Genomic DNA, 72,089 nt, shown 5'->3' with positions numbered 1-72,089 from the left:
CTAGTGAGATTCTATGTAAAAGCTGATGTCTGTACTGAGGCTATCACCACTAAATGTGATTACACTGTGGGTGTATAGACAGCCCCAGCTTTCCTAATGAACTGCACCCCTGGGCAGACTTTGACTCAGGGCCACTTAATCTGTACATCTCAAATGGCCTGAAATAACATATAGCCAGCCATATACCAAAGTGATTCACAGATGTTTGAGCCTGTTTAAAAGAGGCCTGGACAGAAGATAGAGTGCCTACAATATTTCAGATACCTCACTGAGCTAAATAAGTATCCATCAATTGGTTTTTTGCAAGTGTAAACCAGCCAAGGTTTGTTTTATATTATCTTGTATTTTCCCTTAAGGACTCTATAAAATTAACAAATGAGGGATCAGAACTTTATTTTTATGTAGGTGAGAAATATTATATATACAATGCTGTTGATTAAGAGAAATCACCGTGAAACTGCTCATTTTTACAGACATCAGTAATTGACACAGTCTGGACTACTTCTGACCGCTTTGATCTATGAGTAACTGTATACTGTTCCACTGCCTGTTTTAAATCTAATTTTTTAAAATCTAAGTTTGAGGCATAAAACTGACAGTGGAATAGTACAGTTTATTTCTCTATGTACATTGTTATTTTCCTTCAAAGGGTAATTGTATTCAAGCATTACAATATATTCAAAATCAGAAATGGTACTTGATTCAAGGTTAAAATGAAATATTTATAATTTCTTACTTCACATTTGTTTTTTTTTTTTTTCTGTATTAGGTCTGAGAAGTTGTTGGAAAGTTTCCTGCAGCCTGAAATGACAGAGAGCCTCCAAAAAAGGACACCCCTATTTTACACCCAAGGAATAGTGCTTAATAGGTATTAATCTGAAGAAATATATTTTACTATAAAGTTTTTGACAGACTACCAACCTTCTGAACACTCAGAGAGTATTTAATTTCAGTCTGATCAGAAGCACCTAATGTCACTGCACATGCTGCAATGGAAACTGTAAGACTGCAAAGTTTTGGCATCTGTGTTACCTGTACTTATCCTGTAACATCTGGTGTGGTGTTTGCCACTCTTCTAGTTTCTTGCTGCTCATCTCTGAACATAAGAGCTCGTCCACTTCTTTCTAATTCACCTTTCCTTTCTATCTGGAATGCTCCTACAGAACTTTGTACTGAAAGGACTGGAGTGCAGCTGGACATGAATTTTTTTCCTCTAATTGGAAGCACACTAAAGACATCTGTGGGGCAAAACATCACTCTCTTCTATCCAGACAGGATTGGCTACTATCCTTACAAAAATGAAGTCACAGGAGAGGCATTCAATGGAGGACTCCCTCAACTCTCACTGCTGGAGAATCATTTAAAAAAAGCCAGAGAGGACATCCAGTTCTACATTCCTTCAGATGAACAGCTTGGATTGGCTGTCATTGACTGGGAAAACTGGAGACCTGTGTGGATAAGGAACTGGGGATCAAAAGATATTTATAGACAAGAATCCATTGAGCTAGTTCAGCAGAGAGATCTCAGTATATCCGAAGCTGAATCCAGAACTATAGCTAAAATGGAATTTGAATTTGCAGCAAAATCATTTATGTTGGAAACTTTGAAGCTGGGCATAGAAATGAAACCAAATCGCCTGTGGGGATATTACCTTTATCCAGACTGTTATAACTATGATTACAAACAAAACCCACACAATTATACAGGAGCATGTTTAGATATTGAAATAGAAAGAAATAATGAGCTTAACTGGTTGTGGGAGAAAAGCACAGCACTTTATCCATCTATTTATCTAGAGACAGCCTTAAAATCTTCCAGAAATGCTCAACTCTTTGTTCGCAACAGAGTTCAAGAAGCCATTAGAACTTCCTATGTCTCTAACTCTAGTCATCCCCTTCCAGTTTTTGTATATACACGGCCAGTATTCACAGATGTCTATGAGGAATATCTCTCTGAGGTGAGTGAAACTAGACCTTAAATAATTCAACTTTATATGGCAAGAAATTACCAGGTGACACTTATTTAGTGAATATACTAACTTGCATCAGAAAGAAGTGTGCAATTTTGTCTAAAAAATTAAATTAATCCACCAAAGAAATTTGATCAAATGAAACAATAAGAGGTCAATTTTCAAACCTTTCTCATTATATTTATCAAATAGTGTTTTACTCTCTGAGTTGTTCCCACATGGAACAAAATATCACAACACTAAGAAAACATATTTAACACACTTGGTCAGAAGAAAGAAATACAAGTGAAAGAGGAGAAAGAGATGTAGTTTCAAAGAGAAGTAGTAATACTGGGCTCACATACTACCCAATTTTTAGGTTATAAGAAAAAAAGTATAGTAAAACTGAGTCTTTCTTTCCTTAAAAATTATTTAAAGCTGGCAAAAAAAAAAATCTGCCCTCAGTTGTACTCAAGCACAAAAGTGGTATTTCAGCATGTCATGACTTAATTAAGGTTAGGCTCTGATTAAAATCTAATCATGTTATTGCAGTTCTGGCCATACTTTTCCCTTCACATTTTTATAGACACCCACCCTATCAGAGATATCACCATTCTGAGGAATCTCTTCTTGTTGTTCCAGCCCATGGTGAAGGGGAAGTTAGAGTCCTGGTGATGGCATTCTATCTGGTGTCCTCCCACATTCTGGACAGAGCATAAGCAAGTGTTGTCCTCAGCTCTGTAGATATATTCAGGGAGCAAGGGGTGCTGTCAGGGGCCCTGCTGGGATCTTAATTAATAAATTGTATAATCTTTAAATTAATTCTTGGGGTTTTTTTTTGTGTGTGTGTGTGTGTTGTGCCCTACAGTAACTTACTTTTTAATTGTTTTTTCATTATCATAATCCTCTCCCATCCCAAATAGACCTTAACATTTTGCTAGGACTGGGCTTAGTTGACCCTAAAAGGCAAACTGAACAGAAATAAATTTTCAAAATCAATCTATGTAAAAGACCAGAGACATTCTCTGGAAAAGGGAGATTCCTACTGTTGAAAACTCCTTCTCTTGCTACCTTTCTGTTTTAGCACTTTGTGGTAACAGAAATTAAGTTAAAAAAAAAAAAAAAAAAACAAAAAAAACCCCAAAGCTGTGCTTTCCAGTATCTTTATCCCACGGCATTACTGAAACCAGTTGCTACCAACTCTGAGCAGCCAGGAGGCAATGCAGCAAAATAAGCCATAACATGGCTGGAGGAGTGTATGTGATATGCCTAAGCATTGGCTCAGTTTTACAGCCTTGTTTTTTTAACCAGACGACATATATAAATTGGATATTGTTGGCATCATTTTCTGGTATCACCTGTGCAATCCAATTTTAGGATAAAATTGTGCAACTGAGAGCAAGACATTCGGATTCTGTATCATTGCTTGTCATCTTCAAAGTAATTATTTTGGATATGTCATTTACTATATGCATTTTTTTATTTGCCCTTATGTTATAGGTACTTACATTTGTATGATTCTTTGCATATTTTCCTTCAGGATGACCTGGTAAATACCATTGGAGAATCTGCTGCTCTGGGTGCTTCTGGAATTGTGATCTGGGGTGATATGAATTTAACACAAAATAAGGTATGCTAGATCAATTATCATATGAAACTTTAAAGGAGAAATAAAGTGAAAAGGATTTAAAACATTATGATCACCTACATCTTCTACTTTTGAAATGATGACTCCATATTGCCAGCAGTTTCTTGTTGTCAAATCCCAAGCATATCTGAGGCATATTAAAGTCATCATTGGCTATGCAGAACAAGAGTTCAGTCTTTCAGTGTCTCAGTTCTGTTGACTCTGGGTAACTGGACAACTTACTATGATAACCATAGTCAAGTTAGAACTTGTTTAATTAGTATAAGAAAGAATTCCTATATCTTAATTTTATTTTAGTCTCCTATATCTTCATTTTATTTTAGCTGGGAGGTAAATAAAAAATTATATAGGCTTGCCCAGAACAAGTTTTAGAAAACCCTTCTGCTTTTTGGAGTGGTGAACTTGGCAACAATAGGAGAAGTCAGTCTGTAAAAGTTTATCCCTAGCCTTTTCTGTGTGTTGCAAATACTACTTTGATTAATTTCATTGTATGAAACATCTGAGTCAGAAGAAAAAACTCTAGTTTGTTTTAGGAAGGGAAATACATAGTTTGAGAAACTGTTACAAGGATGTTCTCATTATTCTTTCCAGGTAGTTCTAACTTCCAGGAAAGTTAGATTTAAAAACTATTGTATGGGAAGACTCTTGTGGAGTCTTCTGAGTGCAAAGAACCAAAATCATCCCTGCCAGACCTTCTGTCACAGAAAGCATGGCCAAATACACCTCCACAGCTCTGTAAGGTTGTTTTCCCCCGAAAACATCCGACCTTGACTATTTTTGTATGTGCCTGCTTTTGAGAAAGGATATCAGTAGCACCTGGAAGTTTTCTGTCCATTATGTCAATATCAGAACATAAATGAGCAACAACTTTTGTTGTCTTAATTTTGAGATTTTTGTGAGAAAAAAAAAGTCTCCACAGCTCAGTCAGACTATGTATTTGTATATTAATTGTATCTGATTTTTTACAGCTTTCACAGTCACTAGCATTTCAGCAATTAAATGTTACTGTAAGCCTCACTTTTGCAACAACCAAAATCTCTTGAAAGCATTTTTACATATACCTAAAAGAAAGCCAAAAAAACCCTACATATATCTTAGACTCATCAAAGTGATCTCCATGGGTATAAATGCTGGGAGTATCTACATGTGGCATTGGGCAAATGCCCATAATGTCAGGAACAGAGAGAACTCCCAAACCTTCTGGTTATTAAACTGTGCCAAGAATGCACAGAACATATGCCAGTTGCATGATTAGTTAGATGGTCTTAGCATACCTTCAATTTGACCATCCAACCACAATTCTTTTAATTTAAAAATGCCATGATAGGTCCCTGCCCTGTAGCTAAGCTATTCAGGTCAGGGGAAAGCTGAAAAATCTCAGAGACGACTTGATAGACAAAGTATTTGTTCAGACTGAAGAAGTGAGAGTTTTTTTCCGAGACCCATTCAAACTATTTAAGACTTAAAAAGGAACTTCAAGTCTTCATGAAACATCTTTAAATGCATCTGATTAAAAAAGCTACATGAAATATAGAGATAAAATGAAAACTTAAAGACAATTGCTTTCTGATCTAACTGCTTTCTGTAACAACTCCAGAAACTACACAACATAAATTTGCTAAGATCCTTGAATTTTATAAAAGCTTCTCAGATAAAATTGCTTCAAACAACAACTTATAGCTATTACCAAATCCTCAGGGGAAACATTTATAGACATATGCTGTGGTACTGTTATTAGAATGACAGCATTTTAATGGTTTCCGTACTAAAATGTGGAGATATAATGCTCTTTTCACAGAACACCTGTAGAACTCTGGACAACTACCTTAGGAGGACTTTGACCCCATACCTCATCAACGTCACAATGGCAGCCAGAATATGTAGCCAAGTTTTATGCCAAGACTCTGGTGCTTGTGCACGAAAAAAATGGAATTCCAGTGACTATCTTCACTTGAACCCTGAAAATATTGCAATTCAAATGACAAAGGATGGAAAATACACTTTACAAGGGCAGCCATCATATCAGGATCTGCAAACATTCATAGAAAAATTTGATTGTCATTGTTATGCAGGGCACAGCTGTGAACCTAGAGCTGATATAAATGACATCCATTACCTCCATGCTTGCATTTCAGAAGATATTTGCATTCAGATATCCTCAAATTCACTTTCTAACATAGAAGCCTCTGAAGAAAAGATCCTGTCTAACAGAACAGCATTTTCATTTACCTCTGAGAGTAAGGCGACATTATCTACACATCCTGAAGTAGAAGATTTCCAATCTACCTCTGGAAATAATATACTTAATATAACAACTGCAGAATATAACACTGCTACAGCTGCCAGTAGCTATGATTTAGAAGAAAATGATACTCGTACTTTCAGTAGTTCTTCATCCTATAAGATAAGGATGTTTAATCTGTTTCACTTAATTCTCCTTTTGAGAGCCTTAATACAAATGATCCATGAAAGTGAGAATATCCTTTTTCCTGACTATATTTGAAATTCTAAAGGTTTTGTTTACAAAACAAACAACCAAAATAATTCCAGAAAGGCTTATGATCTTATCTGTATCAGGTAACCTTTTCTAATCCATGGGTGCCACTTCAGCTTGAATGTATTTCTTCAGTTTAGTTCTATAAACTATTATCTGTGCCAAAAATATATTGGTCTGTATATACTGACTATACTATATGAGAGGATAATCCAGAATAAGAAACATTTTTTACAGTTTACATTTTTGACCATTATATTTGGAAAAAAGTAAAAATGGTTGACAATGCTGTTTTGTGTACTTCAAGTTAAGACAGTTAAACATATAATATATAAAATAAGTCATCAGGTTTGATGATCTATGCAAGAATTAATTTCACTCCATATGAATGGAATTATCTTTTAAAGTATTTGCCTTAACTTTAGATCTGTGGAACTTTGCAGCATAAAATTTATCTGATGAATGTAATGTTCCTCCACTTTTCACAGAACCTTTAGGGATGCTATAGCTTTTCTTTTAATTAAATATAGTTGTAATTCTTCAAAAAGTTCTAATTTAAGTGTCAGTGTTGACTTTGAATATTACAGCTTCATTATTTAAAAATTGAGCTGTAGGTTTATCCTTTCTTCTCACAAACCCTCCTCCTTACTTTAAATGTCCCTTTCTCGGTTTCCAGTTTTTTGTCTTGCAAATACTCACAACTCATCTGCTCTGCCTGTGCATTCCCTGCCAGCACAGGTCACCAGTCCTAGTTTCTCCATCCAGTCATCCCTAGGAACTGGATAGGGCTGTATGTGCCATTTGGACAAAAGTCTGTGCATGGGACTGTATGCTTCGTTATTCCTGAGGAGTCTCTTTGGTGAAAACCATTTTGCTCCTTAGGAAAACCCAGCAGTGGAGGCAGAAAGATAAGTGTCACTTGGGACCTTAGGCAATCTCAGGACCACCCTTCCCATTCAGTTTGCTGACAGAACTTAAAATATTTGCTTTATACTATTCCATTGCCAAAAGCAATGTGTGAAAGTAGCAGAGATACCTCAGAAGAAAACTACTCCCGGTATCATATCAGGAGTCTAGTTATGATTAACATATTGTCAGTTTAAGCATTTAGAAGCAATTAGCTGCAGTTTATTTGATAAAATAACCTTTTCAAGTTATTATGTCAGATACTTAATAGACAGTTGGCCTTCTGATGGGTGAAGAGTGGCTGCTGGTATGAATACACTAAAAATCTCCCTAGAGCCAGGCATGATCTGCATAAATAATTCACCACCTCTCACAGATATAGCCTGCCTCACTAATGAAAATAACCAGGACTTCAATATAGTGGCCATTTACTTATAAAAAGTTCATTCCTTAATCTAGCAGAAAACACATATTATTATATCCATTTTCTTTGAATTTGCAGGTTGTTGGTCATAGCAAAGATGCAGAAAAATAGATGAAGCCTTTAAACCTAACATGGAGAAATAATGTTTTCTGGCTTTTGAACAACAAGTTATCAAGAGGAAGTAACAATTTTCTCATCCCAGTTACAGTGATAAGTCCACGAGTCAAAGCTGTTTCTGCCATTAATGTTCCAAGTGGAATCATGAATAAAAATATATATATGCAGAAGATTGTTCAGCAAAAAATAATCTATTTGGTTTTGATCACTCGTGCAAAACATGTTTTTTTTCCACTGCAGCTTTGATTTTGGTTATTTCATCTTGGGCAAAGAAAAGGCATGGTATCAAAACTCCTGTGCCTGAACTCCCTTCACTGCATTTGTGGTAACTATCAAATGGTTTCTAAAAATTGGAAACATCACTGGTAATACCTTAGCAAAACTTGTATTACTTATATGAAATTATATTTTTTTCACAACATTTTGACATGGCTAAACTGAAAGATACTGGATCTTTAGCACTTTGTGGTAAGACAGCTTGCAGGTTCAAAATATCTACAAGTCTTGCTATGAATACTTTTGATTATCAGCCAGGTAATAGCAAGCAGAACATTTCTGATGATTCAAGCAGGAAATCACCAAGAAGGAGGAATGAGAAGACAAAATCACAAAAGAGTTGAAACAGAGCCCCCAGGACCTCCCAATGGATGCAGAGGAAGTGAACTGCAGAAATGAAAGAGTGAAGCAGTAGGGAATGTGGACAGACCAACCTCTTCCCATTCAACATTTTTATCTACCTGTTACTTAATATTGACAACCTTTGCTTAAGGCTCGTTGTAAAGATAAAGGAACACACTAACTGATATATTAGACCTATTCATCCAATCCCATATTATTTTTTTTCTTGAGAACAGCCAGGACCAGAAAAGTACAAGGAAGATGAAAGGAAAGCAGTCTATTGCAATGAACTGTGCCTTCCTAAGCTGCATGTGTAAGTAGCTATCTACCTTGTGCTCTGATACACAATGGTTTGCCTACCACCTTTCAAATATTCATTCAGGATTATTTAAATTACCTACATGTACCTGCAATTCATGCTTTCAATCCTACAGACTTCAGGATTTAGGCCTGCTATGTGTTAAATTACAGTATTTTCCAAATATATTATTTTTCTTTTTTTCTCTTATTATATTTGTCTTACCTGTATTCTATGATAAAGAGTCAACATGGAGTCAATGAGTATCCACAGAGTAAAAGGAAAAAAGAAGGAAAGGGATGCTATGCTTTGCATTGCTGGTGCTGTCATATGTTCAAAGCCAAATTTATTTTCTCTTTTCCAAAGACCCCTTTCTTCTATTCACTGTATTGCCTGTAATCATAAGTTAGCCTTATAGTTTTAATTTCTTGCATTCTTGTAATTTTGAAAACATTAAACACTAGAGGAACAGTTCACTTTGATTGCCATTCATTATTTTGTATTTCTCCTTTCTAGAGAAACCTCAGGCTGGCAATACTTAGGAACAGGGAGATGCAAACTGGGTTTGATGAAAGAGTCTGTTTAAGTGAAAACTGTTAAAATACCCTCTTTCAATGTGTTGACATTATGCTAGAATTTCAATTGAAATTCTGCTTCTCTATCTGAATAACCTGGATCTAGTTTCTCGTGTTGCTTATTCTGGTACATACAAAGATATTCCTACTTCAAAGGGAGATAGCAATTGGCAATTAAAGAATCTGAACAGAATAAAAACATAGTCTAATCATTACCTTACAGGGTTTTTTTTTTTTTTGGTTTTTTTTTGGTAAAAATGACAACAGGGAGAGATGTTTTGAGAGGCCAGTAAGATCACTTTGTAGACAGCCTAGGATGTGACTAGAATCCTGAAGAGTTCAGCAGAATTTGCTTTATTCCCTGCATCACATATCCTGTTGTAAATATATATATATCAGCAAATAATTGTATGGAAGATTTCAGACCTGTGCAATATGTTCTAGACAACTTCCAGACAGATTTCTACATGTACCTATCCATCACTTTTCAGTACAAACAACAAGGCAGCAGAGACAGTTATATAATTTTAAAACACATTCAATTATGGAGCACTGATGACCTTTTTAAGATGACAACTAAATTCCATTCTTTAAGCATACACACAAAAAACTTACTTGAAAGATTTTTTCACACTGTGCTTGTGCCAGCTTTTTTGCACTGGCAGATAGCCAGGAAAATTAGGGCCTGAGACTTCAAGTTGGAGTAATGAAGTTCATTTCAAAAAAATAACATTGATACAAAAAAAAAGTTTATTGTGTGTCTTAAAAAAATACTGCTTTATTTAATTATTTCATCTTTCCTAAAGACTTTTTTTTGTTATTAGTTTTTGTAAATTTTTCTCCTGTGCTACTGAAAGCCATTGTATAGATGGCTGGAAACAGATGCAAAAAGTTTACTAGTCTAACTTCATCCCTTTCCAGTTCTAAATTATTCCCAAAGTCCAGCTATTCCAGACCTCCCTGTTCTTCTGAAAGTACTTCATTGAAAATTAATCCTGCTTCACATTATTCTTCATGATGATGATGATGACGTAAACATGCTGCACTCAAGATAAATTCTAAGCTTTTGTGTATACCAGTCAAGGATCAGGGTCTTTACATAATAGTTCTTTCATGTAGCTGTTTCAATGCTCTTGCAGCTACTCCTGTCTTCCCTGACACTCAGGACTACAAAAGCTTCCTACATTTGTTGTCCCCTTGTTATATATAAGAAAGTAAAGGGCAATAAGGTAAGGGACACCTATCAGTATTAATATCCTTAAGGGAATAACTTTGGATTTAATTATGTTCACTAATGTGTTACCACCACCATGGTATATTGATTACAGTTCTCCTTGGTCAGTAGTAATTAGATGATATTTTTCAGTGTATACTTGTATAAGCCTTAGTTTATAACTGATAAGATATTTTACTGAGTAGTAATCAGACACAGACAGCATGAAAATTAATGTGAATCATTAGTTTATATATTCAACTGACATCTTGGCTCTGCACACAATTCCAGAGGGTGGTGTTAAGCACCATATATATATGTGGACTCTAGACAATATGCAATCACCAGTCTCTGCTTTTGTTTTCATATCAGGAAATATATTTATTCAACAGAAGTCTTCAGGATCTTTGCAGAAGAAATATACCATATGTTAGCAGTCTCATGGACCACACTGTTCCCTCAGGCTACCAGCAGGTTGAGACAAGAGACAGCTTGCCTGTGTCAAGTGATGATTTCCTGAGGCAGGGACAAAACAACCACCCATTTAAAGGGAGGCTAAGGGCACCCTGAAGTCCCCCAGTAATAATATGTTAACGTCACAACAGAGTAGAAAGTACCTTGTAGCTGGGACAGCCAGTAATTAAGGGCATTGGACTAATAACAGACTTAGGCTGCCTCTAAATCCTATGTACTATTTCAGCAAGAACTGCATATACCAAGTTTAAGTATCCAAATCACAGCATTTTTGAGTTAACAACCTTAATCTGCCACTTCAACAGTCCTTACAGAAATCCTTCTTCACCTTTTTCCTCACCAGAGCATGACAAGAATTTAGGGCACATACTAGAGCTTCTGGGGCTGTAGCCAGCAGAGGGCACAAATGACACATGCAGACGCTGGTGGGTATCTCACTAAAAAGTTCAACACAGTTTTCTGTTCCCTTCAGCAAGAGCTGCTTGACTCTGGCCTACAAACAGAAAAGATGTCTAGTCATTCCCTAATGTAGAGCCTCTCTAGCAGAAATGACTGATTCTAAATGTTTTTTCACCAAACATCTGGTATATCAGGACAAACCTGAATATGCCAGTGAGATACTACCTTTTGTCCTGCTCTCTTCTCCGAAGATTTCATTCAGCTGAAAGCTTCCTCTCCTTAACATTTGCCCAGGGAGGTGGCTAAATCACCATCCCTGGAAGCATTCAAGAAACAACTGAAAGTGCCACTTAGTGCTATGGTCTAGTTTACAAGGTGGTGATCATTCAAAGGTTGGACTCAATCTTGGATCTTGGATGTCTTTTCCAATCATAATAATTCTGTGATCTTCAGCTGTCACTAAAATGTGTTCTTAAAATACAGATAATGGTAGTGTTCTGAACTACAAATCTGAGTCTCAAATACCTTCTCCCCAAATGTGAAAGATCTGGATATGCAGTGCTGGTTGAAGTCATTTTGCTGACCATGTGCTTATTGCATCCCCAGCATTGTTACCTGAAACATAAGATAATTTTTAGAAATTTTTATAGCACAAATAAGTCTCTGCAAAGGAGTAAGCTTCTTTGCTATCCCTTCAGAGCTTGGAAGACTCAACAAGCTGGCACTGCATGGTCCCATAACTCTGCTAAACTGGTCCTGCAGTGTGCAAAACACAGTAGAAAAGACAGAAAAGTAAAATACTTTATTAGTGGTTAAATGTTTCCTAGAAAGTTTAAGTGGCTTGTCTGTCTGCAGCCACACAGGATAACAGGATAGCTTTTAGCTACGAAAACAAATGTCCTTTGAGCTGTTAATATGTTCACATACAATATTCTATTACCAAACAGTATGTAAAATGAAGAATGCCTTTTATAATCATACAGTTTTGCAAAGATAGAACAGATTTTAGAACAATATAACAGAACTTTAAACTTGGCAAAACCCCTGAGACACTATAAAAGACTTCAGTCTACAACTGAATTAATGCTTTAGAATTTATCTGTGCATCTTCTGCTAGATTGTTTTGAGGATATGCCTGAAATGTATTTTTTCAGTTTTACTATACCTACAATGTATTGTTAAGTAAATGTTAGTGTTCCAGCACTATGAGACTCAAGCACTACTTAAAATTTAGTATTTCTTGCAAAAAGAGAGAGACTGCTCAATTTTATGTGTTGTCCCCATGCCATAATCAGAACCACTTCATTTCCAGAAATCACTCTCACTAATGGACTGTCTTTATTTTACATGTCACCAGATGAGGGGAGATGGGGGAAATTCTTATAATCAGTTTTAGGGCAGCCAAAAACCTTTCACCTATTCACCCAAAATTCAGTAACTGCTTTAGCCAAAACAAGTTTTTAAAAATTGCAAGATACATAGCAGAAAAATAAAAGTTTAGTGATTTGCCTGTGAATTATTTCCCAGTTCCTTTACATATCCAACCAGAATAAATCACTTCATCAACTTTTCCAGCCATTCCCCCAGTGATTTCCCCATTTAGTTGTAGTGTAAACGGTGAACTGGCTGAAACATTTGTGACTGCTGGTGAGGATGCACCTAGGTATGGAGCAGCCATCTGCCTGCTACTCAGAGACAAGTAAACCAGCATTGGTCTGCTATGCTCTCCCTCCGTGCAGGATCTGACCTGGTTCCTTTTACTCTGCCACCAATTTTCAAGCAACTTCAAGAGCTGTATCATGATTTGAAACTGATGAAGACACTATCACTGTCAGAGTTTTAAGAGTGGCATTCAAAATTCTGACTCCACCCAAAATACCAATGCTAGGGAACAGCATTAGGAGAAATGGGCTACCTTTAACCAAGACAAAACATGATTAAAAAAAAAAAGAAAAAAAAAGGAAGCGCCCTCTTGTTTGTTTGAGAGTTGCCGCTGAATATAAAATCTGGACTAAAGCAATCAGATTTAAGAGAAGAAATGAAAAATTATTTCCCAACATTACCATTGGGTGTCAGGACCAGCTCCAGTACCCAATGTCATTTTGGAAATGTGCAATTAATTTTACAAGAGTAATAACTCAGTACTTTAAGAATTACACTAAAAGTCCTGTTGACAGTAACCAAAACCTGGGCATGAAAAAGTTTTTCACCTCTACAGCTAGCCCACAACAAACTGCTCTTGGGAGCTTCATGATTTTGTGGTCCAACTGACATAACCAGTAAAGTTTTGTCACAAACTGCATCCTCTAGATTGCTGAATTATGTCTCTAGAAAACCCAAGAAAGCCGAATTTTCAAAATGCTTTGATGATTGTGTCATGTTTAATAGAAAAGGTATCCACAGTAAATATGTATGTGCCTTTATACCTGTATGAATGTCGTTCATCAAGCAATACCACCAGCACTTTCCAGAGCATCACATTTCAGTTGCAAGCTCTGAGACTGGCAGATGGATCCAGAAAGGTTAGCCCCGTGTGTACGGGTAAAACAAGCCTCTCCTTAATGCTCTATGGCAAGACTATGTGGCAAGTCGCTTATTCAGTGCAGGCAGAAGACCTTGGTGAAATGGCATCTCTCATCATTAATCACAACGCAAAAGCACCATCACAAGCATCTCTTGAGGCAAGGAGTCATTTTACGGGTGATTTTCCAAAAACCATCATGGGAGAAACAAAATAAAACCATGGTAGGTCCTGGATCTGGAAGCCTGTCACTACACAATAAAGAATTCAAGCAGAGTTTCCTGGGAACAGTGGAAGCCCTAGCCTAGGGGTGTGAGAACTGCCACCAGTAGATGTGATGAACCTACAAAATCGATGTCAAGCAGCCCTAGCCCACCAACTCTCGTAAGGCAGCGCTGCCAGGGCGGCCTCGGCCCCCTTCTCGGGTGTGGGATGCTGTAACGCCGCCCATGACAGCAGGATTGTGCCGGGCCGTCCCATGCCTCCACACCGCAGGGACCAGCTGTTCCCGCACAGCATCCCCGCGGTGGCCGGAGCCGCCCTGCGCTGCTGCCCCGCGGCCGCATGCCCTCGCTGGAGCTCAGGGCCAGCACCGGCCCCGGGCAGGGCGCCGAGCCCGGCCCCGCCCCGGTCTGCAGCGGCGGGAGGCGGAGAAGGGCGCGGCGCCGTCACGTCAGGCGCTGCCTGGCGCTCGGTCCCCGCGCAGCCCCGCCGCCGCCAGCCCGGCCCGAGCCCCGCCGCCGCCTCGCCTCGCCTGGCCTCGGCTCCTCCGGCGCCTCCATGCCCAGCAGCGAAGCGGTGCCGCTGGGGCTGGGCGCCTGCCGCAGGTCGGGGGCGCTGGGAGGGATGCTGTCGCTGGTGGCGCGGCTGCTGGAGTGGCTGCGCTCGCTGTTCTGGAAGGAGGAGATGGAGCTCACGCTGGTGGGGCTGCAGTACTCGGGCAAGACCACGCTGCTCACCGTGCTGGCGGTACGCGGCCCCGGCCCGGGGCGGGGCGGAGCGGAGCCCGCCGGCGGGCAGGGCCGCGGGGTGCGGCCGGCGGGGCTGCGGGGCTGCGGGGCCCCCGCCCGCCCGGGGCCGCCGCCCCGCGGCCTTTCCCCGGCAACAAGTGCGGGCCGCGCCGCGGCGGGGATGCCGCGCTGCCGGGAGGCCCCGCGGCGATGCGGTGGGATGCGGAGGGAGGGAGGGAGGGAGGGGGGCCAGGCGGGAGAGAGCATGAGGCAGCGTTTGCATCGTTTGCAACCTCGAGAATTTCACAGCAGGAGGCTAATGTGTGTAAGGTGTTTGCAGATGGAGGAGGAAGATGTCCTCTGGGTCTGGCTGCAAAGTGTGCCATTTTGGAGCAGATTCGTGGGCATGGGCTCTTGCCGTGGTTCAGATTGGCTTTCCATGGTCAGTGTATCCCAGAATAATACACTGTGCATCCCTCAAGGCCGTGAATTGTGTGTTACTGAATTCTCTCCTCCCAGCAGTTGCAACAATGCTAATGCCTCCCACAAATCCTCCATAGCTCTTCCCCAGCATCCAAGTCTGATTCCAGCATTCAGTTCCTGCTCTGGTGATGGCCTTGCAGCCTCTCTAATGTGGACACCTACCATGACATTTTCTTTCGTCACCATGCTGAAATACATTTCTCGTCTTTCTTTGTTGCACCCTCCAAACTGCATTTGGGTCCGTCCCAAAGATTTGCTTTCCATCAGAGGATGGAAATAAACATGAGTATATGTTATATTTACTTACTGCTAATCATGAAGCTTAGTGAAGCTTTTCTGCAAGGTGGCATCTCTTGTGAGCTGTATTGCAGCTTCAGCTGCTAGAAGAAAAAGATTTCTAGATGTTCTGCAGTCCTTAACGTGAAAAGCTAAAAACCATACTGGGAGGTGTATGGGTTAAAGTCAGAGGGATTGAGTATATGATATTTGTTACTTGCTTTTGTATAAGATTATGGATTAAGGGAAAAATAAGACATTATGCATTAGTGTGAATGAAGAAGTGGAGAGAGAGCAGGAGAAAAAGGTGCCCAAAAAGTGTGTTTTGGGTGACATTAGCAATCAATGGAATATACCTGTAGCTGGTATTTTAGTTGGTTTGTCAGGCTCTCGGGTAATCTTGCTGAGATAGGCCTCAGTGCTTCTTAACGCCCACTGAAAGTGTTCATTTCCCAAGGGAGGGCCATGCCGTGGAACAGGGAAAAGGCATGACAAATTTCCTTGCTTCCTGGATTGTTTTCATGAACAGAGTGAAGAAGAACACAGTGGCTCAGAGACCTCAGTAGTGTGTGGTGTCAGACTTTGTGTGTCTAACTCTTTGTTCACTCCCTTGTACTACCAATGAAATGGTGTTGTAGGTGTTTGTCTCTGGGATGTTATCTTCAACACCAGAGCACTCCTGTTACTGCAGGTCTGATTTTCCCTGTAAATGTTATTTCTTAAGAGTATTCTACAAGGCATTCATGTTTTGTAACTTAGGGAGGGTCACACATTGCAGGTTTTGTAGATTTTGGATCTTCCAGTCTGGAGATGACATGCCATGGTAAGTGGTTGGAGAATTTTGAAAAAAAAAATAGGATAAGGCTAACTAATATTGTACATAATAAGTATATATTTAATAACTATAAACCAGTATTTTTATTAGAATATTAATAATAGTTTTCTCTTGAATACTGTTGATGTGTAAGGGCAAACAGATTGGGAACTCTGTTATGTTTGTGAATATGTGGCTAGAGTGTGACAATGAAAATAGCTGTTGCAAAATAGTGGCTACTTAAAATGTAAGCTGCAGTGAAAAAGCATTGGAAATTACAATTTTTTTCACTTTGCAAGAGCACTCAGAGATCCTATTGTGCTAATATACACCCTGAATATCATGAATATACACCCTTTGAGACAGTCTCTGCTCTTCAGAGTTTGAGGCATATTTGTTATCCGGTGGAAACGTTGGATAAAGTCACTGCCTTGTACTGTGGATTTGCATTGATAATAGAGTAGAATCTGGTCCATGGTTGTTGATATGGTACAGGGTAATGAGTGTTCATTATCAGTTCAGTAGTCTGAAACTTTTAGAGGGCATTATAAACTTCTTAGCACCAGTTATTTTTCATATGTGTTGGGAGTAATCTGTTTTTTATTGACCTATGACAATAAAATTCTTTGCACTTCTTAAATCTTCACAAGAATAGGCAATTTGTAATGTAAGCCTTCCTTCCCAAGCACAGTAGTACAGACTTTTTACTTTATGGTGATCAGGTCATTACAACACAGTAAACAGCTCTTGGACCAATATGAGCAAACGATTGAACCTATTCCATTCTTTTCTGCACTGTGTGGGAAAATAAACTGTAGACATAATACTTTATTTGTATTATGATTACATTCAACCAGAATGAGGAATTTTTAGAGAAAAAGACGGAAGACCAATGAAGAAGATGCTAATTCTTTACATTCTATCCCCAATACTAGAGGGCTTAGGGTGGTTTGGTTTTTTTATTTATTTTTGTCTTCCAGTTTAGCATATTACAGGTGGTGTATAATTTGCTGACAGAAGTAGAATTCCGACTTTCTACAGCCTCCTGAGTCAACTGTCTGCTTTTCCCAGCATTCTTGTCCTTGAGAAATGATGCTACATTTTCAGTGTTATACGTGTTCATATGTGTTTATACATCAGTCCTTCACAAATATAGGTACTACATATTTTTAAAAATTCATATAATTATAGAATCATTAAGATTGGAAAAGAGCCCAGACATCATTAAGGCCAACATTTGACTGTACACCATCCTGTCAACTAACCTATAGCACAAAGTGCCACATCCAGTCCATTCTTGAACACCTCCAGGGGTGGTGACTCCACCCTTTTCCTGGGCAGATCAGTACCCAATACACAAGAGGATTTACTGGTTGGCTTTGTCTTACTACGGTTAAAAACTTCTGTGAGTGCTGGATATGTGTGTCTGTATAAAACTGCAGGGACATTTTTTTTCACTTTGTTTTTCGTTCTGCTGTTGATAAGTTACTGAAGCAGGGAAGAAAAGGAAAAAAAAAGACAAAGGATGGTGAAGATATATAGTACAGAATTTAGCAAGAAGATTCACATAAGTAAGGTTGAAAAAAGAACTGATGGAAATTGTTTCTTTCCTGAAGGATCTAATTCCAAGTCCTTGTGGGACAGTCATGTAGCTGTCAAAAGTTATGCAGCTTTTAATGCCCCAGATTAAGAATTGTTAACCTTTAATTGTAAATGCAAACTGGAGACAGAGTGTATTCTCACTCTACCACAAACAGAAAAAAGTTTCAGAAATTGTACAGAGCCCAGGAGTAGCCCTGGAGGGGTAGACTAAGATACATTGCTGTTGCAGTGCACCCCCAAGCTCTGATCCTCCATTTCTCAGATGAGAGGGAACTTATGGAACATGACTGCATCCATCCTGCCTTGTCCATATGTACCCATATTTTCTTCCAAAAAAAAAAAAAAAAGAAAAAATCAACAAGCCAGGGCACAAGGGGTGATAGGTAAATATGGGCAGATAGATGCAGAAGGGTGGTGGCAGACCCAGAAGGTGCTGCTTTCCTTGCTGGATGATTGGAACATGAGAATTGCTGTGTCTGTTGCAGAGAGCACCTGGGCCCTCTGTGTGAACATAAGTAATGAATGCCTATCTTGTTGTATTGTGTCCAGGAGACATAACAGCTTGTTAATGGTGCATTTTCAAAAGGAAGAATGAGTGATGAGTTACCTACTCAGATCTGAGTTCTGTCTTTATCCTCAAAAGGAGTCTTCTGTAGTGTGTAGAAGTCTGTAAGATTCCCATTGGTTTGATGAGAAGTCTCTGTTGTGAAAATATTTTCTGAACTGGGGGAGGAGGCAGCATTTTTGTGCTGGGGGTTTATGGTACACTGAGTTAGTACCTTGTACTTTTCTGCCTTAATGGCATTCTCGTAGCTCTGAAGCAGGATTCCTGTGCTGTCACCTGTGCAGAAGGAGCAAGTCTGCATGCAGTATTGTCTGCATGTGTAGTCTTTCACTGTTTTTATATTTGGAGTTAAACTACTGGTAACAGTGAGAAACTACAGGAAAAATCATAGTGTAGCCAGTTTTATAATGTTTTTATCATACTGGGGGTAGGACTAGGTCACCTTTGAAGGTTTCTTTCAACTCAAATCATCCTACAGTTTTATATTTTGGCTGTGCTGCCAAAGGATCAGATAAAGAATTATCTGAAGTCTTGTGGTTTCTGGGGTGGTCTTTGTTGCTGAAGAGAATAAAAGGTCATTTAAAGGGACTGAAATGAACAGTCTTCCTGGATGTGACAATGCAGTAATTGAACTGCTGGCCAGTGCTCTTGCTGAAAATTAATGTGATATTTTACAGTATTGTAAAATAACGTTTTTTAGATTACAAATGAAAACCTTTCTTGTATGTATCAGCTGTTTTCTAATCAATATAATTTTGGTTTTATATTCTAGTCGGGGCAGTTCACAGAAGATATGATTCCTACAGTAGGCTTCAATATGAGAAAAATAACAAAAGGAAATGTCACCATAAAGGTAGGTTTGAATTAATATAAAGTGAATTAATAATAGAGTGATTTCACTTGGAAATATGGAAGACAGGAAATTTATTTTAAGCTTATAGGGTTCCTTACCTGTTTTTCTAGCTCCAGACTAAATTCTTTTAAAGGATTAGTAATATATTTCTCTGTTACATTAATCTGTTTGATTGCATTGTATTTCATGCCAGGCACAAGCTTTTTTGCACTTTTTTGATTTAGGAAGGTCATAAAATGTGGTGATACTGAGGTAGCTGGATTGACTCCTGAGGGTGTATCTGTCTTCTCTCTTCTTGTTCCCCTCTCCTCCCAACTGTAAGTGAAATCTAGAGCAACTTGACTCCTGACTTTGGTATCTCGATGGAGAGTGTGGTTTAGTTCACACATTAGCTATGCTGAAATAAAACATCTAGCTTAAATCAGTTATCAGAGAACCATCTCTGGTTCTGGTAGCATTAGGGCACTGTCTGTTGTTTGATTATGAAGGGAGCGTGTTTGATTAGTCTCGATGAAATTCACAACTTCTAGATAAAATTAGATCAAGAGAATCTAGATTTTTGTCTTTACTTTGACTTTTCCCTCCTTTTCCAAAATATGTGAGTTCTTTTCTCCCTCAGTTCTATAGTTACTCTTCCGCTGGTTTGGTATGACTCCTAAACCACTGATCAAATTCCCGAGGTGCCACAGTCAATAAAAAAGTTACTGCATTCAACCATAGCTGATAAATAATCCACAGGAATAGGAATTTTCGTTGTTTTTTGTATTCTGCACAGGAGCAATGAGGCCATGATTGTTAGAGAGAAAACGTCGGCATAGTTGGAGGGGTGCACCAGTGCTGCTGCAGAATTGTCAGATGTAGAAGAAAACAGAAAAGTTGTTGATGGTTCATTAAGCTAGACATAAACCTTTTACTAGTAAGCAGTAGTCAAGATAAAGTATTTTTTGAGCCAGGATAGTTTAAGAAGGAACTGAGTAATAGTTTATACCAGGGATGTCTGAGCAAATGATGTTGCAAGGTTAAGTTGTGCAGAGTGGGTGTAGGTAAGTTTCTGTGGAACTGTGCCTTGTTTTACTCTTTGATCTCGAAAGTATTTTATGTATAGTTACCATAATAGAATTTTTAAGAATAAGGAGATAATGCTAACATAATTCATATGTTATTAGTTTCAAAAACCATACTTAATTTGGAAGCCAGTCTGCATAGGAAGAAATCTTGACTCATTCTGACAGTCCCTCTGCTACAACAGCATTCAGTGCAAGGAAGGGGTGTTGGGGAATATGACTCTTAGGCATAGATGCTTATTTCCTTAAGAGCATGTCAGGGTAAACTACTTGTATGTCACTATTCCTGTATCTAGGTTAAAATCTTACAGGTTATTGCTAGATAAGGTTTCCAAAATTTTTTTACTTTGAGGAAAATGACAATCTTTTGATAAATTGATGACTCAAGAATGATGAGGTGCCTCTTGCTAGAATCCTTTTATAAACTATTTGCAGCACAGTAACAAGAACACACAGTAAAATTTTCTTTGGCTTTTTTATCCCAACAAAACAGGTAACCATTATCATAGAAATATTATTATATTCAATTGTCAGCTATTAAAATTAATAGATAAAGTGGTATTGTACTAAATCCATTAAGTTTGTAAAACATGACAGGAATGATGTTTATGCTAAGCAAAGACCTGACATTATGTCTGACCTTTTTCAGAGATTTCAGGGGACACTACAAAACAGAATAAATTAAACTTACTATAAAGTTGAGGCTGAGAAATCATCTGGGTCAAAAAGTCATCAAGTGAAAAATTTGCATTCTAGAAGTAATAAGATTGATCACTTTTGGAAAAGTAAGTTGAAAACCCAGCAATTAGGTGATACTAATCCTTTGCCCTATTTTGGGGTAGGCCACTGAGTAGAAAGTACTATGCTAGGGCAGTGTCAATGCCTGTATTCTTCAGTTCCATCTGCAGATTCCATACAGTTCCAGAAGGCAGAAAGAGCTGAAACCCATGGTATTCTTTCCTTTCTTCTGATTTTGGCAGTCATTTCCAAAGGCTGATAGATTTATTCTCATTTTTAGTCTCTGATCTTAATGTGTAAATGTATGGTCATTGGCATGTGTGTGTGTATGTGAATTTATCTGAACCACACTAAAAGAAAAACACTGATTATTTATTCAAGCCAAAACATTTTGTAGGAAGATGCCAGTTTCAGATGTTCTTGAATTGAAGCTAAACCTGTTTAGAAAGGTAAGGCTGTCAGCTTTAACTATGAATTGTCAATTTTTGACTTACCAATATGTTTAATAACCTGTCATCTGTTATTTCCAAGAAGAGATGGCAATAAAGGAAAGATTTTACCACATGGTGTTTGAAATCTAAGCAGGGAGCTGTATATTTTGAGGTTGTGGTTGAGGTATTAAAGTGCAGGATGATTTCCAGCATCAAAGTATTTTATGTACTACAATGTAGGGATCTGCTAGAACCATTCTGTTGAAGTTCATTACAAAACTGATCTTTTTTTTTTCCCCTGACAAAAATATCTGACTGAATTGCTTTGAGATTTTAATTCTAAACAAGCTTTGCTGTTTGGTGAGTGATTTGATTTTGACAGTTTTTCCATTTTTTGGATCTGCTTAGTATTAGCTGTCCTTTTGCTTAGGTCAGATTTACTGTTCAACAAGCTAGACCGCAGTTAATAAAATTTACTTTAAGAAGCCAAGTTTCAAGAACCTCAGAAGATTTGAATCATGAACTGCTATTTGAAGTGATTTGGAACCTCCAGCTAAGCAACCTTTGATTTATGCAGAGATGGTCTTAGGAGTGGAGAGCAGGTGCTCGCGGGACTGGAGCTGGCGGAGTGGCCTGTGGTCACCCCAGCTGTCACCACTAGATGCCGGTGTCCCTCCACCACACCCTGCACAGCCTGGCTGCAGGAGAGCAAAGCTGAGCTTCTGGCTGCTTGCACTTTGCTCTGATGTGGCAGAGAGGCAGGAGAAGGATGCCAGCTCTGTGCATTCCTCTGCCAGCTTCCTTTGTTGCAGCACTCCTGCTGTGGACAGTAGTGTTTTCAGATCTCTACACATCCTCATAGAATCAGAATCCTCCTGCTTTGTAATGTTTCCTCCTACTATTCAGGTTATATTACCTGTCATATTGTAATTTCAAATGTCACGCAGTATTACAAGCCTATGGGTGTTCTCTGAGTGTAGCTCCAGCAGTGTTTCAGCACATGCTAGCTATTCTGTATGACTTGGATCACTCTGAAGAAGCTGTGCTGTGTCTGGCCTGATTTCAAGTCAAAGTGGTTATTTCTGTAAAAAAAGAATTTTTGCTGGATGTCCCAGTGCTAATGATAGTTATAGGTAAGGAAGAGCTGTACTGGTGGTTCAAAAGGGCTGTGATCCACAGCAGGAAGCCCAGTTACTAGTCCTAAATCCCAGGGATTAGTGTGTTTAGTGTGTTCATTAGTGACCTGGGTGGTGGGGCAGGGTGTACCTTCAACAAATTTGCTGGTAGTACAAAACTGGGAAGAGTGGCTGGTGCAGCAGAGGGTTCTGCTGCCATTCAGAAGGATCTTGACAAGCTAGAGAAATGGATTGGTAGGACCCTTAGGATGTTAAGGAAGTATAAAGACTTTGGCTTTGTGTCCTGTTCAAAATCCACCCGTTGATCCTTCTAGCATTGTATTTTGTGTCTCCAATAAAATAGCAAGTAGCCCCTGGTCACTTAGAAATACTCCTTCCCTTTGAAATGCCTCTGTGCTTGTTTTCAAGAGTTGAAGATACTTTGTGAACAATTTCTGTTGCAATTCTATTTCCAGTTCTTCAGTGAAAGTATTATGATTAAATTGTGAACATTGGAATGCACATAAAGCTTTTTTCTTTTATCTGATGTGATTAAAATGCCTAAATGCCATGTTTAAAAGTTGGACTTTATCACCAGTGAGGAGGGAGAGCAGAGTTCTTTAAAGGGCCAAGGCTGATTTCAAAGAACATACTGTTCTCAGAAATACTGCCTGCAGAAAATAATGTGTCACCACATTGCACACTTTTTTGACTCTTAAGAGCAACTATGAAGGCCAATATCCAATATATAGGATAATAAGTAGTAAGTATTCTAAAGTAGTAAGATATTCTAACTTCCATATTAAGTTACATGGCTGGTAGGTACTACAGGTTAGGCTGTGTAGATTTGGATATACAGTGCAATTTATTAAAAAGTTTAAGGTTATTAGGTTTTTTATTCTTCTGTTTATTAGGTAAAAAAGGTGGTTATTTTTGGTTGGAGATGTCAGTCTAGAATAAGTGATTGTTTAGGATTTGTGCCTCATGAGCTCAGCCAGCTGGTGAGTAACCCAGCCTGAGCCAGTTGTCTGAACTTGCTGGGGAGCAGTGGGTGCTTTGCAAGAATGCTTCCCCAGGTATGCAAGGTGGTTGAAACAAACAGAACAATTTATTGCTGTTGGTACCCTCTGAGCACTTCAGTAGGCAAAGAGAAATTTTGGTCATCTGGATTAAATTAATAAATGTTAGATATTTGAAGTTGTCCCATGCCTTCCAGTTGCTCCCTATTACACACCGAGTTGGCTATGAGTGCAATTACTGCTGTGTATGTGCAAACTCATTGGTCACATCTTGGGCTTCTCTGTGTACACTGTGGTAGTAGATGTTACTGGTGCTGCCTTATTCTCTCCAAATACTCCTCTTTGCTTAACAAATTCCTCAACTGTTTGTTGAGTTCAAATATTTGTAGTGTTGGATTCATCTTGCAGGTTAAGATATCTGCATGTAAACAGCTATGTCTGCAGTGAGGCTTCAGCTCTTGTAATAATAGTCAGAGGAGCTGTAGTCAGTACTGTCAAGCCCAGAGCATAATTCTGTCATCCTAAATAAGATGTTATATGTGATCAGCTGAAAGGCTGTCTAGACTTTGCTTACTATTGTCAGATTGTAGGTACTGAGCCCACACACTGACATCAAGATAGAAATTTGTCATTGTAATCTCTGTCCACAAGAAGTCTCCTCCCAGCATGTCTGAGAAAAAGCCATGTAACGTGATATGTAGAAAACACTTTCTGCAAGTTTCTCATGAACCATCAAGCCTTCCTACAATATTAACTAATTTGAAGAAACACAGCTAGACTGTTAATGAACCTTCTTGTAATTGAAAACTTTAAAAAATCTTTGAATCTATTAATGTGCATTTTTGCTCAACTCTCATGATAGAGCTCTGTGCAAAATAAAAGGATCTGCTCCTTAAACACAGATGGTCTTAAGATGGAGCCTTAGGTCTTCCTAGAAAATTGGAAAAAAATAAATCCAAAGTTTCCACTTTTAGAAGAATTTGATATATCGCATGTAAGTACATGGTTAACAGTGGTGATCTAGTTTACAGATTAACACATTGCACTGATTAATGACAGCGTAGACCTGCAAGCACAATAAAAATTACTACACTATAGAAGTAGATAGGAATGAATAAAACAGATTAAAATGCAGTACCAACAAGATGTGTGTCTTTGAGATTGAGCATGAACATAAAACCCTTGAGATTTTAATCTCCTGTGAGGCAGTGGTACTGGGTATCAAAGAAACTTTCTCAGTCTGGTCATTCTGTAATCTTTTCCTAATTCTTAAAATCACAATTTTATCAATTAGGATAAAATTACCTTTTAAATATTATGAAACTTTTATTCCTGAAGGGCCAGTAAAAGCCATGGGAGAAATTTGAATACCAGCCTCTTTTTAAAAACAACCAGACAAAGTAAACTTTTTTTAGCTAGCTGTATGTTCAGCTGTTAAGGTTTAGTCTCCTGCCTGTCTCCATTCATACCCAGAACATGCTTGTGTATTAAATACTGGGATGCAAAAATAGTTGATGCACAAAACATGCAAGGCTCATGCAAGAAAACTTCTTTAACACTAAGATCTCTTGCCTTTCCTTCATGGGTACCTCTTGTATTCTCACAGTTCTGTCTGTTCAGTTGTGTTCTGTGAAAATGGTTTGTTGCAGCAATTTGTGTTTTGAATTAAGTAGTTAACTCATTCATTGGCTATTCACTATAATAAAGAGTATTAGAAAGTTACTATTAAAACCATTTTGATTTCAGAGGGAAAGAGGTGAGTATTTCTTTTGCATTTAATGCATTTATTTGTTTTCATATTTCAGATAATTATTACTGTATTGATATAAACTAGGTTCTAAAGCACTGTTAAAAACACCTAGTCTATATTGTGTCCTTCATGTTGTACTTTAATGAATAGCTGTAAGCCTGATTAGGGAAACTGACTGGAAATGACTTATCTTTCCATTGTTTCAAGGTGACTTTTTCTCCTAATGAGAGTAATCTTGTTCTGCAGTGCAATTTAATACCGCAAGATACAGTATATCATCGAGCAAGGACAAACTCAGTATTTTTTATCTTGTATTGTTTATTTTGTGATTAGTCCAGGCTACATCATCTTTTAGATTTTCATGGCTATCAACATTCCAAAAATCTAATCTGACTACTAGCCTGCCCTATCATCTTTCCCTTTTTTTTCTTCTGGTCTACCAAGACAATAATTTAGTTTCTTTTTCAAGACACGCAGATGTGCACCAGATGGCTTTGGATAGTTTCAAGGTCTTGATGAGTTATTGGAGTAATTATTATTGGTGTAAGTTTTGTCACAGAACGATAATGCTGAATACTCCTTAAGTTCAAGCTTTTAAAGTATAAAGATTTATTTTACCAAGACCTTTGACACAGTGCTTCAAATGTCAGTACAGATATTAACTGATACCCACTTCATGGTGAGAAGCTCTTTCATGTGTAAAATTTTTGATCTTATTCAGGGCATCAAAAGGTACTCTACATTTAGGTGATAGAATAGTTTTATGTCGGAAGGAGTGTTAAGATAACAATCAGGGAATGATTTTAATGGTGAATTAGGAAATACTTATTTCTAAAATATGAATATAAGATATTAAAAATTATATAAAAATTGATACATAAAAATGATTTACAGGCTGTGAAATGTAAAAAAAAGTGGATATTAATTGAAAAAGGCCTTATTCCATGGGTAGCTGAAGTCTTGCTCTTTTGTGCAAAGCTTTGTTGCCATAGAAGGCTTAATTTGGATTTATAGTGTAAATGTGAAGACAAGACTTAAAAAATTTTATTTCTGTATATATTACTTCCAAATTTAGTTTCTTCTGTTATACATATGCCTCCTAGATCTGGTATACAGTATATATTGTTTTGATAGCTAAATCTTCTTAAAATAAGAAATAATTACTTCTCTTTGTCCTTGGCAGAGGACAATTCCATTACTTTTATTTTTCAGTATTCATCACTGTGTTACACTGTCACATGTAACAAAGCTGTCTTTGGATGTAGCTGTAAAAGATACATTATCATGCAGCCCTGACCTGCATGATGTATATATGTTACCTGGTACTTAGATCTGAGAAACAGTTTGGAAACAAAGATACTGTCATCCACCAAAAATGCCAGTTTTTTTGGAAGTAAAGCAGACTACATAACTCTACCAAAAAATAATGTGTTGATGTTTTAACACATTCAGGAATTCCATGGGATTGCTGGGCACTAATCATATGTCTAAGTATTTATAGGATTTGAACTTTTGTAACATGATAAGCAGAATTTGAGCTTTCTTTCTTCAAGAAACATTGCTTAATCACTTCAGGCCTACCTATACTAGTGTTTCCTTTCTGATTAATTTATCCATGTGTCTTTTAAAGCACATTTGTTGAACCAGTGGGAGAACTGTGGAGGTACTGAAGCTCCTTGGAGTGGGGAGTATCATCCCTTATGTGGATTCAGTGTGCTCTCTGACCAACTCTGTCTATTTATTATCTGTCTTTATCTGATTGAAAATCTGATACCTTTTTAACTTAGGTGTCCCTAGCCACTTTAAATATTAACCTGCATAACTGTTTCATACAATGATTCTACTATTTTTTGTTTTGAGACTGTGCACTTGCAATAATTCACTTCAGTATCTGAGTAAGACTTTTCTTTCAGTGAGTGGGAAAGAGTAGCATTCTCCAAAAGAACATTTGGAGCTTTTAGTGTCACAGGCCTGACATACTCTGTGAATGTACATGTCCCTGTCCATTAGGTAGAAGGGGCCAAGAAGACCTTTTAATAAAATTTTGGAATTGGCAATACCACCTCCATGCTGCATGTAAGAATAAATTTATTCTGTTGAGTTAGGGCTATGCAGTTAAAAACTATTTTAACATTAAGAGATTGTAGTGTTCTTACCTTTTCAGGTGTGGGATATTGGAGGACAGCCAAGGTTTCGAAGCATGTGGGAGCGTTATTGCAGAGGAGTCAATGCAGTTGTGTAAGTTTTCTTATGTATGTCCATAGAAAATGTACTTTGTAATATATATTACTATAAAATTAGGTGTTACATTATATTATACACAAAGAAAATCGATTTTTGTCTTCTGTCCACCTTCATCACATAAGAAGACCCAGTACAATTAAAGTAGTGTTTTGCACATGCAGCAACCCAGGCATCTAAGTAATTGCATATTCCAGGCCATTTTTTCCCTACAGGCTATATTTAATAGCCCAAATCTGTTATCTTCCTATATCAATAAATGCAGGGCTTATACAATTTTGGATTTTTCTAATGCTCTTGTCAATATCAACACGTTTGTCACATTTCGGATGTTTTAATGCAAATTTCTGCAGCTAATGGTCAATACCATAAATTACTCTTCTTTGTTGCAGTTACATGGTGGATGCAGCAGACTTAGAAAAAGTAGAAGCTTCAAAGAATGAGCTTCACAGTTTGATAGATAAGCCACAACTGCATGGAATTCCAGTAAGTACTTTCATTATTATTCTTACCTCAATGTTGACAGTGTGGTCTAAATCCTCCTGAGTTGGTTTCTCTGGGCTCTTAAAAATGCTAGGTTATATATATGATGCAGCCTTGATACATTGAGCACTCTTAGAAAAATTACTGTGATTTTTTTTTCATAGTAGTCAGCAACTCAGGAGCACTGCTTTGTGTTTGTACATTTTCTTGTCTGAAAGTCAGACTAGATTTCGAAAAATTGTGTTTTCACATGTGGCATTATCAGACAGTAACTGCTTTCAGTCACTCCCTTGTTGGCTGGGTTTCAGCCAGTGACCCAGGTATGTTTCTGGCAGTTATCTTATGGCATGTGAGGTCAGTATTTCTGCAAATTGGCAGAGTGTAACATCAAGTAGTGTCCTCTGCCTCCACAGATTGTGTAGAAGCTTTTTTTATTTGTCCTGACTTTTTCTTGACTTAGTATTTCAAACTAAATTGTGTGGAAAAAATGCAAATATGCATCTGTTCTCCAGTTGGAAGTGTCAAAGAATAGTGTATTCAGTTGAAATTATAATGAGGAATATGAAGGTGAAGACTAATGTTGTTTATTTAAATGTAATCTGCCAATTTAGGAATCAGGTTGTCTTTGGTCTTTCTGTTGACACCACCAAACAAGAGTTCATATCTTGATTATAAGAAAGAAAACAGTCTTAAATACAAATGCGGAAGAAGTTACTCAACTTGATGGCTCTTCCTTGTCCCCTTTTTTGTAAGCAGTAATTTGGACACTTGGCCTCTACAAGTGAGTAGTTACCTGAGGGTGAGTGGACAGTGTAAGGACTTAAAGAACACAACTGAAGTGTGTCAAAACACTGTCAAAGCCACAGAAGGAACTTTCATAAGATAAGCCACCACATCAGGAACTTGAGACATTGCCACAGTAGGCAGGAGATCATTCCAGGCCTAATGGAGCTGAAGGTTTAGTTAGCATCTGGACATGCTAGCCATCCAGACATTGCCACTATGGCAGACTGCGGGAAAGGAATTGTTTGTACACATGCCATGAGTTATGGGAGTGGCATCTACACCCCATGGATACCTGGGACTTGGTCTCTATAAAAATGGTACCTCCAGTATGCAGTCATCTTCCTCTTTCTCTCCCTCCTTTCCTCCCACTATTCTCAAAGGAGAGTTTTTCAAGTGATTCACCATCTTTTTTATAAGGTTTGCTATTTTTGTGGTGATTTTGTATGTTAATTATCTATTGAATAAATCCTACAGAAGTCGACAGTTTTGCTGTTCATTGGGAGTGACATTGCCTGTCCTTTGCACTCTCTTTGCATGCTTTTTTGCTTCTCACTGTTACTGAAATGCTTGGTTACTCATATCTTCAGTAGTATTTAATTAAGTTCCTTGCCTCTTATATGTTATAATATCAGATTCCAAATGCCCAGGCAGACCCACACAGTAATTTCCAAGGTGCAGTGATGTATTTTTTACTTACTTTTATTTCATATGTAATAATTAGTATTGAACTTCCTTCAATTTATTGTGCTCAGGATTTGGCACTATAGATTTTAGAGCAACTTTATTAATCTGGACTCTAAATTACTGCAAGTAATGAGTTTAACATGTTCCAGATTCATGGGATATAAAGTCTTGACTTAGAATTGTAGCACATCTGGAAAACAATAATGCAGTCATAACTGGAAAAACCTTACACTGCTTACTTTATCTTAGAATGTGCTCAACCCATTTATCTGACCATCATTTATACTTGAAGCCTTAAAAAAGAAGTCTGAAGATCCAGAATCTATTCAGTAGATTTTCTGCGTTTCTTGGACTTAATTCCTAATGGCTGCCTTTCAGATTTCTACCATGGATGCTCAAATTGGAGAGAGAGGTGGCTGGTGCTTAGGTGATACTTGTTTCAGAGGCTGAGCTGATCAGTGCATCGGTGTTAAGAAGCAAGGGAGCAAAAAAATGTAGAGAAAATTTTGTCTGGGTCTTTAGGACCAGCCTCTGCTGCTGGGGTCCTACTTTTGATTAACATCAGTGGTCCTCTGAATTGAATATCCTTTGGTGGTTTGAGTGCACCTGATGCGTGCTCTCTTCCACATTTCTTTGAATTTAATCTGGCACCATCCTGTAATGCCACCCAGAATGGAGACATTCACTTCCAGAGGAGACTTCTAATACTAGCATACCCAGAAATAAATTGATCCAGTTTTCAGAGGGTATTCATCCAGCATCTGGTCCTGACTAAGAGCAGGATTTCCATGATGTTCCCAAAGTCATTGGTAATTTTGAATGTGTCATCTGTTACATTCTAAATAGCTGCAAGATCCAGAATAATGCCAACAAAAAGTTACAGACAAAAATAAACTTTTGTTGCTCCTAGATTTAATAAGCATATGAATTGTTTCTTTCAGGTGTTAGTTCTTGGAAATAAACGAGACCTCCCAGGTGCACTGGATGAGAAGCAGTTAATTGAGAAATTGTAAGTAGCTGGGTTTTGTAAAAAGCTAAGAGACACTGTGAAGTTCAATATATAAGTCAAAATTATTGGTGTTCTATGGCAGTAACTGGCTATAAAAGATGCTATTTTGCATTCTCAGATATTCCACTTTGAGCTCTCCTGGCGCCTGACGTCGTAATCTAGGCTGATAACTGACTGCAGTAGATTTTAATTTCTCTTAATTGTTGCTTGGCCGTGTGAAGTTATTTCAGATAATCCTGTTTTCCCATCACTGAGGCTAGAACTGCTGTGGATAGTGAAAGGGTCATTTTGACTTCTTGCAGTACAATGCATTGTCAGTTTAATGCTTGAATGGCATTAGAACAGAGCCATATCGATCTAGTGCTGGTAAATTTAAGCAAGTAATTTAAGTTATTTTTGGCATATATCCAAAGCACAATTTAGGGATTACTGAAACTAACAAATTGATGCACAGTAAATGTAATTGTAAAGAAAATACACAATTTTGTAAAAATGACCAGTATAGCACTAATTTTGTGAATAGGACTCATTCACAAGTCACATAATTTCAATTAGTAGAAAGTGAAGTGAGATTTTGCTCTAGTAAGGGTGGTCCAAAGACTGGGTTACTAAAGTGGGGCTCACAGAATGGATGAGGTTGGAAGGAACCTTGAGGTCATCTACCTGCTCAAGCAGTGACTTTTGCCCCTTGGAGCTGATTGCTCTGGACCATGTCCAGACAGCTTTTGAACATCTCCAAGGAGAGAGACTTTGCAGCCTCTCTGGGCAGCCTTTGCTAGTGCTTGGTCACTCTCAGAGGTGAAAAGTGTTTCTGTGTGTTCAGAGAGAGCTTCCTGTGTTTCAATTCATGGCCATTGCCTCTTGTTCCATCACTGGGCTCCATCTTCTTTACAGGCTCCCTTCAGATTTTTGTACACATTAATAAGAAGTTCCCTAAGCCTTTTCTTCTCTAGGTTAAACAGTCCCAGCTCTTCAGCCTTTCTTAGTATGTGAGTTGCTCATTATTTTAGTTGTCCTTTATTGGGCCCTATTCCATAAATTCTTATCCCTCTTGTACTAATGGTCCACAGCTGATCAGGTACAGCCTTACTGGTACTGAGTAAAAGGGAAAGATCACCTCCTTCAGCCTTCTGGCAGCACTCCTAGTGCACCCCAGAATACTATTAGCATTTTTACCACACTGCTTGGTCATGTTCAACCTGGTGACCTGCCAAGACTCCCAGATCCTTTCCTGCAAAGCTACTTTTCCAGACAGTTGGCATCTGACATATCCTGGTGCCTGGGGCTGTTTCTCACCAGCTGCAGGACTTTGCACTTTCCTTTGTTGAACTGCATGAGGTTCCCTGCCAGCTCTTTTCTCCAGCTTGTGGTGGTCCCTCTGGGTGGCAGCACGACCCTCTGGTGTATCAACCACTCCTCCCAGTTTTCTGTCATCAGCAAACTTGTGTTTTGCCCCATCATTTGCAACAAATAAAGATGTAGAACAGGATTGCACCAGTATTGGTTCTGGTGTACACTGGTGGTCACTGCTTCAGCTTGTCTTTGTGCCACTGGTCACGCAGTGTTCAGCCAGTTTTCAGTCCACCTTGCCATCTCTGCATCCAACCCATACTCCCTCAGCTTGTCTGAGGAGATATTATGGAAGGCACTGTCAATGCCTTAATCAAGTCAAGGTGCACAATATCTGTTGTTCTCCCGTCATCTACCAAACTGTAGATCTCATTGTAGAAGGTTATTGAGTTAATCAAACATTTCCCTTGTATGAATCCATGCTGACTATTCCTGGTCACCTTCTTGTCAGTCATATGCCTGACATGGATTAGTTGCTGATAGGATTAGTTGCATTGTCACGTTCCCAGGAATCAAGGTGAGGCTGACTGTCATGTACTTCCCAGGGTCATCCTTTTTCTGAAGAATGACTTTTGCCTTCCTCTGCTCTTCCTCTTCAACTACTCCCAGCTGACATGGTTGCTCAAAGTGGCCTCACAATGACACCAGCTAGTTCCTTTATCACTTGTAGGTGCATCCCACCAGGGCTGATGGATTTCACCATGTGAAGTTTGCTTATTTATTCCCTGATCAGATCTTCTTCCATCAAGGGTACAACTTCTTTGCTTTTACTCGTCATCTCTGAGGCCTGGTGTTTCTGAAGGCTAGTCTTGCTAGCAAAGGCAGCATTTTCATGTCCTGTGTAACCAGGTCCCCTGTCTCATTGAGCAATGGGTGCACATATTCTGTTGTCTTCCATTTGTCACTTTCTAGTTTTCTTTGACATCCCTCATGAGATCCAATTTCACCTGGGCTTTGGCTGACCTTCCGGTGTCTCTGCATTCTTGGACAATGCTTCTTTATTCCTCCCAGGTTACCTGTCTCTGCTTCGACCTTCTGTATGCTTCCTTTTAATTACTGGGTTTTGCCAAGAGCTTATTGTTCATCCACTTAATGTCTTTCAGCTTTTTTTCAGGCTAGTTAGGATAGATTATTCTTAAATTTGGAGATTAACTTTGAATATTAACTGGCTTTCTTTAGCCCTTCTTTGATACAGGGCCTAACTACATGGGACTTTCCCAAGCAGATCCCTGAAGAGGCCAGGTCTGCTCTCCTGAAGTCGAGGAAGGTCCATATTCAGTTCTCTTTACTACTCTTGTGCAGTCTTCAGACTTCTCAGTGCCTTCACTTCCCATCTGCTTCAGGAAAAAATTTGTGCATGTCAGTGTCACTTGTATGAGGATAAATAAATGAAAAAATAACAAAGTGTTCAGAAGCTCTGAAGGGGGTTGGAGAATTCCCTGAAAGAAGTTGATTAAGAATCAGTTTCGTCCTAAATGTAGAGGCATCCTTTCAGTAGGAGTCAGATGTGATATATAAAGTATGATATAGTAAACACCCTGAAGATAAATGGTGTGATCATTTGAGCACTGATATTTTATTATGATTTACTGGAGAAAAAAACTAAGAATTCTAAGTGAAAAGAGTAGAAGGTGAATGATAAGACATGGGTAATACTTGGTTGTGACCACAAAACATTATTTTTAGCTTATGGACTTATGTGATTATATTTTTCACTATTACACTGGCCTAATGAAAAATTCAAATTTTTGTGAAATGACTTTATAACTTTTTAATCCTTAAAAGTTTAAGAAATGTGTGATTTTCTGTGTGCAGTAGCATATTTTAAGAAATTAACATCTGAGAACAGAATTGAACCCACTGAGTTAAAAGCAGAAAACATATAATTTAATGGAAATTTCTGTTCTCAGTGTTTATGGGGTTATAACAGTACTTATTCTTTTTGTTTCTGTAGAAACCTTTCAGCTATTCAAGACAGAGAAATCTGTTGCTATTCTATTTCCTGTAAAGAGAAGGATAACATAGGTAAGCTTCTTTTAGTGTCATCAGTATGTGGTTTGTACTTTGGATTACATCAGGTCTGAACATCTACCTCCACTGTATTATTGAAGATCTCAATAGATCTCAAGTTGCATTGAAAGATGCTTTGCAAATATTGTATGCCACTGTATTTGTTTCAACACAGAGCTTTGTGTAATTAAAAAATAAATTTGTAGAAGCATTTAGTTCCATGAGAAGTTAAATTGACAGGGACCATGGAAAAGTGTATATAAAGCCTGGAGTAATTGAATCCTTTACAAGAAACCTGTGTTACTTTTGAAAAAAACAATAGCTGCATATGAAGGCCTTTCAGTTATTAAGTGATCCCAAAAAAATGTTAGTGTTTTACTCCATACATGGTTTTATTCAGTAAGGAAGTTTTATGAGCATGTAGCAGTTCCTCAAACTGAGGGATGGGTGCTTTTTCCAAGTGGAAATGCAATGAGTGTATCCTGTAGTCAGTGAAGATATATCCCCACCAACTTGTCTTCCATCTGCCTTTGCTTTTTGCCTTTTCCTCTCTCTCCTGTCTTCCACTTTCCTGTCTTCCACTTTCCTGTCCCTTTCCTCTGTCATTTTCTCCCATTCCCTTCCCTCCTCAGGGCAGGAGGAAGGGATGAAGCTAGCAGCAGCTGCAGTTGTCTGGGGCCATGCTACCTCTGTACCACCCTCCTCTGCATGCTGCTGAAACAAGTGGTGCTGGATGGGATGGGATGGGATCTAGCCTGGCTAGATATTTATAGCTGCTACGTGAGGAAGCCAGATAGAAGAGTTGGGCAGCTCTGTAAGGTTTAGCTGAGTGAGAAACTGTGAGAGTGGGAATGGGAAGAAAGGCACTTTCAGCAGCAGGGGAAATTTCCATCCTACACAGAGAGAACCAGGTAGTGGAGATGGTGAGGAGACTGTACCGTGACACCTGGACTTCAGTGAGCTGGGGGATAGTTCAGCTGTGTGCAGAGATATGTTAGGCAGTAAGGGCTTCTCCTGGAAGTGGTGTACATGACTCGGGTGTGTTAGTTTGGAGGAGACCAGACCCATGTTTGCTGCAGCTTAGAGTGCAGCTATTACCTGAGTGAGGGAGATGCACAGAAGGTGCTGCTACACTGGGGAAGATTAGACTTCAGGAGATAAGGGCCATAGAAGACAACACAGGATAATCTCAGTAGTTGAAGGGCAGTGAATATGATTGAAGTTTTTGAAATGCTGTGCTTGATCCTCATCGAATTGGTAAAGCTGCCAATTAGAAGTGGCATTGTGACTGGAAACTAGTAAAAACAGTTTAATTTCTGTAAGAATCATGGAGAAAATAGATTTTGATCCCAGTCCATTTATCTGGATGCCCTGGAGGAGAAAAATATGCAACAAAAGGCATGCTAAAATTTGAATGAAACAATGATCATTCATGTAGAACAGTATAGATTACTTACTTGTGGAAGTTCTGGGAGTAGTGATAAAAAAGATTTAAATCCTAGCTGAGACTTGGTCAGGTATCTTCCAGTGTAATATTGTACCTAGAAAGACTAGCCAGGTTCTTGAATGTTTGCCAAAAACAAAATAAAAAATGGGAGCACACTCTGTATAGCATTTTGGACTGTAGGCATTGTTGGAGCACCATGTGCCATATTTTGAAGAAGACCTTGAGAGAAGAGGTTGGGTGAGAAGCTAGGGAGACTAAAGGGGTGGCAAGTACCATTTATAAAGACTGTTATACTAGCTTATTAAAGAGATTAATCTACTAATCTGTTAAAGACAAGATTGGCAGCTGTCGTCTTCCTCTGTGCTTTTGACTGATGTCAGTGCAGTTGAATGAGATGATACTGGTTTTTGAGTGTGATCTGCAGCCTAGCTAACTGGTCTTATCAGGAGCTATATGTGTAAGGCTGCCAGTTACTGTGTCCTGAGAGACTGTGGAAGATAATTATAAAGTTAATAGCTTTGATATAAGTGCAGTGGGTTGCTGTTTTCTGCAGTCTCAAAACCTAAGCTGGTCTGTAAGGATATTCATGGAGTGCTGTCTTGAACTTAAGACAAATATGGCAACAAATTTCAATTTGAGGGCTAGAGCTGCTGCTGCCCCCTGACATCCTTCCTGCCCTCCTGACAGATGTTACTGCCTTGAGGCAAAAAAATCTAATCTGCTCATGAATCAGTTTGTGAACTGCTGCAGTTTTCAGCTCAATTCATTGGATTGCATCAGGAGGGGTGCCAATTCCAGCTATCAAATTTTAGTCCAATGTTGCATGTCTTTCAGAGACCTTGGACTCCTACAACCTACCTAAATAGCTTCTTAATGTGTTGACAGATTTTTGCCCTTCTCATTCCTTCTGTTTGTGTATTTGCCTTTGTTCTCACTCAGCATTTCATTCTAGTCTGGATTTTACAGTTTGTTTTATGGTCATCTTAAATCTTTGCTTCTTCAACAGTTCCCTATCTATGGCTTAGAGAACTTGATGTCAGTCATTATACTTCAAAAATACAAAATGCACATGATTTATAAACATACAAACATAGCTAGGAAAGTGCCACCTGGAGGTTGACCTGAATGAACTTTAATTATGTGCGAATGAGAACCTGTGGTTTCTGGGTTTTGTTTGGTTGGGGTTTTTGTATTTGTATTAACTTGCTGGTGTTCTGTTGTGCTTCTACAGTCTGCAAACAGCTGTTGAGTTTTTCATTTTGTTTTATCTATCCTGGCAGACATAACATTACAATGGCTCATTCAGCACTCCAAATCAAGAAACTGTTGAAGAAACTTTTGCTGAAGATAACTCTTCCCCAATCACTTTGACTCCTATCAGCTATACACACTGAAAAGATAAGGAATGCAACTGTCTACTACCAGGACTCACTGTGGTCATATTTGTTAACAGAAGTAAATCTGACTTGTAACTTGTCTGTCTGTTTTGATTCTTTTTTTTTTTTTTTAATCCTGACATTTGTCTGCCTAGGTGAAATTCCTGAACGCCTTAATACAAGACTGGAAGAAATCAATAATTTTTTGAGCTGAAGTGTTTTGAGTTTATGCATGCAAATTGTCAAATACATAGTACTTTTTTTCTAATTTGAAACTGAATAAATTGTGCAGTGGAAACAAATGACTGGTCTTTGTGAATGTAGCATATAATTATACAGATTGTCTTCCCTCTGAACACATGTAGTTAAGTACATTCTATCAATTAAATCAATTAATTAAAACTATAATTAAGTGCTTCTTATTTGAAAAAAATGCTGATATTCAGAACACTTTCACATACTCTGGAGAAAAGTTATTTATGAAGTTATGTATCTGTAGTTACTTAGTTTTTCCAGTCACTAATATGAATTATTCATTTGAATATTCTTTTGGAATTGAAAAATAAAATATTCTAGACAATCTTGTCCTTCTTTATTGGGAAAGGAAAGAGTCTGGAATTGTAGTGGGTATTTTTCTTTCTTAAACAGAGAGTGAAATAGAGAGCAGGTGAGATCCTGTGCATCTTCTCTGACGTTATTAACCCCCAAACTCGTGGATTTCCTAACCATTGTTACTGTAAATGAAATGGTGTTTTTGGAATACTCTGTCCATTCCTGAACCTTTAGAATTTTCAAGTATACAGCATAAAATAGCTGGGATCTGAAGTAGGAGTAGTCCTTTGGAAACAAACTAAAGAAGCAATTCACTTTTTAAATTTTGATGTTTTCCTAAGATCCTACAGATACCTTCTTCCAAGTGCTTCACTTAAAAAGCACTCTGATGGGAACTTTTCTGTGAGTATGGAAATTTTATTACAAATGGAAAGTTCATATCAAGAACCAGTAGACAGACACTCAATGGCCAAGTGTTTCAAGGACACTTGCAGATCTCAGAGGGAGAAGTTCAGGCATGGTGTTCTAAAGATGCTGTAAATCAATTGATTGCTATAGTATTGAAAGGGCTGTAAGTCATGTGTGCAGTTCTTGCACTTAAGTACATGAACTACAGAAATAGGAACTTTTTTTGTCACTTCTGTTTGAGAATACTTTTAGGCTAGTGGCTCTGATAAGCTGCTAAGAGCATACAGCATAGACTTGATAAAATCTTTCTTGAGTGTTACAGGAATGCTACCGCAGACATGGTAAACGTTATGGCACTTGCTGATAATAGTTGCAGTCTTTCCTGTAGAAATGTGGCTACAGGGGCTCATTGTTCTGTGGTAACATGAAAATAATTTGACTAAGTGCTGAGTGCTCAGTGCATAAATAAGTGGTGGATGCTTTTGAAAGGGGATGATGCATATAACCTTCCAAAACCTGACATGTAATCCATCTAGTGGCAATTTGTATGGTGTAAAAACAGCACTCAGTGGCAAAGGTGGTGAATTTCAAATGCTCTTGTTGCTCATGGACTTTTGAAGTAGTAGAGCCATTGTAAAATACACTGGAATTGTACTCACTATGCATACAACACATGAGAAGAGCTACTTCTGCACCAGTGATCTCAATATCTTCCCTGTTGTCATGCTTTTTGGTGGTAGTGCCTCATCCTTCAGAACTATCCTGGCATGGAAATTCATGCTTCTGGCATAAGAACTCCACCTCACTGAATCACTCCTTAATCTGAACCCCTTCTCTCACCCCTTGCTGCAGAAGGTTTGTGGGAGTGGGCACGAATTCTTTGCAAGTTTATTGCTGTTGGTAAGAAAAGCAGTGCTGGCTCCAATCCTTCCCTTGCTTTGCTCAGTGTGGTATTTCTTTGGGAGGTGACCAGTGAAGAAACCTTCCTGTGTGAGGTATCATCAAGTACCAATGCAACCTAAGAACAACCCGTGGAGGGAAGAGGTCAGGTTCCAGATAGGCCAAATTAATCTTTGGGAGTAAGAGGTGAAAATTAGCAATTTTGTTATTAAAATTTTCCTGTTATGCACCATATGCTGATGTTTTTCCTCAATTGTCCTACTATGTGACCTTGTATCCATACCTAAGGCAAATCAGCCCAGGTCTCACTGTTCCCGTTTGCAATAGTCTGTCTGTTTTTCAACAGTTTGCCCTCAAGTAATTTTTCAGAATGGACTTGGCTGAAGGTGCCTGTTTACTGTCACATCCAATAGCTTTATGGGAAAGATGAATTGTTGATGACTGATGGCTGTGACATCTTATTTCTGAGACTATATTGCTAGGAAGGGTTACAGATATGTAGACCACTGGACACATCATTGCACCAAAATTGTTTGGAGAGGTCACAAATATGCCAGCGAGGGAGCCTCTGTCAGGGAATGTCACTTGCTCAGGCAGCAACACCTAATGCAGTGCCTTGCATGGATCCACACTCGGTGTTTCAGAAGCAGGGAGGGCATGCAGAGACAAGGAGTGAGCACACTGCTTTCTGCTTCTCAGCATTCCAAGAAGGTGACTGCAAGACAGAGCAGCAGAGGCTGATGTTGTGCTCTGGCTCTGCCTGGGAGGTGGTGAGTACCCTACTGTGCCCACCCAGCATGTGTGGTGCTGGTAGTCTGATCTACATGCACAGCATCCTCCAGGCTCTGGGAAAAGAGCAGCACTGGGGGATGTGGACAGCTGAGGAGCTAGGAGTGACCTTCAGTTAAGGCACTGCTAGAAATCCCACACTCTACAATGTCAACAACCCTAAAGCAGCACAAGTGTAACAGGGATACAAGTTTCACTTCCTTTATTTCCTTCTCCAAGTATAGGAATAGTTCTGTCACCCAGGGTTATAAAGGACCACCAGGTGCCAGCCATCTGTTTTACTTCCAGCACATTTTATTTGTGAGTTTTTTTCTGCTAGCAATGTAATTCCCCCCATATTTCTTCTCCATTTGCATTGTATATTGTAGGAGACAATCATGAACATAAAATTTTAGTTAAATGATACTTAAAGAAAACCTCAAAGTCAAGTTTTTAAAAAATGCACTATAAAACTTCAACATTTATTGCAGGGAGCAGTGACACATAGATAATTTGTTCCTGAATAAGCTATTTTGTAAGATGTTGTTTTTTCAGTCACCTGAGCAGCATGTTAAATTGAATGCCTCTGTTCTGTGCTTTAGCACAGTGTGTACATAGCAGCTGTCACAAGACTTTTGAGCAAGTGATGGAATATATACAAGAATTGTGTATAGTGACCCCAAAATTTTAAAGTTTGTGCAACAGAACAGACTGTTCTTTTGGCTCAAGTCTCCAGCAAGCCTCTTTTGCCTCTGGCTGTGCCCCAGCCTGGTCAGTGTCATGCACACTGTGATCTGAAAGGGCCAGCTTAGCAAACACTGCCTGACTCAGACCACACTATCATCACTTGGAAGCCTGTAAGGGAGTGGGGTTTGGGAGAAGGGCTGGCTTCTGGCTGTTTTCTGCACTGTGGTTTCCAAGCCAGTTCATGCCTTGGAGTCAGTTACTATCTATCTATACAGTACACCTGTGCAGCATTTGTTCCTATGGATTTGTCTTACTCAAATGCCTTCAAAGAGCAGGACACATTTGTACATTTCCCTTTAAAGATCCCAGGGTACTCTGGCTGGAGCCCTAGTATGTCTTCATTATCTGTTTATGCTTGGGACCTAAGAAACAGACATACTCTTTTATGGGGAGTGCTTGTGAATCCAGTCTAGATCTAGAGGTCAACAGCACAGAGTGGTTGGTGAAGGACAAGGTATTGAAATCAAGTAAGTATGAGGTGTCCTTACATCCTCCTTACTTCTGGAGAAGGATGGATTTGAGATCTGCGGAGCAATGAATAAGAACAATCATCAGGTGACATCAAATATGATATGATCAAATTTTATCCCTGGCAAGAGATGGTGTTGCACTATGCAAATCAAATGATTCATGTCATTGTGAACTACCCATCACTAGTAAACTAAAAGAACACGGTATTCCAGGCTCTCAGAAGATACAGTCATCTAGAAGCCTCAGGGACAGGGTAAACTACTTTTGTTTTCCTCCACTGCAGAAGGAATGAGAAATCTGTGAGGAGTCATAGTCTGTTCCCTCAGCAGATACAAGGACTCCACGACAGACTGCAGATTGGATGCTTTCAGCAGAAGCCTTTCCAGATTACTTGTAACATACTGGCAATGGTGTTACCCTCAAAAGCAGCAAGCTCTGCCTTTCTCGGTTGGCCCCTTGCCACGACAGGCATTTTACTTCTGCAACTCAAGTGACCTGACAGTCCATCCTGGCTGTAACCCTTTTCAGGAGCTGCTGTTTATTTCCAGTCTCTCTACACTTTGCTTCCTGGTAAAATGGGCATAATCCAAAGAGTCTTCTCAGTGCTTAAAATAATCTTGAAAGAAAGCATCATATCCCATTTCTTGAGAACACTGTCTTCATTGCAGCATCACATACAGGACCCCAAGAATAAAAGGGAATCTGGAACTGGACTAACAAGAAAAGCTGAAGAGGAAATGCAGTCCAACGTGTATGGGCAATGTGAGAAAACAAGAGTTTATGGTGTGCTACCATCAGGGATAGTCCCTTCACCAGGTCCCAGTTCTGCAAAGAGCTGGGACAGAGCCAAGCAGAAGACAATGGCAGCCCTTGAGTGCTGCATGCTTGGACAGTGTCCAAGCCCCTCATTTATCCCAACCTTTTCTCTACCTGTGTGGTTATATTTTTCTGTCCCTTTCAGTATTGCCTCTTGCCTTTTCAGGTGTGACTGCTGAGCAGGTCTTCACCAGCTCCTGAGGAAGGGCAGGAAGCTGATGCCACCATGGGGCTGTGGCAACTGAGGGGGTTGGCCATCACCCTCCTCAAGGCTCAATGCTTCCTGAGCCTTGCAGGCCTGATGGCTTGGAAATGAAAAAGGACAGGAGATGTGCAGCTCCTGGCAGCCATCTCTAAGTCTTTGCTCTCTACTTAAAAAGGAGGGAGCAAGCTAAGGAAGACTACTGCCCTGCTGTACAGTTTCTCTAGGACCTGTTGGGTGCCAGACTCTTTGTGACATGATTAGGTAATCCTCCCTCCTTGCACCTGGAAGTGCACTCATTGTGATGAAATATAGGATCATATACTGTGTCTGAGAAATTTTGAAGAAGCACAGCTTTTAACAGAGTGGACAGGCAGTCCTGTGACATCCCATGGAACAGACTTTGTCCAGCTGCTGCTGGGATGTGCTGGTGACCTTGGTCCCTCTAGAGATGACTGTCAGCCAGCAGAAGCATTTGGATTTGCACTGAAATAAAACATGGAGAAAGGTTATCCATCTGTATAGATTTTCCCAATATCTCTCCAGGGCCATGATAATGTAGACAAGGTGTCCACCCTTTTAATATTTTGGTTTGAGAGCTGCTGCACTAGATGGGTCTACTTTTCATGGGCTTTTCACGTTACCAGCACATCCTGTGATGGAATCAAAACTCCACTGAGTTGAAGAAATAAGCAAGTGATTTCTCTGTAATCTTTGAAGCCCTAATCCTTGCTAATGGAGGCAATTTGTTCCTGGGACTCAAAGGTAGTAATTTAGAAAATGCTTTTGTTTTTTGTCGAGTTGGACCAGATTGCACCTAGTGCATATAATTTTGCAAAATGATCCCCAAGGAGGGTAGCTTGTCTACCTTTGAGTTTCAAAAACTGAAGCACCATTATGCATCTATATAGGCAGTATATTTTGTCAGGGTAAGTTATTTACAGATAAGTGCACTTGAAGTAAGTGCATTTCTTAAGCAGCATTGCCTGACTCTTTGCTCATTGTTATCTATAGATTTCAGGGAAAGTATTTTCACTACAGTGGAAAGCAAGTCAATATATTTCCCTAATCCATCCCTCAATGTAAAACCAGACATGTGCACTGCTGGTATTTAAAGTTATTTACCAATTAAAGGACAAGAAATCCAAGTTTGCAGCATGTCACTTGATTTGGAGGTAGCATGGTACAGCCACACTGGATCAAAAACTGTGTTGCAAAGATCCAATAATAAAAGATCTCCCATGTTTTTGAACAGCCTGTTCCTTGTAATGTTCACACCATTACATAAGTAAGACTATCCTCCTTTTATGCTATGGAGAAAGTGTCCTGTAGTCTGAAAAAGAGACTGGAGTAAATCCTAAAGCAGCCAAGACCATTTATGCAGCATCTTGTACCTTCCTTCATCTCTTTTTTCTTCCCAAAGTTTATAACATTAGGACTTCAATGGAGTGCTTTAAAACACCCAAATAGCTGTATTTTTTTCTTTATTTTTGGCAGGTGAAGTCTAGTGGTGAGATACAGTGTGTCAGCTTCCCCTTTCTGCTGGCATATAGACACAGAAACTATATGGATGAGTAGATCTCACAGAGTAAACTTGTGCTTCTGTATCCAGAAAGGCAACTTTCTGGCTAAAAAAGGGGTGATCTGATGCCTCTATAGTTCAGAACACAGCATAGACATGTGTATATATATTATATATATATATATATATATATATATATATATACACACATATATATATATATACACACATATATATATATATATATGTATGCATGTATTAATGCATGGAGTGGTTGAATGCATATCAGACATAGACAAGGAGGATTTCTTGACATCTGTTGGATAATATGTAAGTGTAGTATTTAAAGAATAGCAAAAATGAGACTTTTAGGAAAACAGTCGCCCTTTTCAGTCCCTAGAAAGCTGTAAATTGTATTTTGAAGGCTTAGGCCCTTTAATCTAAACCCTCACCCTAGGTCTTGATCCATTTGCAACCCCAAACACACATGCAGCAACTTTGATGGGATATAAAATTGTATATCCATGTATTTTACATGTAGTTGTACATGCAGATGGGTAGCTGGCTACCTGCCCACTTGATTAAGGTCAAAATTAACCAGATATTTGGAAGGAGAGGTCATCAGTCACAAGGAAGAAAGAGGTACATGGCCTCTCTTCTGTAGAAATTAATGTGTATTATCTGTGAGCATTTTTGGTATATTTATGGTGCATGGAGATCTTTAACTGCTCCAGAAAGAATCTATCAAGATATTCCATGTTACTTTTGATATTTATTATACATTGTGCCACTTAATTCAGCTTTAAGATCAGATTAATTAAGAGCCTGTAATACCACTCTACATCTGACAGCCTTCAGTACTTGCCATCTTGGATCATTCCTCAGCACCCCAGAGTTGAGCTCCCAAACTATCACTCTGCCCATTTTCTTGGTATGCAGCAGCTGGAAAATGCCCTGAGCACTCTGCGTCTGACTGTTAATCTGATGCCTGCCACATTAAGACAACTTTCAAGTTTCTACAACCTCAGCTTCCATGCTGAGTGAAGGAAACAATTTTTATCATGCACCTATTTATTAGATGATTTATCCCCTTGTGCTATACAGAAACTCCACTGGTTTTCTTGAGGACCTCCTGAAGAGTGGAGAAATTGGTTGGTCAAAAGTTTCATTTGTCTTGAAAAATTGCATCAACTTTCAGAAAGATGAATTACTGTCACTGTAGAGCAAGTCTCCCATGAAATGAAATGGAAGAGAATATGCTCTTCATATAAAATTCTCAGGAGGGCTGTCTTCTATTTTCAGGACTTGAGAGTTTGATTTTGTTAGTTTTGCTTGTGAGGAAGCCAGCTATACCAGGTAGTGAGCCTTTTAACTTTTTTATCACCTCAGACCCTATTTCTTTGATTCTGCACAGTCTTCTCTGCATTCTGAGATTTTTTCAGTGTTTATGACCCAGCCTGTATTGGACTTCTGAAATGTTATTAGTTGTGAGTTTCAGCCTCTGGGTTAGCAGCTATCTTTTTTGTACATGCACTGAGTGCCAAAAAAAAAAAAAAATTGATAGAATACAAAATACCTCTGTTTGAAGATACTATTTTAGTTAGTATAGTGATAACTTCATAGGTGCCTAACATCCAGAAGTCCTTTATGTTTTGCCCATGACCATCAGCAAATGCACATGACTTACTCTACATACCATTCATATTGCTGCTAATCTCCTTGGTCTGTTTGCTGCATGGTCTTGAAAGTCGAGGTATTTTATCTGTGAAAAGTTAAGTTAGCATATCACACAGCATGGGTCACGTTGGAAGGGACCACAGTGGATCATCTGGTCCAATCTCCCTGCTCAAGCAGGGACATCCCAGACCACATTGCATGAGATTTGTGTTTGAACACTTCTTGAATGTCTTCAGTTAGGGAGACTCCACAGCGTCTCTCATCAACCTGTTCTGGTGTTTGGTCACCCACGCAGTAAAGTTCTTCCTCATAGTCAAGTGGAACTTTCTGTGCATCAGTTTCTGCCCTTTGCCTCTTGTCCTGTTGCTCAGCACTACTGAGAAGAACCTGGCTCCATTCCCTTGGCAACCTCCCTTCAGATATTTACAGGCATTTGATGAGGCCTCCTCTCAGCTCTCTCTTCTAGAGACTGAACAGGCTCAGCTACCTCAGCCTTTCCTCTTAATAGACATGCCCCAGTCCCTTAATTATCTTTGTTGCTCTCTGCTGGACCCACTCCAGGGGCTCCATTTCTCTTGTCCTGAGAAGCCCAGGCTTGAACACTGTGGCCTCACCAGGGCTGAGTAAAGAGGCAGGATCATCTCCCTTGATATCTGTCAATGCACCCTGGGATTCCATTGGCCACCTTGGCTACAAGGACACATCGCTGTGGCATTGGCAGTTTGCTGTCCAACCTCCAGATCCCTCTCTGCAGAGCTGCTTTCCAGTAGGTTGTTCCCAGTCAGTACTGGTAACCTGGGTTTTTTCTTTCCCAGGTGCAGGACCCATTCAGGCTTGGAGGCAGAAGAGGAATTAGAAGGCATTTTGATCAGTGGAAGAATGAAATAATCTAATGTGTTCTTAACCTTCTTTAACTTCTCAGATTCTCTTCATTCACATTTCTCCAATAACTAGGAATCCCTAAAGCTGTTTTTCATGCATTTGACAAAATACTATTGCATGCTTCATTTGCATCAATTACACAAAAATCAGAGCTGAATGGCCTGTAAGTGGGGGTAGAATGATACCTTTAGCGCTTCAAGAAAGCAATATTTAATAAAGACTACTCAGAAAGATCTACCATGCTAGCACCAACCATTCTCTCTGAAAATCCTGTGCTTTGGAAATGTAGGAATGTAGAAAGCGAATGGAATACACTTATGACTTATATTTAAAAGATATTGCTAGTGAAATTAGCAATTAATCCCATACAAATTTGCAGTTTCATTGCTTGGAGCATTTCTTTGAAATCACATTGTAGTAAGGTCACTGAAGCCTCTTTTTTTCCTTTATGGTTATATGATCATGTGGAAATATTTTATGAGTGGCTTTATAGACTTCTATAAGCATAAACCAACAAATTAAAAGAATTGAGAAACAAGGCAAGTTTTATTGAAGAGAGTGATTATAATTCATAAGAACTTTGTTTTTCTACTAATTTTCTGACTGGTATGTATTAATTGATTTTCATTGAAAAGAAAGTCAAGCTGCCACACTGCCTTACAAAACAAAGTTGTAGTTCAGTCTATGTTGAACTAAACATAAAAGAAGAAAACACAAACAAAATAATGCTGCAGTAGTCAAACTGTTGGGAAACTGATTGCTAATTAAATCTGGCATAACTGTCAAAATAACTGTGCAATACATTTGAGAAAGGAGACTCCAAAGTCACATGTAAGAAATCTCAGCATCAGAATTTCTCAATTTACTTGAGCTGTGAACTAATAAATCAATGTCTTTAAGATGAGATGAAGGATGAGGGAACAGCAAGAGATATTTTCACACTGCACAGAACAAAAAGTATTAATAATTTTTGTGGATATTTTTAATGGCATTTAATCGCTGTACTTTAAGTCTTAAACAGAGGGTTTTAATGGGCACTGTAAAATTTTTGTCATTAGTTTTCAGTGCAATAAACTTTAATGCCGGATGCTGAGCTGGTATAAATCAGTGAAGTCAGTGGAGTCACAGATACGCTGAGGCTCAAGTCCCTTATTTTGCATCAAGTGCAGCCAATCCGCACTACCAAACATTGCAAAAAGCAAAACATGCTGTGTGAAACCTGAAGTGGGAATGGCATCTTTTGGGGAGGAGAGTTGGAGGTCATCATTGCTGACTGAGGCTTGCTGGTCCAGGGGCTAATGAAAACTGACAGATTAGTCCTCAGGAAAAAAAAAAATCTCCTCACAAAAATAACAACCATGCAAATGAATATGATACACAAAGGAGGTGAAGATTTCTGTGGCTGTTTCCCGCATCCCTTTCATCTGGCTTCCTTTGTTTGTGCTGCTCCCTAATGATGCTCATTTGTCTGCTTCTCTTACTGCTGCCTCCCCCTCCTCCCGTGGCACTCCATTACTGCTGGAGTACATGGGGCTGCCTCTTCCTGGCCTCTCACCAACTGAGGTGCTCTTGGTGGCAGTCGAGCTGTAGCAGCTGAGGAAGCTCCTTAGCCCATCTCTTCGTGCCACTTCGCTGCCAGAGTTGATCTCCTCGCAGTGCAGGTGCTGGGACGGGCTGCAGCCCTGCACTGCAGCAGGTCACAGCCTTGCTGCTGTGTTAGTTAGCAGTCTGTGAGCTGCTGAGCTAGGAGAGAGTTGGTTTACTGCCTCCTTGGTTAACCTCTGCCTGCCAGGCTTCAGGCTGACAGAAGCAGTGAGGCAGAGCTGGGCTGCTGAGGCAGCAGCCCAAGCCCATGCAGATCAGCAGGAAGATTCCTACTACTTTCAATGAAAATAGTACACTGGCTTTAGATTACCCACAAGACTCAATCCTGCTGTGACTTTTACAAAGAGTTAGGAGATCCACTTGAGCAAAACACGAGTAAAGCTCTCATTTTGGTCCTACCATATTGCACCCAAATTCAGCTGAAAAATAATGCAGTTACCTTTCTCTACTTCCACCTTCCTTCTTATAGTCCCTCTCTACTGTCTCTGCTCTGATGCATCTGAAATTAAATTCTGGCTTCTTGGAACAAAGTCCCTGGCTTTCCATTTAAAGTGCAAGATGTTAGACTTTTTGGAATGCTGTGATATGATAAATGTGTAATGGAAAATCTGTTTTCTGCACTTAGCTGGAGAGTAATTAATCCTAGGTCTTTTCCCTTCCTTCTGGGAATGGAACTATCAGCTATCTCCTGAGAGAGAGGCAGCTGGCAAGAGGTGGCCTCCTTGATGAAGTGAGATGCATGGTGGGTTCCTCTGAAGATAGTGATATTGAGCAGAGTCTGTATATGAACAGAATGGAGGGAAAGGGAGGAGAACTGAGGAAAACCACTTTGTTGACTCCTTGTTCCTCAAAGCCAGGAACAGCTCACCTTGAAAGTTGTTGTAAAATAGTTGGCTCACTGTTGTATCTGCTCTTAATCAAAAGTGGCAGAATATATGTACAATATACATGTGTAGGTACGCACACACACATGTACACATGCCTGTATAGTAAGATAGCTGATGCACTTTTTATTTAAATATATGATATAATGTGTTAATGAGCTTTGGTCTGAAGTTTGAGCTTTTCACAGCACAGTGTGAAGGGCTGTTTTGGTAAAAACCCATCAGCATTTGATAACTTGCTAAATTCCTTACTCAAGTATGGGAAAACTATTACAGATAAATGCTCATTTACTTTCATTTCTGCACATTTGTGGCTTTATATTTTGCAAATTTGTCTTCTGCCTTGTGTTTAGCAAATAAGCAATTTTTTTGCTTTCATATTAAGGTATATGAGATCATATTATGAAATAAAGCTATTTTTAAAGATTTCATCTTATGATATAAAGCTATTTTTAAAGTCACTTTCAGATGTCAAGGGATCCCTTTCCTGCTTACATTGTCTTCTTTTGAAACAGGACATTAGGAAACCTAACAGCTCCATCTCTTTTGCAACAAGTGATGATCCTTTTAATATACATATAACATGGAGTTGATATAGCCAAGAATTCCTTTCTGTCTCTGGGAGAAATTTCTTTTCTTTGACACTTTCAGACATTTGTATCCTGCTGTGTTTATTAAACTGCTAGCCTAGATGTTGCTGAAATAGATAGCTTTGGGGTGATAGGGGGATATGTATGTACCAACAATAATTTTTTACCATGAGATTGCTTTAGCTGAGGTTACATGTAGAGACAGTGAATTAAAGAAAACTCAATGTTTATTCTTTTGCAGTTACATAGAAATGAAGCACACTGCTAATTTTATTACTTGTTTTTCTTTTTTAATCTCTTTTTTAAGCTGAATATTTAAAAAATATAATGTAAAACTTAATTGGAAGAAATTCCCTCAGAAATGCACTATGCCAAAAACAATAAGCAATGCAATGTGCTCCCCATTCTCTTTTCAGGAGAGGAAAAATAAACGAAGGTATTTTGGGATAGATACATATTGGTGCCAGAATACAGTAGTTGCTCAAAGCAAACTTCATCCTGCTTTTGATAATGGAGTAAGCATTCAGGCTGGGTACTACAGCTATATATTTGCAGTCTAGGAGGGTTAAGTGACAGAAAGATATATTGGTTATCCAGAATCATTCACATGTTCTGCTTGCCACCAGCTGATGTTCCTTCATCATTCTCCCCTGAGAGTAATAGTGATATTTTCTATTGTCTTTGTGTGTGTGACAGACCCTGAGCTGAATTCAAGGGATTGCAACAAGATAAATCTATTTAAACCAAGATAAATCACTGATAAGACTTGGGGCTGCTTTCTTTATTTCTTTTTTCTTTTCCTGTAGGCTTTCCTGGAACCTGCTTGGCTGTGTGTTAGAGTGAATTCTATGTTCATTATTGGTCATAGCAGTGAATTTGCTGAAATGCAGCCTCTTCACTGAAAAGAACAGCAACCATCACTCCATAGTTTGGGAGCTACTGAGAAATATACTACTACTGAGAATATATTACTGAGAAATATACAGCTACTGAGAATGCTGTTTGCTCCATGGAAATTCTGTTCCTATCGTAACTGAATTGGATAAATGCAGGGAAAGAAGGGACTTTCTTAGTTCTTCACTCTTCCTTGAAAACACTAGATTTTTTCTTTTAATACATAATATTAGAATGGTGGCTTTTAGGTAATACCTTTATAAAATGAAATTGTGCCTTGCAACATGAACAAGGATCATGCAGTACCCAAAGGAAGGGAACAGCTTTCAATAGAGTGACTTTGTTTTCAGTGTGACAGAGACACACAAGTTTGGTGTAGTACGTCACTGATTGTGAGACAGACTTCACAGAGTAAGCACGAGGCAGACCTGCTGGCACTTCAGGTGCAGCAGGACGAAAGACCCCACAGGTTTGGGATGGATCAGTACTGTCTCTGCTCATGCCATTTCAGACAAAGCTGTAATTTAGATATCTCTGGCATGTGTTGGGTAAATGCAAATAAAACTGTTTGGTATCTTGTTTATTGCTATTTTGCAGACTAAATCAATGTTATATTCAAGCTACAACCTTCCTTCTGCTTAATTGTATCATGATAAAACTATATAAGAAATTGGGCAAAGATTTCTTTTTCTGTTAAATTCCATTGCTTTTTTAAAATTCAGCTTTCTACCCCGGAGAGCTGCAAATTCTCTGAATAGACTACATTCAGGATCTTGGAGAACATGGGGGCAGTACTTCCAGAGAGGTCTCCATCATCCCAGAGAGGTACTATATGTGCACAGGCTGGTTAGATGACATGCACAGTAAAATCCAGCCAGAGTCTTTGAACATATGGCACAGCAACAACTGTCTGCCCACACAGATGGAATGAACAGGGTGATTTATCTGTTCATGTGCAGCACCAGCAGCTTCTGAGACACAGCACAGTCACTATGGCCATGGAACATGTAAGATGCTAGCTGGGCTGAACAGCCGTTCCAGTACTGATAAATGTGTCCTGTGACCATTCCAAGCAGGCTTTCGTCCTGATACTGACAGATGACATTAGCACTCTGTTATCTGCCTATATGGGCTTGAGCATCAATAGGCACCCTGAGCCAGCTTCACAGGTATTTTCAACATAGAGGGAAATACTAACTTACATTCATTCTTGAAGGTTACCTGGTCATAGGAGCCTGGTCTCAGTGTCTCAGCAAGTTTTTTCCCAGTGATCTTGCTGGAGATATTCAGTCTAATTAACAGACTGAAGAATCACAAAATAACAGAATATGTTGAGTTGAAAGAGCCCCACAAGGATCATCCAGTCCAACTCCTGCCCTGCACAGCACCGTGCCAAATAGTCACACCATATGCTGAGAGCATTTTCCAAACACTTCCTGAGCTCTGTCAGGCTGGTGCTGTGACCACTTCCCTGGAGAGCTGTTCCAGTGCACAGCCACCCTCTGGGTGGAGAACCTTTTTTCTAAGATCCAACCTAAACCTTCCTGACAGGACTTCAGGCCATTCCCTCAGGTCCTGCCACTGATTACCACAGAGAAGAGATCAGTGCCTGCTCCTTCTCTTCCCCTCGTGAGGAAATTGTAGACTGTGATGAGATCCCAGCTGTCTTTGGAGTGATTTCTTTTGTTGCTTCAGTCAACCATTTTCCAACTGCCCTACTTGATGATTTCCCCTACAGATCAAGAGTTTTTCTATCTCCTTATGCTTTAATCAGGGTAGGAGTCAAAAATATATTTTTAGGAATAATAATGGGAATATCATAAACATAGCATTATACTGTGATCAAATAACCCTTGAAAATATTTGTAATCCACAACCCAAAAACTTAGAATCTTCCAACTTTTTCATATTTAACTGAAATTATTATATTTTAACTAACTCTTTAATTTTTGGTGATTTCCTTAAGTTCAGCGAAGCCTTATAAGGTTAAGTTCCACAAACTTATGGTATGTGTGTGAGGGCACTTAAAAACCTGTAGGTCTCTCTCCTGTCATGGGAGGTTTTATCTCAAAAGCTACTGTATGGTTCAAAGGCCTATACTGTTGAGTGGGGCAGCAAATTTATCTCTTGTGGGAGAAATTAACAACTTTAGTTTTTCTGTAAAGCTCCAGGCATTATAGACAGCCAGGTAATATCCTGACTCTGCTTAAATCACTGGCAAAATGTCTGCTGACTTCAATAAAGCAAGGATTTAATCCACAACATCTTTAATAATCTGTGTAAAAATTAGATCAGTTCTTTGCTGTGAGTGGGAAGACATGAAATTGTTCTAAAATTGAAAATGGACAAGTTGCCAGTAACTAAGAGACATCAGGGAATTTGAGAAGCTTCCATCTGGGAAACATCTTCAGTTAGTCTTCCATGTATATAAAAATATGTTTCCTGTCTTCCACAGCTAATTAACAAGGAAGGAAAAACAATCCTCCTGGTGGGTATGTCCAGTACTCAGACTATGATATAAAATCAGCTAGTCTGTCATTGTCAGAAATACTGCTGGAATTTTGACTTTTATTGAAGTATCACCATGCCCCTTTTTTCTTTAATCTGTACTTCAGTCTGTAGGTATTGAGCTAAGCTGCTCTTTACAATTAATTAATATAATCTAATATTTTATAGAACAATTAAGTTTAGAAGATAGGACTTGAGCCTTTCAGGTTTCCAAAAACTTGAGCTCTAATACACAAAATACAGTATATACCACTGTTAATTTTGGCTGAGATTAACTGGCAATGCCAGTTGATGCAATGCAACAGACATCATATTTTATTTTAAAGTCCTATAAGTAAGTAACTTTTCTGCCTTCTTAACATTAACTCAGCAACACTGAGTTAATGTTCCAAAAAGGGAGAAATCTGATTTCAAAAATGTACACACCAAAGTTCACAGGTTTTCCATTAATTATGTAAACTAATACCATTACAGAACTACAAGGATAAATTAAGTTCTCCAGTCTTATTATAATAATAAAGTAGTTATAAATGCATTTTTATATCATTGGATAAGTTAGTCATGTTCTTTGGTAAGTTTTTGCCATGCTGTAGACTTCTAAATATCTATCTATCAATTGATCAATCAATAGATACAGATATAATCCCCTCAAATTAAAATACACTGATTTTCCTGTGAAAAGCAACCAGATTCCTTTTCACCTGATGCTGAAGATGCCCAGAAAATTTTATTTTGTATCTTTGCTTTTTAAGCAGTGGCTGGTTATCCATCCTTGCTCCTCTGTGATAATCACAGCTGGATGATTTTTTTTCTCTTTAACAGCAGTAATCATAAGAAAATGACAGTTGGCTTAATCAAAGTGACTTTCTTTTCAATTCCCTCTTCAGTGGAGCTTCTAAAAAACCAAGTCAAATGCTCTATTGCATTCAGGAAATATTGCCAGAGAAACATTATAGCTACAAGTTAAACAGAGAGCATCTTCTACTAAAACTTGACATTTTTCTGTGGCTGTGTGTAAAAAAAGAAAACAAAGCCAATGCAGCCTCTGAAAGAGCCAAATTGCTTTCTGCTCTATTGTAAAGGGAAGAACACAATTCAGTGGAAGTCTGGGGAAAAGTATTGGTTTCCTTTTTGTGTCCATTTATTGGGATAATCACATCAGTAGTAGAACCACAATTTTCGGAACAGGAAAAGCATGTCTCCACTCACTAGTTTTATAATAGCTGCTGATATAGTAAAATCTGGAGTCCTGCAAGAGAGGACCTTTATCTCATCTACTGTTGATTGTAAAGCCAAGTTTCTCAATTGTCCTTAGATTTGTTTGCCCTTTTTGGTCTTGCTGTACCACAGCAGAGACAAAGAAAAAAACTTATTTAGACACAGAGTCCCAGACTGCAAATGTTCACCTAATGCAATCATGCTGCATGTTGAGGAATATTATTAAACTATCGGGCAGAAACAAGTAGATGTGAAATGCTTCTTGATGCCTCTGCTTGCCAGTCAGTCCTACCCACCCATAGGATTGTTTATGCATGTGATACCTGTCTGACAAAAGTAGAAATAACACAAAAATATTACATGACTTTGCCATCTTCTAATACAAACATAATCCTCTAGGTAAAAACCAGATTTTGTCTGGGCTACCATTCTCCCAGTACAAATCTTATGTTCCCCAGCTTTATAGTGGTATGGACTGAGCAGGGAAATGGTGGAGTGTTCCCAAATGAATCCCCTCTCTTCTGGTGCTTGGCTACCCTTCCTGGACCAGGGAGCTTGCGAGCAGCAACCATTCCAGGCTGTGGACAGCCCAGATTCAGGGCTGGCTCTTGCTTGGCAGGGGTCCCTGCAGAGTAGAGAGCTGTGCAGGAAGCCAGGCAGCAGCACTGCTGGGCTTCAGATGGCAAGAGCAGGGCTGAGAGCCCGTGCTAAGTGCTGGCTATTGATCGGCTCAAGCTGGCTGCCTGCTCAGCTGTGCAGGGACAAGTGGCCCTTTGAGTCTCTGCATACACTGAGAAGTTGAGAGATGCAAACTCCTAATTTAGGCTCTCTACATTGCTCTCTGGAGGTGTTCAGAGCTGTCTTGTCCTGTCTGTTGTGCATTTAAAGCAGTTGGGCACGTTTCCTGCACAGCTTGCACTACGTATAAAAGGACAGTTGCCTGACTTTAAGATGAGCTTAGTTTGGACATATGCTCAGGGTAGGGTGGAATGCAACTAAGGTTCACTGTGTGGGTGTTCTCCATCTCTGAAATGGAAATGACAACTCTCTGCATGGAAGCTGTGTAATTTTGTAAACATTAAGAAACTGATGTGCCTCTGATAATGCTGGTGCCAGCATTGGACTGAACCCCTTCAAACCCCTCAGCTTGTCTTTGCTGTGCCCTCTGTTATTGCCCAAAAAAAGTTTTGTTCCACGATGTCTTTTTTGTGCCTTTAATGAAAGACAACAGAAATAGATGATTGCAAATCTGTGGCTTCTAGCAGAATGTAAAACTTGAGGGAAGGAACCACTCTGTTCAGTCTGTATTTGCTGCAATCTTTTCCATGAGAAACATCACATATCCCACTTAGCAATTGCTAATAGGAGCCAGAAGCTTAATTGGCAGCTCACCAGATGAACAAAGAATATAAAAAAATGCCATTTCCCCAAGGATGTGCCTAGATATCTAGGAATAACAATGCATTCTCTAGCTGAGTTTTCATAAATACTGGATCTGTAGCTGAGTTCAGCATTTTCATGTGGTCAGTAGCTCTGCAATGCAGGGCCTAAGCAGTGATGCATATCAAAGTTACAGCACATACTCTTGCATTTCACTCTAGCATTAAGTTGCACCGTACCAGACTTCAAGGTTGGAGACAACACAACCACACATAACCACTCTCACATGTTCCTAGTGTCCTCAGTGTCCCCAGTTTTGCTTTTTTCTGATTCTTTTTGTTTAAGAATATGTTCTGAGACAGAGAAGCTGAAATTATTTAAGAAATAATGTAATGTTACAAGTAATCAGCACTCCAGGTGGATAACAAAAGATTAATAACGGACTAAGAGCCAAGCATTGTAAGTGTTAAGAAGTGCTCTTCCTTAAAATGCATGACAAATTTAAGGATTATGTTTCATCTCTCCTGACACTGACAACAACATGAGAGCTCCCATCCCTTCTCTAAGTATTTGGTTTTAATTTAATTAGTCTGTGTATGTTTTCAAAAATATTTGGCAGTCTTTTCAAGGTCTGGATGTATGGTGTATTTTTGTTACTTTTTTTTTTTTTTTTTTTTTTTTGTTAAGAAACAAATTCCAAAAAGCTGGGCAGCTAAATAAAATCTGAATCTGAAAGGGTTTAGGAGAGGTTAACAAAGTAACAAACTCACTGTCTTGGGAAGAAAGGAACTGCTGAAAAGTAGTCAGATTTCAAAAAGGGCCTTGTTTTGTCTTAATGCAGGAGTGGAACACTGAGTCTAAACAACTTTGTCTTAGATTCAGTGTAATGTGAAACAGTTGGTGTGCCTAGATGTCTCCTGGAAAATGGCCTGTGTCACCTTGTGCTAATTAAGTATACCTACCAAAAGCTGCAGTTATTTTATTTCCAAAGTAAGCTCTGAAACCCTTATGTCACTAGTGGTTTCTTAGTATCTGTGAAAAAACCCTGCCGTATTCCAGCTGGATCCATGTTTATGCTTTTCTTCCCTTCTCCCATACTTGTGCATATGTGGTATGCTATCCTTGCAGGGCAGTAGGGTTCAGAGACCTCAGTTTGCATGACTTGTGATAATGTGCACTTTTGATCACACCAGGCACCAAGGTGAGTATCTATAGCCACTGATGTGTGAACTGACTTTGTCTCAGATCTGTAAACAGAGGAAAAATCTCACTGAAGTATTTGTGCTTCAGAATTAATGACCTTCAGTGTTTTGCTCTACATTTTGTAGATAATTTAAAGCAGTCAGTAAAAGGAAATTATTGCATGAAAGAATATTTTAAAAATATTGAAAACAAGTTTGCTTCTGGCACAGCTTAAAAGAAGCCCATCAAACATGGCAGGTGGCTGTGTGCAGTATGGCAGTCGGTGATGGCACTGGCACACAGCCCAACCTTCTTTTGTGCCACCCTTTCATTTGTTCAAATTTATAATTCAGAATTATCCTATGCTTTAACAGGTGCCCATGATATGAAAATGCAAGTAGGCCCACAAATGATGCCTGCATTAGTTTTTTGTTGGCATAGATCTGCATCTTCTTTTATTTGCCATGAAGATATTTCTAGTGGGCAATGAAGGAAGAATAGCCTTCCTACCTCTGCTGTTGGATGCTTATAGATGGTCGGTCTCTTGGAGCCGAGTATCTCTCGGATACTCATGGAGTGAGTATCATAAATTTGTTACAGGAAACACTGAGGGTGACTCTATGATCAGAGATCAATCCTGTAACTCTGAGAAATAAGGGTCCACGAGGATCATCATCAGAGAACAGAGGTGGGCTCACGGTCCTTTATCTGCTTTAGCTGACAGAGCACCATCTCTTCCAGATGCTGTTTGCTGACAGATTGTATTTGCAATAAAATGTGTAATCTCAGTATTCTATTTATGAATACATTTAATTAAAATAAATTCATGCAGATGTAAAAACATTTACCATTTAAGGATACCATGAAAAGGACAGAGAGAGGACTTCTATTACTGTAACATTTTTTGTCCTGTACTTTGGGCTTTTCAGTGCCTATCTGAATTTTAAATATATTCTTAGATTACCTGTTTGACTAAAGTGGCTGTCGAATATAGATGCTCCAAAGCAAAATGCTTGCAGAGAAACCACTCAATAATCAAAGTCCTTCATTTCCCATCTCTCAGCTATCTATAGTTTTTGAAATGCAGTCTCATGACTCTGACAAGGGCTCCATGCTCAGTTGCCAAGATTGAAAATTGTGCACCTGCTACAAATATACAAGCCACAAAAGATTTAGGAATTTTAAATAACCATAGCATCTCATAATAAAAACACCTCAAGAGTCTTATCTACATTAGATCTAATCATAAAAGACAAAGAAATACTCTGGGTAGTGTTAAGCTACAAAACTAAGCACTCCAAAGTGGCTAATGTCAAGAGTACCCATACATCCCTCACTTGCTCAGGGATATCATGGTTCAGTCTTTGCATTACAGGACAGGATCCTATTTTTAGAGGATCTGTATGTATGCTGCACTGAGAATCTGAACAATATCTGCAGATAGACAGCAGACTTGTGATGTATAGGAAGGATCTCCAAATATTCACCATATTTCAATCAAATTGGAAAGAAGTCTAAAACTCATTAACAAAAAGCAAAACATTTTAAGTACTCAGAATTAATGCATTGGTTTACCATTTTGACTAGCTTCCCTCTGTGGTGTTGGGTGGCTTGTGTGGATGACTATAAAGAGAACATTTTCTTAAATGAGTAACAGAGCTAAAGACTGAGGTCTGAACTGTTAGTAAACAGAGATTTAACAAAAAAACAACTCACTTATATAATTCTGACTAATTTTTAAATGCCCAGATGTGCCGAGCAAGTAATTAGATTGTTGTATATATAACCACCTGTCTCTGAATGCCTACTAGTGAGTGTGCATAGGCACATGCTGGGGAAAAAGGTGTAACCATTTAAACTAAAAGGAAGAGATGGCATCTGATTTTCCTGATGCCAGAGTTGTAAAATCAACAACAAAAAAAGAAGTCAAAAGAAGGTCAAGAAGTTCTTGGAAGCAAAATAAAAAGCCATTTGGAATTCTGGAAGCAAAAGAAATAATGGCATTAAAGAAATGTAAAATTGTCCTGAATAATAGCTGTTTGCTACCACTGCTGTTGAGTAAACACAAAAGATTCTTGGCCTGCGGCAGTTCTGCCATTAGCACAAGAGAATCATTCATACCAAGAAAACAAACAGAGATCTGTAGTTAATTTGTAGTGGAATCCTGAGACAACAGCCTCAAGAAGATGAGGACAAAAGACCTTGACAATACCCTCCACCAGCTGCACCTATAGGATGAGTGAAAATATTGTGTGTGTGATCAGAAAACCAACGAAACAGACCGCAGGTCTGCAAGAAACAAACGGAGGCACCGCAACCAGAAGCAGAGGAGGTGGAGTATGTGTGTGCTAGGGCTTTCAGCACACCCAGGGCAGAGTGGGTAATGCACTCCTACAACTGAGGAAAAGTTGAAAGACAGGGTGTGATACAGAAGATGGAAGTAGAATAATCTGAAGAATCAGAGAAAATCAGATTGAAGGGGAAATAGAGATGTCCCACTAAATTCACTCACTAGCCCAAGGCACACCAAACTTTTGTCCCATCATCATCCAGAAAAAGCAACAAAATCCTTGTTATAGTGGGGATGAGGTTGCTGAAATGGCAAGGAAATCCCAACTCCACTGGCCAAAGTAAGATCATTTTGCATTGCAGTGGTGGAGACTAGTTGGTATTTTAAAATGTCAAACAGCCACTGCAGTCCCTCTCTTCATTAAGACCTTTCACTTTGTGAATTATCAATTCATCAGCAGCCCTGAGCTCAGGCAAAAATAACTGCTCAACAGACAAATGTCCATTCCTAATGTGGATAACCCCCATGTACAACCCCTCTGTGAGTTACATGAGCTGATTCCTTCTGTCAGAGGACTGGACTTTGCAAGCGGTCAGAGGTCAAATCATTCATCTCAGGTGAGCTCTCTACCAACCCATAAATCAGGCTGAAAGGGCAGAGCAGGAAACACAGCTTGTGTCACATCTTTATCTGGTCAAATAAGCCTAAACTCACCAAAGTTGGCTCTTCTGGCAACCACTTGAATTCATGAAACTGGGAGATATCAGTGGCATAACTGATGTCAGTAGTGCTGGGGCTGTTTTTTCTCATGGACCAACTACTTGCTAATCAGCACTGAACATTTTGCATCTTTTCTGGGGTTAGGTGCTGCATCTACACTTACTTTGGCGTATAAGGATATGCTGTGTAATAGAAGCAGCTACAAAATTCTGAGAGAAGCTGAGCTTTGAGATGGAAGATGATGAAAACTCAATCAGTGTCTCTTATCTCTTATCTTTCAATAAAAGTCCTTTTAATACTACAAGTGAATAAAGTGTTTTTTTTTTTTTTAACCTCAGTAATGCTAGATGGAGACTAATTGTACTTTAGTAAGTCAGGTTTTGATCACTTTTTTGCCAACTGTGAGTGCATAATGGAAGTCAATAAATTAACCATTTCAGTCTAAACAAAATCTAAGAATCACAATGAAAATTCAATTGCAGGAAAATTCCTTTGGCAGTAAATAAAATTTTATAACACATATAAATAACAGTTCAAGTGGCTCAATTTAGCAGTGACAAAAGCTGTTTTCCATGCAGAGTAATTGTTCAAATTGCCCCCTTATACCAAAAAAAGCAGCTTAAATGAGCCAATTTATGTAAGCATTGACAAGAATTGTTTTCAACTGTAGGCATTCTGTTAAAACTGTGTAAAATTCAGTAGATGGTTGCCAAATTGATGCAATTACTTAGACATCATAAAAGGGGTTTTAAAACTATAAATGCATCTGCTAACAGTATTAAATTGAGGGAATTAACCAACAGTTTTAACCTTCACCTAGCCACCAAGAATCTATTTGGACATTAGAAGTACTTTCATATATCTCACTGTACTTTATATTGATAATTAAGGAGAATTACCTGGAGATAGATAACCAACGTGAGTTTTCAGAGGTGTGCCAGTGTTAAGCCATGCATTGTGGATGCTGTGTTCACATTAATTGGTGCTGCATGAACTGTACTGATATTATTCACCTTTATGTTTCATATATGAACCTTTTGTTATTTAGTTAATTGGTCTTCAAAAGCATCTGTAAGCAAACTAACCCCATTAACAGAGAGCAATCTTATTAAATGAGACCTGTGAAAATTCCTCATTCTCTCCATCTCTGGTGCACAGCTTGGTGCTACACAGCCCAGGACCCTGCCTGTTTCAGTGCTGACATGGAAGGTGCTGGATGTGTCACTGCTCTTACAGTCTGCCCAGAAAAAGCTATCTGGTATAAAAAACATCAGCCAGGGTGGTGGACTACTGCTGGCCTTACAACACCCACTTCAATCCACTCTGGTTGTGCTGCTCAGCATTAAGAAACTCACATAAATCCAGAAACACCTGTATTAGTCTAATGGTGTGAGCCACAAAACTTTTAGGTAAGTTCTCAGAAGTTCAGATTTCAGTTGGTAATTTTCCCAAGCTACTGCTGTCCAGTCCTGCTCTAGCAGGCACTCATCCCAAACCAAAGGTGCCTTTGTTGAGGAGGATATTAAATACATCTCTCCCTTGTCTTATGCACAAGATTGTCTCTTGAAACTCCAGATGCAAAATGCTTTTCTGACATAGATACTTTATTTTGAAGGGGCTTTGTGTCTTTACCATGAGCCTGGTGAAAGAAAGTTGGAGATGGAGTTTATCTAAACCTTTCTTTTTAGAATTTCCTAATAGCTATCTTAGGTAGCTCCTAAGATACGCTGTTCAGTTTAATGAAATATTGTCAATAATATTTGGACATGCTTGACTTCCCCATGCAATTCTCAGGCATTTCTGGGCAGCAAATTCCTGTCTGAGATTTAGGCACCTTGCAAGAGCTTTGGAACTTTCAGCATTGCATTTCCTAAGCCCATTTCCAGATAGTTATTTCAGTTCCCATCTCTTAGTGGGAGCAACAGTATTTGTCTGGGAGGAGTAGTCAGACAGATACACTTAAAAAAGGATATCTGGTTGTCAGATGCTGCAGCAAAGGAAGCCATATGAAGGAAAGAGTAGTTGGGTAGGACTTGTAATAGATTAACCTGAATCCTGGTCAGCTATGTTCAGCCATCCTCTCTCCTAGGGGAAACAAAAACCTCACAGAAGTATAATACATGCTCAAAACCCCACATTTATCTGAGTTGCATTTTCCTGTGGGCCTTTTCTGAGCATAAAGTTTTGAGGTTCAAAGTTCTGATGCTCTGAGTGGGCTGTTATGCTGGGGAGGAGAGGGGTACTGAGCACTCCACTTTGGAGCCTGTGGAAAGTAGTGCCTTCTAGGCTGAATGTTCTCAACTGGCACTGAAAGACTTTACTCATGCTTTTTTATGTCCACCATTTTTGTGTCCATTCATTTTGCATCCTTCAATTTGTCAAACTGTAACAAGGCAGAGAGATTCCCATATGAGTTAGAGAGCCAGGTAAAGACTGTGGCTATGTAGAAATCACTCTCTACAAAATGTTACATTCCTACTGCATAAACTTATTGCAGCCTTCCAAATGACCAGTCAGAACTGCAGTCTGGGGTGCAGGGGACACATGTGACAGAGAGGACACTAACAGGAGAGTCATTGGCCATTGTTCTCAGCAAAGAAAAGGCCAATAGTAAAAAATATCTGGTTATCATATGCATAAAAATGCACAAATGCATAAAATTTATGGTTACTTAACAGCATTTCAGACATTGTATTTAAAAATGCTGTGTATTAACTGTAATGTAAATAATACACCTTAGGGAGGTAAAATGAGAATTACAGAACATTATAAGTAAAATTTCATGTTCCTTGTTAAAACTTTATTCTCGTATCTTCAAAATTTTGGGCTAGTATTTTCCTCAATGGATTTGCTTATTAATTCTTTCTCTAATGGCAGGACTCTGACAATTGTAGTAAAATAAAATTATTTAGGTCATCGAGAGCAGCTATCAGTACTTAACTGTCAGACTGGCAAGTTTCACACTGAGTAGAGTACTATGAAACTTTGTCATGAGTCCATTCAATATTTTAAAGTCCTGGAAGTGGGAATTGTAGTATTCTATTAAATCTGCAGATGAATTCAATCTGGGAAGGTCCTCTACTTTTGAGTTGAGGTCTAGAATTCCACAAGATATCAATAAATTCAGAATACGTTCTTAAAAAAATAGTAGGCTGCTAAACAGGAAGAAGTGGAAAATACTATTTATGCATAGGAATAATGGCTAGCACAAAATCAAGACAGGAAAAGAATCAGAGATTTTCAGTAAGATGCATAAATAAGAAGAAGGGTAGATCTTATTTAGCATTTCTTTCATTATAGCCAGTAGGAAATAGCACCTCTAAGGAAATATCATGTCCATGTGGAGTATTGCATGTCAAGACAAATATGGACAAGGTAGATTGAATTTTAGAGCCAAACATCAGAAAAATAAGGAAAACAAAATTTGTGGGCAAAGAATGAAGGAGGTAGATTTGTTTAATATGGAGCAGTGACTAACTCAGGAGACACAGCTATAATATCAAAGTTTTTAAAAGATTTTTAAAGGGAAGTAAATAAACTGTCCTCATACATACTGCAGCTGGAAGAAAATCTGAGAAACTTGAGCTGGACCAAAGAAAATTTGGGATGGATACTCAGCAAAATCTTCTAACACACAGGAGAGTTAAGAACACAATAAAATGTGTAAGGAGTTTGTGAAATCACTGTTTGTTGAGGGTTTTAAAGAACAGATTATACCAATGTCTACAAGGAACAAGATATTGTGAAACCTGCCATCAAACATGACAGAAGGAAAATTAAATGACCATCCAAGGTCCCTTCCAGTGTTGGTTTTCTGTAATTCTTCACCCAAGAGCATTCTCAGCAAAATATTCAGAAAGAAATCTTTCAGCCTCAGATGGCGCTGCCCAAATTCTAGACTGTTCAGACTCTCCTCATATTGACTGCCTTCTTCCATTTTCAGAAGAAACTCAAATTTGCAAACAACCTAATTACTTTGCTGCCTTTATTCTATCGATCAGTTATCATTGTCTGATTCAGCATAGGATGTACATGATTCTGCAGGAAAAGTACATTTGGAATTTATAGACTTTCAATTTACCAGAGTATGTTCTCATCAATGACTACCAGGCAACAAAACTTTTTACTATTGGCCTCTGCTTTTTAATATTTTTCCAATTTCATCTCTTGTGGTATCAGAGTTCAATGCATTTTTTAGGAAGGTTATTCCAGAGCCTGTTCCTCCATTTCTCAGGCAGCCAAGCTGAGCCACTAGGATTTCACAACATGTTTGCCTATTCCTTCTCTTCTGAAAAGAAACAACTTGCTGCCTTCCTGCCCTCCTGATCTTCTCTTATATGCATTTATTTCATTGCACTCTCTCAATCTGAGGAGGTCACTATATAAGGCATGGTATGTTTCCCTCTGTGTAATTCACAAAGGAATTTCTTGTGTCTTGACAGTACAAATGATTATCAGTGTAAATTTAAACACATTCGCTTACCTAAAATATTTTCTAGACATTTTTTTCATGTTGACTGCTCATAGCTGGACTCAGTTTTCTGTGGCATCATTGTGCCAGTAATAGAGAGTCCACCTTTTTACATTTCTTTTTGTGAAAAATAACACATTATGGCCTGTAGTATGGTTTATTAATGTTTTTTTTTTGTCACGCTGTGGCAGGAAATAACTCACAGAAGCAGGCTGGATGTAAAAGGAAAGAAAAACAACCCAAAAAACAAACTTTATTTCCTGACTCCACTATACATACAATAGCAGAAATGACAGTGGATTGGAGGGTGAAACTGCCACCTCTCCAACTACACGTCAAACCAACAGTCCATCAATTCTCTCCACCCACAAACAAGAATACAAAACAATCATTATTTACATGAACATGCATGAGAAAACTCAATTGAAATATGTAAATATCAGAAGGCATAGGAACTTTTAGAAGAACTTTAAAACTCCCAAAAAACAGGGCAACAACTTTTGAGTTTGTCTATTTCTTTATTTGTTTTGGTTTTTTGAGTAAAATTTATATGCATTAGAGTTTTAAGATTCTCAGTAGGGGAATATCTGACCACTGATTTTAATACGGGAAATCGAAAGATATTTGTGTATCATAGAACACAGAACTCAAAACTTGATGTCTCCATGATTTTATGTTGTCTGAGCTGCCAAGAGTTTTCATTATTTCATTTTACCAAGCCTGACTGTATCATACTTCATAGAGGATATTTTTACAATTACATTCCTTTCTATATTGTAAGCTCTATAGTGGAACAGTTGTCTTCTGTTTCTGTGCTATGCCTTGCTCCCTGGCCTCATGCTCTATTCCAAGCCTTGAGAACTTACTGTACTACAGATAATGAATGAGAACAGATCATTCTAGTTGCATGACCCAGGTGCAATGTAAGAAATAACCATTAAAATGACAATAATTTCTTCTTGAGGTTTTAGTTTTCTCATACTGTGGAAGAAAACCTCTTTTAAATTAGAGGTTTGAAAGAAAAAGAATGATACTCTGCTACTGATATTTTCATTCATACTATTCACTGGTCTGAAAATATCCAAAAGGTAGCATTGGCCAAGAAGACTAACACTCCCTAAATATGTCAATAACCATATTTTTCCTAAGAAGTAGCTGAGACTGCAGTTTTCCAATAATATGAGGTGCTAAGTCTGTGGCTTTTTTGTGGGGTCCATGTGGTCCTTTATGCATAAATATCACTATGAATAGAGTTTATTGTGTGCAAATGGCTGAGATTCCCTCAAATATTTCAGTGTTATTTTTCTGCTAGTGATTAAAATCTTGGACTTGTGCCTGTCATTCATTATTCATTATTCAACATGAAAAAAATTTGGTCACAGGCAGAAAACAAGAACAATACCAACAGGCTTGGTTAGCATAATGTATAATTAAAATGAATAATTTCAGTCAACAAATTCAAAATCTAGTCCCTTAGTAATGCTTCCAAATAAGCCATAGGTATTGCGAAGAGATTGCATTCCAAATTTTATGGGGGAAAAAAAAAAGAAGAGTGAAATCAAACCCATCAGTCTTTAAAAAGAACTAACCATTTGGTTGTCCATTAGTCCCTGGTTTTAAGTGTTTGTATTGCTGAAGCTATTTCAGGCTTTAGAAACAGATTAATTGACTTGGAACTTATATTTCCTTTTCAAACATCCATATGAGTTTACAATAGTTAATATTAAGCTACTCACTAACTGCCTAACTGTGAATACCACAGCCTAACAATTATACCTCTGACAATTTTTGCAGAGATACTTAAACTTTTTCAGCTTTGGCTATTGTAGGCAGAGCATGACTCAGGACAATGCCAGTGTGCAAGAACTTTGCTTAAGAGGAAAGAAGGAATAAGACAATTCATTGACTCTGCTAAATTTGACCTTTTAGGAGAGATATTACCTAGAACTGAAATTTCCATGGACAGATTTCAATGAATAAAACAGAATGCTAAAGGACCATACATTAATTTCATATCTTTACTTGAAAATTCAATATTAGAATTCAAAACACAAGTAGCCTGGGATGCTCTACTGCTTTAAGACATAAAACTGTCACTGAGAGGATGTCTTTGTATACTGACCTACTTTTATACTCTGTTACACAGATGCATCCCTTACTTTTGGCATACTAATGTCTTAAGCAAAATGCAGCTGTAGACATGATCTGAACAAGTTTGATAAAAATGGAATGACAGCTAACTTCTCTGAACCTCTACTGAATGTAATTAAAAAAAAAAAAGATAAAAAAACAGCTTTTCTGAGATGCATCAAATGTATTTTGGAGTTTTGATGACCTCAATTATATTCAGCAGTTCACAAATTAAAAATTCAGAGTATATCACATAAAAGTCAGGCAGTTACAGTGAAGGCCACAACTTTCATGGTTAACTGGAAAAGAAGATCTGAATAGTAATTATATTAACAGGGCAACACTCTCTGCTCCTCAGTTCAGATGAACAGAGAAGAAAATTGTATTATCAGCTTTCTTACTCACGTCACAATCAGAGTATAGTGAAGTTTGTTTTCTATATTTGTTTCTATTCAAACTCATTTTTAGATTGTTAAAAACCAATAGTTTATCCCTAATCCCAAACCCACATGCAAAAAAGAGTAAGTTAACTAGATGGCAACCCTAGCCATCAAAAAGCATTCAAATTGTCAGTTTAATTTATAATTTCATTATTTATTTGTTTATTGGGATTTATGAGGTGTCTTGTGACTTAACTCCCCAGATAGACTGACCATTTGTACAATGTTCAAACTCACTGATACATCTCAGGGAAGGCATGTTGCCTTTCTGAGTAGTCTCTGCCCTGTCTGAGATAGCTACTGTCCTTCCAGAGCTAATGAAAGGATTCACTGGCCCTAAAGTAGCCATCTAACAATTAGACTGCATATCTGAATTTTTTACCCTTAAATATTTTTATATGCAGTGTAGAGAAATGTTAACATCTAGAAAGTAATTTTATCCAACTCTCATAAGAAGACAGGACACAGGAATCATCTCCTGGAGCTCTTTCACTCTATTTGCTACACAGAGCAAAGGGTGGGGAGCAAGGATTCAATACACAACTGTTAAAGGCCTTTGGGTATCATGCATTAATCCCACACAAATTGTTTTTTATTAATTACTAAACTTAAAATTAGAGACTTCAACTGTGCAGGAGATTTACTTGTCGGAGATTTCTTGGCAGATTGTCAATGTGTATGTGCAGTGGGTCACTAAGTTTTGCTTTGGGTCATATTGCTGAGTGCTTCAATCTAAGTTATACCTCTCTGAAGATAATTACTCAAGAAGTAAAATGCCACACAATTTGAATAAGGAGAGCAAGCTATGATATGATAGCAGCATTTTCAGACATCATTTATAAAAGTGGCTTAGAAGGGAACATCTTCATGTTCCTTCAGCTCCTATGTTAGTCAACTAGTTCCTTTCCACTTTCATGTATAAATATGCATATGCAAGTATAAATGTCTCTTATGAGTCTTTCTAGTTCTACCACCTTTCTCTAACCACCATTCTTCAATTGCAGTATTCAAGAGAAACTTTTTCTTTTTTGATTCACGCAAAGAAAACGGCAGACTACCTGTTTGGAGATACCAAAAGAAGTCTAGAGGGCCACATGAAAGGAAGAAAGTGAGAAACAGGAGGAGTGGTATAGTTACAGCTCAGGATGTCATTTTGGCTCTGAGATTAAAGGAAAAATCTGGAAAAGGGACAGGGAGATAATAAGGTTTCAGCTTTTGGCTTTATTTTTTTAAAGGCATCCAACTGTGACGCATGTTAGTGTTAAGATGTTTAACTCAGGAATTCTTAAAAAGGAATATTTCAACTCTCTTCCCTCATTTTTATAAAAAAAAATATTTGCTTAATTAAATCCTACCAGACTCAGCTTCTCTGAATTCAATTTTTTGCAAAAGTTTAGCAGTCCAAGAAAGTTTAGTCAGTCTTTCTTCAGAACATATGTATTAAGCTGTTACTTATTTCAGCTTTTCAGGGGTTAAATCATCTGAACTTGGAGCTTGGTCCTGTGTGTTTCATTGCCCAATTGCAACTGTGAACCAAATAAATCTTATGTATGTGACTTACCAAAATGTTAAAGCTGGAGCAAGCACATCCAAGCAGGGAGAATTTCAGGGTCACAGCTTTATTCATTAAATTAATCCCAGAAGACATTTTCTGTGACCGTGTTAGTCACCTGTTTTGTTCAGGTTCCTGAATACAACATAGCACAGCCCTGTGAATAGGGAAGCTAAATCTCTTGTGTTTTTGGTCTCCTTTGAATGTTTACCCTCACTGAGGTAATTGGAGCAAGCACGAGAGCAGTAACAGCTTGCAGTCATTTGCATCCACACCTTCGTCTGCAGGGATGAAGGATGATGGGGGATCCAAATAGGTGCTGAAAATGATTACTTAGGAAGGAGCAAGAGAACATTGGAAAAATTCATGCTAATGTTACTGTGGCAAGTTTCAGGAGCCTTCCTATTGCTTCTAAAGGCACCCATGAACAGTTTTAAAGGGTTTATCTAGAACTATTTTTTCTTTATTATTAACACATTAAAAGATAGGACAAGCTGCATCAGGATAGTGTTTAGTGTAGCTAAGATGATACCTTTCTCTTGCTAGTTAATTGAAATATGATTACCAAGTAGAAATGGCTTCAGGAATTGACCAGCCAAAATATACCCACTTGTTCAGGCAAAAAGACTTCTTTTGTTTAATGTATATTGTGAAAATTTTGTTCTTGTTGAATGATTTTTTTTTAACCCACAAGAAGATTTGTCTGCTTTCAGATGGATTCTCCTTTATCTTAACGGCTCTATTCACAATATTCAAATTTCTCTAAATGTGTGGTCTAGTTAACAAGGATTTTTTTTCTTCATGTTTATAATTTAGCATAACTATCCTACAGTATTCCAAATTTTAAGCCAATATATGGCTTAATAAACTCAGTGACTTCCTTGACCATGGCTAGAATAAGAGACTTTCAGAGCATGCTCTCTTAATTTGGCTTGACACAGTTATTATGCTGAAGGGCACTACTTGTCAGTATGTCCTTTCACATATCCAGACAAAAAACATATTCTACTTTGTAATACTCCTAATATCAGCAGTACTGTCTAAGGTAATGATTGAAAGTCAGGTCCAATATTAACACACAGCTGTAGAGCACAAACACCTGACATAATTTAATGAATATGTTATGGCTATGAATCTTTTACCTTGACTTTGTGATTCTTCTCATGACTTGCACTATCTCTTGAAGGACAGAATATGATAGGTTTGTTGTTTTTTTTTTTTTCCTGTAATACTTAAGGTGCTATTTATCTTGATGTTATTTTACTGCAGAGAGGAATTTGATGTTTACAGTTGGACAATCAAAGGCAAGCTAATAGCTCCTGGGAACATGTTGAGTTGCTACCTTTTAACACTAGAGGGAAGTGTATGTAAAGGCACTAAGGATCGTGCAGCCTACACTGTGGTAATTTGTTAGATAAACAGCATTTTTTTAAAAAGGTTGAAGATTTGGGAGCATAAATGTTGAAAGGCAAAACAGTACAATATATTGGGCAGTGGTGTAGGATTGAGAGAACCTGAATCCCATGACCAGCCTTCTGGTGATTTCTGGCCAGGCACTTCATCTATCTGTTTGTACTGCCCATTCTTTTGGGACAGCGAGTTGGGCCAGTTCTAGAATTGACAGAGAGCATCATGCACTCCCAGTAGAATGAGTACACAACTGTCTTGAGAATAAGGAACCATGTGAAAAAAAAAAAATAGAATAGAAACATTTATGGCTTATAGGATGCCATTCCTATAGCTGCCAGCCTTCAGCCTCTTTTATGCACAGATACTGTGTGCAGCTACCAGTCAGTCCTAGCTCCTTCCCAGTACCATTAAGCACTTTGGGTATTTTCCATTTCCACTTTTCTGTAGAGACATACAAAAAACCTTTGCAAAAGAGGGGAAAGACTGTTAACGGAGTGTTTTAAATACATTTTCTCCATGTTATTTATGCTGGATTACACGTGCTGTCTCCATTAAAAATAAAGCTTCAGCAGATTCACAGATTCACAGAATATTTTGAGATGGAAGGGACCCACAAGAATCATCAAGCCAGCTCTTAAGGAAATGGCTCAGACAGGGACTGAATGCACAACCTTGGTGTTATTAGCACCATGTTTTATAGAAGTATTAATCTCCTTTGCAGGGAAAACTTTACCCCATAAGTGCTATTCTTCATTTTTCTTGGCAGATCATGAGGTGGAAGCCACCATATAAGAGAATAATCCCTTGGTGATGTTATGCTGACCCATGTGAATCCTGATCCAATGCCCACTTCAGCTAGAGGAGAGTTTCATGACTTCCCTGAGCTTTAAAAGTGTACATCGATATACATAACCATACTGCTCGAGTGTCAGGTAAAGCTGGGGAAAGAAAGGAAATCAGAAGAGACTTAGAGGAATTGCATTCAAGGTAAAGTTTAACTTATAATTATTTTCTAACTCCCATCATCTGCGTGATCATCTGTCTCATACCAGTACCTCAGCAGAGAAATTGTTCCTTCTGAAAATTTCACAAGGGATTACTATGGGTCAATAGACAGGTATGGCTTTTGGGGTACCCAATTAAACAGTGGCACTGCAGAAGAGGTTCTTACATTTTGTGATAAATAATAAAATAAATTAGTCATATGGAATGCCTTTTAAAAAATTAAAGAACCTGCATTTTCTCTTGTATTAGTAGATAGCAATGTATAATGTGAGGAAAGTAGCAATTTGTCATAGCTAAATTGTAACAAAGTTATATCTTCACAGACCTTGAAAATACTGAAATGAGTGGCCAAGTTATTCTAACAAAAACACAAATTAGAGTCTGTAATAAGATCATCAACCCATTGAAAACATTGATGTCTTTGTCTTGGTTTTCCTTACATTTGTACAGCTTTTGGTAATTGCTTCTTCTTCAGATATCATGCCATTTCTGTCCTTTCTCAGACTATTTGCAAAATGCTCAGGAATTTATACAATCCCACAATACCTCACTTCAGTCTTATGCTACACATATCTTCTTCAAATCCTCACAGACTATGTTCCTTCCCCCTGATGTGCTTGTTCTGGACTTCACTCCCCTTATGCCTGACCAGTGTTTTTTATCCCTTGGTAATTTTTAAAAAAGATCCTAATTTTTTAGTGCTATAAACCCATTAAATAATACCTTCTATGTGATTTTTTTTTTTTTTTTGTATTTAATGGAGAAGAGAAAGTGAGTGATTCCATTCCAATTGAATTGAAAAAAAGAAATTTTTTTCCTTGCAAAAAACCTAAAAAATACAATAATCTACTAATTCATGCTGGATTAAATACTCTGTTCAGTCAGCTCTCCCCTTCAATGTTTTGCTTCCAAGTACTTCTTACATTGGCAATAAAGACAAAGCTGAATTTATCATTACTGAGGGAGCATAAGTATTTTATTCAGCTGTTGTCAAACTGGTTTTGCTCAACTATTGATTTAGTTAGCTACTGGTTGGAATACCTGTTTCCAATGAATTAGCTGAAATTCAACTCTTTACTTGAAGAAACTGAAAAGTTCATCTTCTAGAACCCAATACAAACTGCTTGATACCACTTATCTCCTCTGCTCATATTATTCAGTGAAGAAAAGTCACCCAAATCTCACAAGAATACTTTTTGTATGATATTAATAAAATAGCATGATTAAAAAATCTAGGGGTTTATTAAATCCTTTTCTGATTAACAGATAGGAGAATGAAGAACAATGTTAGATTCACAAAATTATTGGATTTGGGTTATGGCAGTAAAGCTATAATCTAAGTGGCAGAAGAAACCTTTATGAAGATTCTTCATCATCATATTAAAGAAGCAAGAAAGGGTGATGGCATTCTGCTGGATTTGTTTTGCCAGGAGAGGAATGACCAATATTTCCACCATCTGTAGCAGAACAGAAAAGCAGATCTCATAACCTTCTCAGAAAAAAAAACACATCATCTAAGGGACACTTTTTTCCACAACATCCATGAGCTGAATGTGCATGGGACTGAAGAGTTTGAGGAAGTTTGAAGGAGCATTTCAAATCTGGAAGTTCTCGAAATGTCTTTGTCGCTTGATTTTTTGTTTCATTTAACCTGAAATCAATGTGCATTCATGTGTGCCTTTACTGCCTTCAGATCAGAATTTTAATATATTCTGTGCAATTTTGATTCTTTGGCTTCACTTTACTATTTAACTATTATGTGAGATTTATAATTCCATAAGAAAAAGAGGGAAATTGCTCCATAAAACCACTGTGATTTGTTTTAATACCCCTTAAGTTTTCTTCTTTTTATCTGCCAGCCTATCTGTATAATTCCACCCTCTCCCCCCTCTACCCCCCAAGTACCCACCCTCTGAGGAGAAAGCAAAGAATAGGGGAAGAAGTGTGCAGTATGGAGCATTTTAGGCCTATAGATTATACATCAGAAATCATTAGGGCACAAGTGATTGAACTGACATTTTTAACCCTACTGGCATAAGACTACCCCATGTTACATGATAGCAGAGCCAAGGGCTATAATCCAAAGGCAGCTGAAATTTAAAGTTCCCAATTGTCTTGTCATGCTGAATGAAAGCAGCTCAAAAGCTTCTTCACTCATAAATACTTTTTTTAGTCCTATTAAAG

At 38.5% G+C, this 72,089-nt stretch overlaps 2 protein-coding genes across 2 annotated transcripts; both read left to right on the top strand.

Annotated features, from left to right (window-relative positions):
- Positions 1–991: 991 nt before the first annotated feature.
- Positions 992–6,797, top strand: LOC110483513 (hyaluronidase PH-20). Its single transcript, XM_031503706.2, has 3 exons — positions 992–1,957; positions 3,489–3,578; positions 5,395–6,797. Exons 1-3 carry the CDS (start codon positions 992–994, stop codon positions 6,097–6,099), a joined length of 1,761 nt encoding a protein of 586 aa, XP_031359566.2. The 3' UTR covers positions 6,100–6,797.
- A 7,531-nt stretch (positions 6,798–14,328) lies between these two features.
- On the top strand, positions 14,329–37,261 carry LOC110483492 (ADP-ribosylation factor-like protein 8B). Its single transcript, XM_021553448.2, has 7 exons — positions 14,329–14,604; positions 19,098–19,178; positions 27,460–27,533; positions 27,929–28,022; positions 30,431–30,498; positions 33,803–33,873; positions 36,586–37,261. The coding sequence occupies exons 1-7, from the start codon at positions 14,416–14,418 to the stop codon at positions 36,633–36,635; spliced, it is 627 nt and encodes a 208-aa protein (XP_021409123.1). The 5' UTR covers positions 14,329–14,415; the 3' UTR covers positions 36,636–37,261.
- The last annotated feature ends 34,828 nt before the right edge of the window (positions 37,262–72,089 follow it).

Source organism: Lonchura striata, chromosome 5 (genome assembly GCF_046129695.1).
Source record: "Lonchura striata isolate bLonStr1 chromosome 5, bLonStr1.mat, whole genome shotgun sequence".
Taxonomy (NCBI): domain Eukaryota; kingdom Metazoa; phylum Chordata; class Aves; order Passeriformes; family Estrildidae; genus Lonchura; species Lonchura striata.
Note: the sequence above shows the minus strand (reverse complement) of the source record. Positions and strands in the feature narration are given on the sequence as shown.

Bases quoted from the DNA above. Each gene is read 5' to 3' on its own strand.
- LOC110483513 (XM_031503706.2), top strand. From the start codon at position 992: ATGGAAACTGTAAGACTGCAAAGTTTTGGCATCTGTGTTACCTGTACT. The intron at 1,958-3,488 runs GTGAGTGAAACT...ATTTTCCTTCAG, and splicing joins ATGAGGAATATCTCTCTGAG to GATGACCTGGTAAATACCAT. The intron at 3,579-5,394 runs GTATGCTAGATC...CTCTTTTCACAG, and splicing joins TGAATTTAACACAAAATAAG to AACACCTGTAGAACTCTGGA.
- LOC110483492 (XM_021553448.2), top strand. From the start codon at position 14,416: ATGCCCAGCAGCGAAGCGGTGCCGCTGGGGCTGGGCGCCTGCCGCAGG. The intron at 14,605-19,097 runs GTACGCGGCCCC...TTTATATTCTAG, and splicing joins CGCTGCTCACCGTGCTGGCG to TCGGGGCAGTTCACAGAAGA. The intron at 28,023-30,430 runs GTAAGTACTTTC...TGTTTCTTTCAG, and splicing joins CACAACTGCATGGAATTCCA to GTGTTAGTTCTTGGAAATAA.